Here is a 72,089-nt window from a genome sequence, read left to right as displayed (position 1 = left end):
GGGTGGAATATAACATGTTGATGACCTTAGACAAAGCATTCTTTGGCACTCCATATCCTTGAGTGCTAAGTAAGAGGCTGGATAAAAAAAAAAATCTCAAAAGTCCTGAATTTCAATGGGTAACCAGTGCCTTCTTATTAGACAGAAGATAAATATATCCTTGGCTTTTCTTGAAAAATTATGGTATAAACTGTAGATTCAGTAAATCCACAGAATAAATTTTAATTCTTGGAGGATCAAAGGAGAATGAATGGAGGGACTTAGGAAAAAGAGCAAGAGTTGGTTTGTTCTTTCTTGTGCAAAATGCTGCCACCACAGCAAATAGCCTCCTAGTCTCTGGAGAGATAGGTGGCTCATTAAGAAGCCAGTTTGCAGACAGGGTAATGATTTTTCTCCGGGGATCAGGAGTCTCAAGAATGACACAGTAGCCTTTGTAATAAAGTCACAGAATAAAGAAAAGAAATTCTTGTTCTCCAAACAACAAAGACCAAGGTCTAGAGGACCCAGAAAAGGGGAGAGGGTATATAAAATAAAGATGGAATAGCTAACCCATCAAATTTCTCTTGTATTTCATTACTTAAAATAATGAAACCATTTGTTAAACTGGATTTTTTAAACAATTTATTCTAAATCAAAAGCAATGGTTAAGTTTACCTGGATTCATGATTCTTACTTGTGATAACACAAAAAGTCTAGAATAAGCAATATTTAGCTCATTTTTGTTTTTCTTAAATATTGACATAAGGAAGAGGCATGAGAGTGAATAACCCCCAACTAAATATTATCTACTTTTGGAAGTCAGCTTTCTCTTGGGTTGAATTTCCTGAGATGGGCTGTTGTAAAATTTTATTGTCCCTGGTCCTCTCTCCCTACTACCACACTGAAAAATGCTATTTCATCAACATATTTATATGAAGGTTAATTCACCTGAGGAACAATGGGTTCTGTTGAAAGAACTCTGAGGTGAATTTGACTTAAATACCTTTTCTCAGGAGTATCCCTTCTGAAAAACTTAGAAAGTCTTGGCTATTTTATCTTAGCAAAAGAGATATACAGTGCCATATATTGAACCACAAAGAGACTTTTCAGTTAGTATTAATGAAATCTAAAGAGGGAGGTCAGGTTTTGTCTACTTACTTTTTTAAAATTTCATTTTATTTTATTTTATTTTTTGGTTTCGCCAGGCAGTGGGGTTAAGTAACTTGCCCAAGATCACACAGATAGGTAATTATTGTCTGAGGTCAAATTTGAACTCAGGTCCTCCTGACTCTAGGGCTGGTGCTCTATCCACTGTGCCACCTAGCTGCCCTACTTACTTGTTTTTTTAAGAAACATCAGATTGGGGGAGCTAGGTGGTAGAATGGATAGAGCACTGGACCTGGAGTCAGGAGGAGCTGAGTTCAAATCCAGCCTCAGACTGGATTTGTCCACACTTGTTAGCTTTATGACCCTGGACAAGTCATTTAACCCAAATTGGAAGAAGATAGAGAAGGAGAAAAAAGAGCCTCAGATTTTAAGTCTAAAGTACAAGTCATTTAGAACATCAGAAAAACCTGGAAATTCCAATATCAAAAAAATCTGGTGACAAAATTTAAATCCTGTCATAATCATTTCTTGCTTATCATTCTAAGCTGATTACACATTACTCCATCTACATGATCTATGTTTCTGCCACATACCTTTTCTTGCTGTTCCCATCTGTGACATTTCCCACCTCCATGACTTTACATAGTCCATACCTCCATGATTATGGAATGCCCTTCTCCATCTCAACTACTAGCTTCCTTTAAGTCATAGCTACCCCCTTCAAGAATCCTTTCCTCATCACACCCAATTTGGATTAAGGTACAATATGGAAACAAAGTAAAGACTGACAGATTGCTTTCTGGGGGGGGGGGGAAGTAAGATGGGGGGGGGAATTGTAAATCTCAAATAATATCTTTAATAAAAATAAATTTAAAAAAGAATCCTTTCTTGATTTCCCCAGTTGTTAGTATCCTTCTTCCAATTTCTCTGGATTTATTGTGTACTATTTAACTATGATAATGTTGCATGCCCCACCCATTATCCAGAAAAATGACAATTCCTTGAAAGCAGGGATTATCTTGCTTTCATGCTTGTATCAACACTGCCTAACATGTACCTAGGATACAGTAAGCACAGAATAAATTCTTCTGGGCTGTCTGAGAAGATAGACAAGATGGATAAAGAAAATCTCTGAGTAAATCAATGCTTAATTTGGGGAAATGTCTTCCACTTGGTAATTAAACTATAACAATGAAACTAGATTCATAAAATCTATACCCCAAAAGAGAGTTCCCAACACATCATATCCCTGGAGAATCTCCAACCAGAAGAATCATCTAAAGTCATTTACACCCCGACAACATGAAGTGACTTAAGTCACTAAGGCAGGTGCTTACAACCTTTTAATGAATGTGTCCCAACATTCTGATTGCAAAACTTTAGGAGTTAGGCAGGACGGGGAAAATATTAGACTTCTTGACTCACAGAGGGAGACTGTTTCCTACAGGCACTGATATTAGGAAGACAAGAATAGCAATGGCAATTGAAATAAATACCAATAAAAATATGACTGCATTTCCTCATTGGTATATGTGACATAATTTATTAGTATAGGAGTCAGGAATTTCTGGAATTTATTCCTGCCTCTGACAATAGCTTGACTAAAATGCGATATGCTATTTAAGTAACCTGAACCTCAGTTTCCTCACCTGTAAAACGTATCTCAAAGTACTATATCCTCTCTCACCAGTGTTGTTGTGAAGCTTAAATGAGATAATATATGCAAAACAGTAAGTAAACTCAATTGTTATGTGCCAAAAATCAATGCTTCCAGTATTGAGAAGTTTGAGTTTTCAATTAAGAGGAAAATTTCAGCTAAAATGACAACAATGCCCAATCACATCTGGTATGACAAGAAAAATAACAGAAGAGCATCACATGGGAGAGATATTCATTGCCCTTGGTCACTCGATGGTATCAGGGCACTGGTAAGATTACATATGAGACTCAGAAATGCAAAAAACCATGCTCATGCTGTTCCCTTAAAATGGTGAACACCTCCATCCTATCTCAGTCAGAAAATTGAAAAACAGATATAAAATTGCTCAACAGAAATCACTTCCATGTAGGCATTTATTTCCCAGGGAGCTCAGAGCGACTGTCTGTTTTCCCCACCCCCCAAACAGGAGTGGGAGAAATAAAATTTAGATTCCCAGAAATCCTGACTGAAACAGTCATTATCTGAGTGTGTTCTGTCTTTTGTGACCTTGCCTCACTCCCACTGACATTAGTAGCAGTGAGTAGAGCATAGAGCTGTCTGCAGAGACCATCACTGCCCAAAGCTAATTGTTCCATCCATAGATATGGAAAAAGTGAACCAGTTTTGTTCTAATTCAGTTTTTCTTCCTTAAGACAAATACTGGATTCTGTAACTGACTAGTCTCATTGTATCTCCTGCTATTTCCCAGAAATTATATCAAGTTGGTTTCCACTTGATCTAAAGTTGGAAGGGTCTCCAGAAACCATCTGGTTTAAACTTCTTATGCTACAGATGAAGAAACTAAGGACTCAAGAGGTTAAGTGATTTATCCAAGGGCATACAGGTACTGTGTAAAAAACTGAATTTTAATCCCCATGACTTGATTTCCATTGTTAGAGGGCTTTTCATAATCATAAGTGTGATCTACATCTACCATTGGTAGGATCTTTGTCTACTACTGATGGGATCTTTGTCTACCACTGGTGGAATTACCTGTATCTAATGTAGAGAGATCTCATATTGAGAAGCTTTTTAAGACACTTAATTAGATTTCACTCCCAAATCTAATAATATATCCTATACATCAATGAGGGATCTTTTAGGTTGTTGGCACAGAAAGGATTTCTTTCTATCACCTTGGGTTAAAACCATTTGTAATGTGAATGGCTTGAACCTCAGACAGGTTAAATGATCTACCTATGATCACACAGGCATCAAGTAGGTAAGGCTGGATTTCAACCCTAGTCTTCCTAAATACAAGTCCATTATTCCATTGCCTGTACATTCTACCTCTTACTTGCACATAGCAGGCACTTATTCAATCAAATGGATTCTTGAAATATAAGAAGGTAGTGTTATATGGTATAATAAAGGCTGGATTTCAATTCAAGTACTTGAATTTAAATCCCAGCTTTGCTGTCTACTACTGTCTGTATAACCTTAGGCAGCCACAAGATTTCACGGGGCCTCAGTTTCCTCACCTTCAAAGTAAAGAAATTTAACCTGATGATCTCTTAAGATTGATTGCAGTCTTGAATCCTATGATCATAAGCACCTTTTTCTCATCATTCCATCTTTCTTATTTTTGTCACAGTAAAAAAAGTGGACTGCTTAAGAGAGGACAATATATTTTCTGCCTTTGTATCACACACAAGGATGCCTCCCGAATTAACAATATAGTTAGTACTTAATATACTTATTGATTTAAAAGAATTGAGGTCGTTATACTCCTCAATGACTGTATGTATGTTTAGGAAATTGGGTACTAGGGATAATGAGGGCTTAGGTCACTGTTGTTTCTCACCAAAAACAAAACACAACAGCAACAAATCCAAGCTAACATTCTCTTTTCCCCAAAGCTCCTAGAGATATCTAGGGAATTGCATCTCTATTGATGACAATTATTGACAGGGGAGAGGGGAAGGTAGTCACCTAAAGGGCCCAAAATGACCTCACATACATACACACATACATACATATATGTATAGATTTATGCAAAAGGAATCAAGTTCATTCTTTGGTCTCTGTATCTAATTGTAACTAGTGCCTTGGAATAAGGAAAATCTAGATTCTAATCCCACCACAGACACTTAATAGCTGTGTGACCCTGAGCAATTTAGTTTTTTAAATGTCTTGCAAACCTTAAAGGCTAAATAAAAATCATCTGTTGTTATAAGTTCTAACTAGGGATGAATCTGATGACTCAGGAAGATGTAATCATAGAATCACTGCTCATTAAACATGGAAGGTAACTTAGATTTAAGGGATAGTTTGTTCTGAGCCTCTTGAGATTTTTGTCATTTACAGTGTTAATAATAGTATTAGAGGGGACAAGGGTATTGGACAGAGGTCTGGCTTTGGAAACAGAAATACCTAAGATCATTTCATTCCAGAAATCCACTATAAGTGTGACCCTGGATGAGTCATTTTATCTTATAATAGCTTCAGACAGCTCTCTACAATTCTAAATTCTAAATGAACAGCCAATCTGCAATTAAAGAAAATTTCTACAACAAGGAGATTCCTCTACTAAAAACAAAAAAAAAAAATCCTCTATTAAAAACAAACAAACAAAAAAAACCTCCTAATATCTGAGATCTAGTATTAGAAAGGACTTTAAGACTATATAGGTGGCATAGTGGATAGAAAGCACCAGTCCTGGAGTCAGGAGGACCTAAGTTCATCTGACCTCAGACACTTAATAATAACCTAGTCAAGAGGGGTGGCTAGGTTCGCAGTGGATAGAGCACCGGCCCTGGAGTCAGGAGTACCTGTGTTCAAATCCGGTCTCAGATATTTAATAATTACCTAGCTGTGAGGCCTTGGGCAAGCCACTTAACCCCATTTGCCTTGCAAAAACCTAAAAAAAAGAAAAACAAATAATAACCTAGTCATGTGACCATGGGCAAGTCACTCAACCCCACTGCCTTAAATAATAATAAAAAAAGATTACATAGTCTGGGACAACTGGTGCAATGGAAGAGTACCCACCCTGGCGTCAGGAGAATCTAAGATCAAAATCAGCCTCAAACAATAATTACCTAACTGTGTGACCTAGGGCAAGTCACTTAACTCCATTACCTTGCAAAAAAAAAAAAAGACCATATAATCTGACTCCCTTTATTTTTAGAGAATAGAAAACAGAAGTAGGGAGGTAAAAATCCTTGTCTAAGGACCCAGGTAGTATTCATCAGAGGTAGAATTCTCTATTCTTTCCATTATACAGGCATTGATGAAATAACAATAAAATTTTTTTACAATAAGCAAAAATATACTACATTGCCCTACAGTTCTTTCAAACATCACTGTATTCTCAAACATTGTATGAGGATACTTTGATAGGTAAGGAAAATGTTTCTCAGTATGATAATTATAGTTGATATTTGCAAAGCATTTCATGACATCTCATTTGACTCTTACAACAATCCTGTAGGGGAGATGCTATAATTATACCCATATTACAGATGATGAAACTAAATCAGAGATGTTAAGTGTAGGAAGTATGTTAGGTGGGATTAGAAAACCATTTTCACTGGCTCTAAGTCTAATGTTCTATTACACTCATAGCACCAGATTCAGATGTCTAGATGCTACTGATATTCCAAGAGTAGGAGAATGAAGGTCAGAACCACTTCTTATTGAGTCATTCAATTCATGATCTTATTCTGATGGTTCAATTTGGCCTTGATCCCTGACTTCTTAGAAGAAATCCTACTCCATACTATTATAACTGTGTTTTCCCACAGGTAACATCTCTTGGAGGAGAGGGTCAGGAATGGTTGCTGCATTTCCTCTGTATTAATGCACAGCAAATCTAGTTCTCAGGAGTGATTGAGGGGGAGCAGCTCAGTTTCCTAACACACCATTGGAGAGGGAACCAAGATAACAGATGCAATTAATCATCACTTCCTTGACAGATGGGCCACCATATAGCCCTTGAAATCCATATGATCCTCTACCAGTTACCACATGTGCTGTTTGATGATGCGGTGAAACAATCTAAGAAAACTCAGCATCGAAGCTTGTGTTTATGTTTAAACAGCTATTTTTTCTCCTCACCATGTTTTCCATAGTCCCATTATTTGGCTGAAAGTTGTGTCCGATTGGGAACAAGACAGCTGTGTTTGGAGGAGTAATTGTCTTCAGCCCAACTACAGCATTTATGCTTAGCTCTCTATTGTTCAGGTCTGTGGCTGACTGACTGGAAGTCTAATTGGATATTCCTTTTTTTCTCAGAACTTCCCTTCAAGAGGAATGGGACAGGAATCAGAACCCCGCTTATCCCAGATTCTCCTCTGGCAAAGGTTCTAAAAGGAATGATGTTCAGCAGGAAGGATAGACCGCCTTGCAAATGTGAATACCTCTTGTGGTTGGTTATTTCAGTCCAAAGTTTTCTTTCATTTCCGCAAAAAGGGAACTGGAAGCTATCTAATCCAAACCATTTATTTAACAGTCTTCTTATTGCTCAATCGTGTGATCCCATTTGGAGTTTTCTTGGCAGAGATGCTGAAGTGATTTGCCATTTCCTTCTCCAGCTCATTTTACAGATATGGAAACAGAGGCAAACAGGGTTAAGCAAGTGTCCAGTGTCACATACTAAGTTCTAAAGCTAAATTTGAACACAAGACTTCCTGACTCCAGACCCTGTGCTTCATCCACCAACCTACCTGACTCTTTTATCTCACATCATTTCAAAATTTTGTAGTTCATAATGTTCAAGGGAAATAAAACAGAAAGGAATTATGTATATAGCCCCTACAATAAGTTAGGCACTATGTTAAATACTCATTTAATAGTGTCCTAACAACCCTGTGAGGAGATGAGAAAACTGAGGCAAACAGGGTTAGGTGACTTACCCAGGGTCTCATGGCTAGTCAGTGTCTGAAGCTGAATCTGAATTCAGGTCTTCGTGACTCCTGTGCCAGCGTTCTGAGCATTTTCCCCACCTACCTTACCTCCCCATCTGATTAGTAACTCACAATGTCATAGTTTTTAGAATGAAAATCTTTTGAAATCATTTAGACACCAGAGATGTCAAATTCCTATGTCAGCAAAACTCCCCAGTGCTTCCAGAACAAGATTAAAATCTAGTCGGGAAATGTTTAACAAAATAATTAAAAATACAATACAGCATAGATAATATTAACTTGTGGTTTTCTAAGTCAATCTGCAATCACAAAGATCCTTGCTCCTTAAAGTTTTACACAAAATTGTTTGACACAATGGTTCTATACCATTCTTTTCCCAGATTACATTCAGATATTTTTATTATGTTGAAGAAAACAAAGATAGCTAGGTGGTATACTGTATAGAGTTCCAGGCCTGGAGTCAGCAAGACTCACCTTCCTGAATTCAAATCCAGCCTTAGACACTTACTATCCTTGTGACCTTGGGTAGGTTACTCTCTTTGTCTCAGTTTCTACATCAGTAAAGTGAACTGGAGAAGGAAATGGTAAACCACGCCTGTAGTTTTGCCAAGAAAACCCCAGATGAGGTCACAAAGAGTCAGATGTGACTTAACAGTTCAAAAACAACAAGATCTCTTTAAAGCAGTGTGAAGACATCCTAGGTCTCTTCACTCCTCTTTGGTAATTTGTGACCCAAAAGTAGCCATGGTGGGGAGGAAAGGAAGAGTAACTGCATTGTATTTGTCATGTCTGTATGCTTCTACATATGTGTGTATGTGTGTGTCTAAGAGTTTGGAAGAGAGATAATTAGAATATCATAAGATTAGACTTGGGCCATGGGGCCATGAGAGCAAATCAGAAGGTAAGGTAACAGGTTAGGCAACACTTCACTACACCCAATCAATCAAGCAATAAATTAACCAAGCTGCATTTATTAAGAACTCAGTCACAGGACTATGCAATTCATATACTTTCTCTACTAAATTTCAACAGCAATTTCCTAACAGGGCTCCCTCTAGTTAACAGTACAACCTGTGCTGCCCTCAGTAAGAGTGATACCAACATTTGGTGGCAAAACTACAAGCCTTTTCTATACTTTAATATGAAAATTAGTTTCGAGTGACCTTTGCAGTAAGTCGAGGGGAGGGAAATGCTAGGGAGTTGGGATGGAGCCATAAGGGTTGTTTGTTTTTCAGAGGTGAGGGGATTGCAAAAATGTCTTCCTTTTCTTATTGATCTGCTATTTTGATATTAACGTTGTAGCCCACAGCCCTGCTTCCTGGCTGGGTCTCGAAATGCCAAGCACACAAGAGATTTCTGCCCTTTGGCCCCAGCTCTAGCTATATTTTTTCCCTCTCCTCTTCCCTCTGCACAGACTCAGAGATGCCTACTAGGTACCATAAAGCATAATAAGCCTCAAATATAAATTCTGATTTTAAATCACTTCCATTTCTAAGACCAAATTAGAATGCTATTGTTTGTCAGCAGGAAAGTGGGGCTATGTTCTCTAGGGGGAGCTTGGATGACTGGTGGTTTAAGGTCCCCCCCCCCAAAACTCTCTGAAAACCTCTTTGCTGAGACCTTAGATCTGAGGTCTTTCAAAATCAGTCCCATACTCCAGAATGATTTCTGGCCTCAACCCAAGTTACCCAATTATTTCTGAAATAGCTTAAGATGAGGAAGGAACTGCTATTAATTATGAATACGAGAAAAAGAGAAACACACGCTGGTCAGACAGACTTCTAATCAGCACTGCTTCGGTTTTCAATCTCACATCCAAGTGGTATCATTAGTTATATGCAGTAGCATTCAAGCCAGCTACTCTCAGGCTACAAAAATTACTTGCCAATGGACACTGACCAAATGCATTCATAGCATCACAGGCGTAGGGCTGGAAGGAACGCGAGAGGTCATTGTATCCAACCTCTTCATCTTATAAATGAGGAGAGTCCCTCCTGGTCATCACCATGATCTCTCCCTAATAGGAAGGAATAATGGCCAAGGGTCATGGCAAAGCGGAAGGGGGGTGCTGGCATGGAATCTGCCATGCATTGTTCTCTTATGGCTCTTCAGGAATGGGTTTTACTCACTTTTGACTTGATTTTCTTACATTGTTGTGGAAGGAAGCACGAAAGCATTGTAAGAGGGTTTGGATTGTGTTACAAGCTTTTGCTGAGCTTAGAAGGTACTTAATGGGGCTAAGAAGTAGAGTTGTGCTACATATACAATCACAAATGATCCTTCCCTCCTCTTGATTTACAAAGGATTCACAAACTTTCATAGTCTAACTATGTAATACCAACAACAATAATAAAAACTGATATTTATATGTCTTTGACTAGCAAAATGTTCCATATATACATATATAATTTATATTTTTAACTCTGAGATAAGTGCTATTATTTTCCCATCTAACTGATAAGTAACCTAATTATTTTTGTTTAAATTTGTTTATTATTCAAACTATATGCAAAATAGTTTTGAATATTCATTTTTTGTAAGATTTTGAGTTCCACATTTTTCTCCTCCCTCCTTTTCTACCCCCGATAGTAAGTAATAGAGGTTATACATGTATAACTATGTTACATATGTTACCATATTAGTCATGTTAAAACAGATAAATCAGAACAAAAGGAACAAAAACACATGAGAGGGTAAAAAATAAAGCATAAAACAAAATTTTAAATTGTAATATAGTCTGTGTTCACACTCCATAGTTCTACCTCCAGGGGCGGCTAGATGGCACATTGGATAAAGCACCGGCCCTGGAGTCAGGAGTACCTGGGTTCAAATCCAGTCTCAGACACAATAATTACCTAGCTATGTGGCCTTGGACAATCCACTTAACCCCACTTGCCTTGCAAAAACCTAAAAAACAAACAAAAAAAACCCCCCATAGTTCTACCTCTGGATGTGGATAAATAATTTTCAGCACAAGGAGGAACCTAAACCTTAGAGAAGTGACTTTCCCATAGTCACACATCTAGTAGATATTTGAGATCAAACTCAAACTTAAATCTTACTGTCTCTAACCCAGAGTTCTAATAATTTAACTTTCTTCCTACCCTCTATACCAACTTCTTCAGACAGGAAACTTCTTTGAGGTCAGGGGTATTAATATCTTACATATTTCTACTTTGTTGTTCAGTCATTTTAATCATGTCTGATTCTACATGACCTCATTTGAGGTTTTCTTGGAAGAGATATTAGAATGGTTTGCTATTTGCTTCTCCAGCTCATTTTACAGATGAGAAACTGAGGTAAACACGGTTAAATGACTGGCCCAAAGTCACATAGCTAGTAAGTAACTGAGGCTAGATTTGTATTCATTAAGTTTAAACTTCCTGATTCCAAGCTCAGTGTTCTACCACTTGGACAGCTAGATGTTAGGTACTCAATAAATACTTAGGGAACAGAAATGATTGATGGTATTGATTCAATAGCAAATTATTTCTTCCAGAGAAAAATCTGTCCACATTCTTACTTGATCCCTCCCTCAGCAATCCCTAGCCAGGAATATGACCATGAGAATATGGAACAAAAAGAACCTTTTTTTGGAAGAACCTTTCTGTAATCCCTCAGTCACCTTTCCTTGACCCTTTTCAGGTTAGGTATGAGGTCACTGATGGCATCACTCTAAACTATCTGACTTTCTAAATTACTGATTTCTATTTGATTCATCCTCCTTCAATTGAACTCCTCACTTTTCAACACTCGGTTTGCTTTCAACAATCCTAACTATAACCCCATGGCATCTATCCTAAATCCCACATTTCTATAATCTTAGCTTTTTTTTGACTTCTGGTAGCTGGGTATTGCCAGCTATCCTTGTTCCAGTTCCTCCTTGACCAATCATACTTTATCCTGACATGATAATGAATGTGATAACCTCCAAGGGTACTGAATTCCTGATCTAGTACTTATCAGTTCTGTCATCTAAACAAATCAACCAAGAAGTTGGCCTACTTTAACCATCATGTGTTATATGGAGGGGCTCTGCTTCCAAGAGAAATGGCAGTCTTTCTCTCCCATCAACTTCAACCATGTTTTAAGAAGTTCTTCTTCAAGCAGGTATGACAGAATAACTGATAACTATTTCTTCTAATAATGATATCTCTGATTTTCTACCTGGATTAGGAAAAGACAGATGTTTGAAGAATTATCAGGGATATCAGTCAATTTGGTTTTGCATACTGACAACATTCAAGAATATGTTTTTAAAGGGATGGTTGATAAACATGGAAAATGAAGCAGTGATCACAGTGCTCGAAAACAAATCATGTCAGTGTCATCTCATTTCCATTTTTTTTGGTTTTATTTTTTTTTTTTTTTGGTTTTTGCAAGGCAATGGGGTTAAGTGGCTTGCCCAAGGCCACATGGCAAGATAATTATTAAGTGCCTGAGGCCGGATTTGAACTCAGGTACTCCTGACTCCAGGGCCAGTGCTCTATCAACTGCACCACCTAGCCACCCTAATTTCCATTTTTTGATAAGGTTACTAGATTAGTCAATCAAGAGAATACTGTAGATAACAGTAGATACTTTAATAGAACATTTCATAAAAGTTCCTATATAATTTTTATAATCTGACATAGATATGTGTGCCTAAAAATTAGATTCAATTCTTGCTCAAAGGAAGAACCCAAAGAACTTATGATCTCCTACTAACCCTCTACTAGCTCTGTACCATTTAACAATCTTATCAATTAACTGGATAAACCTAAGGCTGCTGGTCAACGATCAAACTGGAAATATCTTTTACATATAATGTAGAATAGTCAAAATCAAAAAGCTGATGGGTGAGAAAAATTTAGTTGAATCTTAGAATGAAATGCAATAAAAATTTAATGTAAAGTCATTCATTTATTTTTTTATGGAAAAAGGTATATATTAATAGAAATTTGTCTGAAAAATATCAAGATTTTATTGGAGTATGGATTTCATATGAAGCAGCAGTATGATCTGGCAGCCAGAAAGACAAATGAGATTCTAGAATATCTTAAGGAAGGAACAGTATCTAATACATGAGAAGCAGGAGTGCCATTGTTATGGCATTTTTCTGGTCATATCATACCTAGTCAAGACAAAAATACTGTATTCTTTCTGGGTGCCATATTTTTGGTAAGACATTGAGAATCTAGGAAGCATTCAGAGGAGGGCAAATAGGGGGATTTTTTTTTTTAAAAAACTTAGAAAGAACATATTAACTATCTTCAAATACCTGGAGTACCATCACAGCAACTGCCAAAAGCTCACCTTTATATAGCATTTAGAGGCACTTTACTTATTTTCTCTCATTTGATGCTCACAACAATCTTGAAAGGTAACATATCATTCATTCTTGTATTTTTGTTTTATTTTTAATAGTATATAAAGACAAATTTTAACATTCATCTAAAATTTTGGGGTTCCAAATTTTCTTCTTTTCTTTCTCACTCTGGGTAACTGCCATTATTAGCCTCATTTTTAAATATAAGAAAAATTGAGACAGAGAGGTAAAGTCACACAGTTCATGTCTAAGCAGAATTTGAGCTCAGATCTTCCTGATTCAAGTCCAGCATTTTATCCATTGCACCAGTTAGCTCCAAGGTAGGAGCTTAGACATGTTCTGCTTACATTCAGGAAATAACTGAAGAGAAGTGGATAGAAGGGGTAAAGAATCATATGGAAGTAAATCACGTGGAAGTAAAGAAAATTTCATTGTTAATAAGATCTACACAAAAATGGAAGAGACTGACGTGGGAGGAAGTAAATATCTCTGAGAGATCTTCAAGGAAAGACTACATGAATTCATGGGTATATTGGAGGTGAGTCTTTCTGTTCAGATATGGGTTTAGCTAGATGATTTCTGAAAATTTGGGAATATATTTGATGCTACTTTTCAACATTTGAAAAATAAATCCCACTAAATGTCCTTCCACAGAATCACTAGAAGCCAGAATACTAGTTTTTCAGCAGGCGACAGGTTTCTAATAGGTCTCCATCTGTACCCCTAGCCCTCAAATGTCTTGTGTGCAATTCTCCAAACAAAGTTTCACATCTTTAAGATAAACTTCAGATGGAAGGGACTACAATCATGGAAATCTACTACTAGTAAGCCTCAAAACCTTGGGAAAATATCATCTAAGTTTCAGTCTACAGTCTATAAAACTATGTGGTGGGGAGGAATATATGACATGAGTTCTTATTTCTCTTTCAGGTCTAATGTTTTGATTCATACATTGTGTAAGAACAGTAACACAAAATACCTATCTATTATGTCTCATACCATGTGGCAGGAATATTATGGAAGAGATCACAATTTAGAATTTGGACTAAAAATAATAAGCATTTATTGATTGCCTACTATATGTTATACACTATGCTTGGGATACAAATATTTTTAAAAAATTAAAAAGTAAAGTTCCCAACCTCAATGAACTTATAATCCAATAAGAGAAGATAATAAAACAAAAGGAAGATAAAAAAAAAGTGTAGAGAAGGGATAAGTAGAAGAAGGTCTCCCAGGTATGATGGAAAGGTCAGACACAGAAGTCCCAGGGTAATGTAGTCAGGTGAGAAATGAGGATATATCTGAGCTGAGTTCTCTTCTTAAAGACAGATTTGGATTTTCACATCCTACCCTCCAGATTGGCCTCCAAGGTATACAACACACATAAAATTTTATAATTACATAAATCATGAGGCTCTGAGCATCATACAGGAGTATTTGGCTAATATAAAATAATATTGAATCTACAAGAAAATCATTCTTCAGACAAGCAAAGATAAAAACCCAAGTTCACAAAACCAAGATTGTGCTAGTCTTCACCACTGTGACACTGTTAGCAGTTCTTGGTTGAAGAAGCTAGTGGTCCAAGAGCTTCATAAACCTGACTTCTAGAATTTTAAGAGATTCCAGATTTATGTTCTCACACACACACACACACTGGTCCATAGTCAATTAAAAATCATCTGGATAAATGCCACATTTTACATTATTTCAATCAGTTTCAAATTTATTCATAGAATCACTAAGCCACTGACAGCCCTCTGAGGTCATTCTAATTTGAGGACAAGTGGTATCCACAGGAACTGTCAAGTCAGGTGAGGGAAATAAGAAAAAAGACCAGGAACCAAACCTCTCAAGAGTGATCTGGGGATTTGGAGACTATGGAAATATAGACCACTCATATTTGATTGGACACTTGCCTAATGCTTGGAAAATAACTGAAAAAAATAATCATGGGCAAAAAGGGAAAGGAAAGGAATAAAGCAGTCAAATAGTACCTACTATATGCCTAATACTGGATTAAATACTTTTTTTACAAATGTTATTTCATTTGATCAGAAAAAAATATTATCTCAAAACCATTTTTGAGTCATTTCACATAATTGTCTTCTGTTATCCTAGAGAGAATTCAGGTGAAAGAGATATCATCATCTCCTTCAGCTTCCAAACACACACACACACACACACACACACACACACACACACAAAAACACATACACATACACATACACACAGAGTGAGTACTGGGACAAAGCATTTAAAACACAGTGCTCAATAACAAGTGTTGCCTAAGAATACAGAAAGCAAAAAAATGGGAATATACTTGGCATTAGTTCATAAGCACACTTACAGAACTACTGAACTTTCATTTATTTATCCACCAGAAGAGACAACTATAGCTTACTGTAAGGTATAATAGTGCATTGAATTTGTGACCTGGTGTTGGACTCTGAAATAGCCAAACTTGAGAATTAAATAGTTCTTTGGACAATGTGAAAGGAGTCCACAGCTGCCTAAATTTGGTAGTTATCACCAGGAAAAATTAAAAAAAAAACACTTGAGAGGAAAACCTAGAACTAAGAGAAGAATAAGTTCTAATTACCTGGACAGATTCTGAGGCAGTTTTTTTTTTATTTTTGTAAGCATTAAGTGACTTGCTCAAGGTCACACAGTTAAATAAGATTGATTTGAACTCAAGTCCTTCTGACTCCAGGGCCAAGGTTCTATCCACTGCACCATCTAGTTGCCCTGCCAAAACATAATTTTAAGGGGGAGGGAGAGAAGCAATATGTGTCAGGAACTGAGCTAAACATTTTTCAAATATTATCTAATCTAATTCTTACAACAATCCTGTGAGGTCAGTGTCTGACACATAGTAGGAACTTAGTAAATGTTTTTGTTGACTTCAAGCTCTGAGACCAAATATAGGCTGAGTGCTAGTGCCAATCTGGGATAAGACCAGCATAATGGGAACTATAATGATGAAGCCCTGGCAGAAATTCTATATAACTGACACAGTTCTGAGTCACCAATTGTCTCTACATAAGGAAAGAGAGTGCCCAGGAGGAAACAAGGACAGCCAGTGCCCTCATGTATATGTGCATATCTATGAAACTTCGAATCAAATACCAGGTGCTTAATATTATTATTATTATTATTATTATTATTATTATTATTATTATTATTATTATTATTGCAAGGCAATGGGGTTAAGTGGCTTGCCCAAGGCCACACAGCTAGGAATATTAAGTGTCTGAGGCCGGATTTGAACTCAGGTACTCCTTGACTCCAGGTCCGGTGCTCTATCCACTGTGCCACCTAGCTGCCTGCAGGTGCTTAATATTAAAGTGCATTTATTCCCCATATAAGGTTAGACTAGTACAGGGTTTCTTAATCACTGTTAATGTTATGGACCCTTTTACACTCTGGTGTAATCTATGAATCCCCTTTTAGATTCATGCTTTTAAATACATAAAATGAATTACATAGAAATATCAAAAAACTAATCTATATAGAAGTATTGTTATTCAAACATTTTTAAAAACAAATTGTTAGACAACAATGACCTCCAGGGTCTCTAGATGGTATCTAAGGTTCCTTCCCACTCTAAAAGTGGGAAAGGAGTAAATCTAGATATCTGTACATGGGAAAGATAATGGAGTGTTCACAAATATCTTTCCATGTGTCAACAATTCCTATCTCAAGAGTGGTCAGGAAGGAAGTCCTTTCTTTTGGCCTCTATAGGAGTAGATAGAATCTCATATGAAATTTAGGATTCTTAGCTGAGAGAGAAAATCAGTTATTTCAAAATGGGTTTCCCAGTCTGCCGACTTTATGGAAGAGAATAAGAGGTCTCTAACAGACTAGAAACACTGAATAGAACTTAACCACAATTGAATCTGAGGACAAAATGCCACCATTTGATAAAGAGAGTTCACCAAGGCTTTAGGTTTAAGTTAAAGAATGACAAGAGGGCAATGACTAAATATAGTCTAAAGCAATGATATCAAATGCAAATAGAAATGGAGACCACTAAAGCACACAGAAAGATCTCTGCAGGCCTCATACTGACTTACTTTTAAAACGTAATATTATCTCTATTGACTTTTAATTATTTTGTTAACTACTTCCCCATTATATTTTAATCTGTACAGAAGTGGTGATGGCACAGCACCTCTGGTCCAAAGGACTTAAATAGTCAATGTAATCAATCCCCTATCTTCCACTGAATTGAAATGATTCCTTTCCTCCAAAACATGATTATTTCAAACAAAACAGCTAGAACAACCAACACAACTTTCAACATTCCTTCTCCCAACTTGTGTCACTGCATAGGTTGCCACCCATGCCTGTAATTCACTTCATCATCACTTCTATGCCATAGTTTCCTTTAAGGTTTGACTCATGTCTTATTATGCCCTTTTATGTCCTTTCCCGATGCTTAATATTAAGCAACCAATTAATATATACTTACTTTCAGAGCATGGGTCAAATGATAAAGAACTATCCTGGTAGTCAGGATGACCTAAATTCAAGCCTTGCTTTGCACTTGATACCCTGAAAAAGTCAAATGAGCATTCAGTGTCCCAGGTAACTCTAAGTAGCAGAAGAGTTACTGATATGCTATCATAAGAGGGATTTCTCTTACCATGTTATCTCCCTATGCCAATGAAATCATTGTCCCAGATAGTTCCCCCCATTTAAAAAAAGCACACCCCTTTTTTTGCATATTGTGTTCACTCCCACCCAGACAGTAGAGCATAAGAGACTAGAGGGGAGGATTTTTTTTTTAATTTTGTCTTTGAACAACCAACATCTAAACATAGTGCTTTTACATTTTAGGCACTAAAGCAATGTTTTTGAATTGGATTGGAAAGCTCCACTATGTCCTCTGAGCATTTGGTGAGGAACAATCTCTTTCTCACTCATGAAAGACTCAATCATCACCACCCATTTAACTGGGTTACCTGGAGAGCACACAACCATTTTTAATATTCATCGCTTTGAGAGAAAACTGATTAGATATTTGACTTTACCTAGAAAAGCGAGTGCTCTGATTTTAATCTGAATAAACCCGCCTCATGGGTGGGTGTTTTTCCCCCCTGGAGATATTGAAAAATTTAAATAGTAATTTAAAATTATAAAAAGACAAAAGACCTCATATTTGCAGGATGGCCTCTTCTCTCAGGGCCCATCTGAATTAGCAGAGGCAGCGAGTCCTAAAAATAACCAGGCAAGAGAGGTGTCCCATTCATGAGGGCTCACATTAGCACTTTGATCGTTTGCCCATCAAACTGTGCATTTCTGTATAGGAAACGAAGAACAGCTTGTCTCCACAGTCTATTATAATTACCACTAAATGCTCTAGAAACTTGGCAGTTTTGAATTTCATAACACCCATGACTGACATTCCTAATTAATACTATTGTTTTTCTCCTCTGGCTGAATTTCCTGAATGCCAACATGCATAGCATACACTAAAAACAGACATTAAAGAAAATAACATCAATGTTAATCTCCAACACAAATATATCAAATGCCTCAGTGAAGTGTATAGAAAAGGACTGCATTCCTATAAATAATGGATTGTCAGTGCCTGATAATCTTTATCCTCCTACGCTAATAAGATGATAATCTTTCTCCTCCTGTGTCCTTGCTTTTGGATTTTCAGTAAAGGACATTTCTGGCATCTTTCTCTTGCCTTACTCTTAAGCTGGAAAATGAACATTTCATAAGAAAGCTCTAAAGGTGCTCAGTTCAGAAGGGTTTTGATGAATACTAAAAAGATCGAATCCATTGCCCTGCAAAACACCTAAACAAAGTGTGCTGTTAACAAATGCTTGTTTTATTGAATTGAATTCCTACTTCTCCTGTGATATTAATCATGTATATTTGGAATAGAAAAACACTAAAATGGATGGATTTGTTTCATATTTATTAAGATAATGAAGTTATGAAGACTTGTCTAAATTTCAGAATACAAATAACAGAATGCTGGGTTCATATTGAGTATAAAAGACACATTTGTTGCTCAAGTGATAAGAATATACACCCTACTGGATATGCAGGACTTTGACCAATGTCAAGCTGGAAAATTTGAGACTAGAAGTTACTCTGAAAAATTGGACAAAATACTTACAGTGATGTTTAGGACCATGGACATTGTCAACATCCCACCTTCTGGTCAAATCCTTTTTATTCATCTATCACATTCTAATTTCAATTTATTTTGTAGGAATTTCTATATTTCTCATCATCTTTTTTGACTGTTAGCTTCTTGTGAGTAGGGCCTGTACATATGTTGTTACATTGGTGTATTAGGAATCAAACTGAAGTGAATATTCTGCTCCAAAGCATAGAAGTATACAGAAGTATACATTACAGTCTATCTATGTTTTCTCATTCTACTAAACTCATGTCTATGTCTTCCCATAATCCTTCAAAGTCAATCCTTCCAATGTGCTAGAACTTTCCTCTAGATCTCTTAATATTTTTCTACCATTTGGTTTTCCTTTGTCTCCACAACATTTATGGAGTGGCCGATTAAACAATATAAATTGAATTGAGTAGAAATAAACTGAATAAGATTGATCTTCTTCCAAGCTAGCAGTAATTCTCTTTCTGTGAACTGAAAAGAGTAATCTTGAAGACAATAAGAACTGGACATAGATCCAAAAGATCCCAAAGACCACAGTTAAACAAGACCCCTTCCTGACTCTGGGCATTTGAACTAGCAATCTCCTTTGATCAGAATTCTTTCCCTCCTCATCTCTCTATGTAATATTCTAACTACCTTTAAATACCAGCTAAAAATCTAACGTATAAGAATTCTTTCCTTATGTCCTTTTAATGTTTAATGCCTTTTAATTCCTGCTTCACTTTGTCTTTCTTATCTACATATAGCTTCTTATATGTTGTCTTGCCATTATACTGTGAGCTTATTGAAAGATATTTCTGTTTGTTTTATATTTCTTTGTATTCCTAATACTTAGCACCATGCTTAACACATAGAAGAAACTTGATAAATGCTTGTTGACTAACACTCAAAATACTATCTAATATCTTTAGACAGGAGACAAATGGTTCAGCAATCATGTTGGAAGATTTTAGGTCCATTTATAAAAGTTATGCACTAAAATTTTACTCTAATGACTCATGATGGCATCAAGATTACACTGGGTGTTTGAAGGTATGCCAGAAGAGAACAAGTTCTGACAGTTGTAGAATTGGAAAGGTTTCAAATATGGGATCAATAAGAGATTCTATCCCTTAGGTTTAGGTAGTTAGGTTCAGGGATGCTCATCAACAGCTTGGTTTATAGATGATTAATTTTTGGCTGCAGGAATTCTCTAAGATTATCTGCTGAGGTATTTGTGGGGGATGAGGAGGGGAAGGATTTGTGTTAGTCTAAGTAGTAGCCACAATGACAAAATTATTCTCCCTAGAAGACAAAAGTAATAAAAGATCACAAAACAGAGTGAATTGGGATGGAGAATCCCTCCTGTCTCGAACCCATCAGGCTCACAGCAGGTACAATTAAGTCTTTAGAATTACAGTCTAGGTTGCTCACTTATCATTTCCTAAGAACTTCTAACCCTCTTTTCCATAGTAATTTTGATATGAGTTGGGAAGGAAAGATGATTTAGCCTAAATTCAGTTAAAGTTGATTCTGGTATTTCAAGAGCAGGTTGAATTGTATACTTTTATCACTAATTATTTTTATAAAATCATTCTAATTGCCCCATGTTTTAGTACCACCTCTGGTTCCTTAAATATCTAATCCAGCTTTATTTTTTAAAAATAATTGTTGTGTTTCAAAAATATTTGAGGTTTTTTAATCCTTTTGCCAACAAGAAATTTGAGTATAAAGATATGATATTCCCCTATCATATTTATTATGCTTAGTCAAAATAATGAGACAACTTTAACTTTGTATTTATTTGAGGGAACTTGTTTCAAAGGATGATGATGTTATGGTTGATAGTCTGGCTTATAGATTGAAGTCTTGGTTGGTTAAATGTCATGTTTCTAAAAATATACCATTGAGAAGTTGGCCAGCACAACATCTGTGCTCACTGATATGCTTACAATTCCAGAGGCAGATGCCTATGTTCCATCCTGGGACATCCTTACTCTGGGCATTTTCATTGCATAAATGAATAAACTCCCAAATAACTGGAAAATCCAATTAGAGACAACCCTTCCCCCTTCCCATTCACCAACCAGGAAAAGTAACTGAGGCATCTTTTCTTTTTTTCTCATACTATTTTGTAGCCCTCCAGCCACAAAAGATCCTTAATTTTTCAAAGAATTATTTTCCCTTTGGTTCTAAGAAGGAGTTTGATAATGATTCAATCTATTACAAGGTCATTCTCCTCTCAGGGGGGAATAGAGTTTCTGTATAGCTATGGGAACGACTATTACCCAATTTTGCACCTTACTTAGCTCTCTCTACCTCTCCACGGAAGTACAAAATGTATTTCATATTTCTCTAAGCAGCAACACAGAAGGGAAGATAAATTTTCTTAAGAGACATTTGGAAAATAAGATTCTGTTCAGCCACTGGGATCAAGGTAGTCATTCACTTCTAGTGGGTGGACATGGCAACCGCAATACCCATTGTCCCATCTATGGTTGTTCAGTTTAAGAAATTGCAACTCTCCCTTCCTGTCTCCAAGAACTTCAAGTTTCTACCTGTCTTGTAGGGACCTGGAAAGAAACTGACCACACAGCCCACAATGCTATAGCATTATATTGCATATAACATCTCTCTCAAGCACATGCCTTCCACGTGCCACGAAATATTAAGAAATAGTAACATACTAATATTACATGAATATTTCTCTTGAATATTACTAATATTACTTGAACATTTCTAATATTTATAATACTAATTGAATATTTCTCTTGTAGAATTCTGACAATTCTGAACTGAAGGCTGGTTGGATGGCTGGGACCTTATTATCCTTTCCACCCTTTGACATTTTCCTCATCTCTTTCTCTCTTGACAGTGCTATGTCCACTATTACTTTTTGAAGAATATTCTGTAAAACTCAAGTTGGCTAATATCAATCTCCTCTCTCTTCCTCCCTTTTTTCTTCCCTCCCTCCACTGGTATAGACCACATGTGCTCTTCCAGGAGATGCATGGACAAGAGGTACTGACACTTTTACTACTAAGAAATAATTGCCTCGTATAGATAATGTGGGAGATTTAAAGTATTAATGTTATATTTCTGCCTTCAAAGAGTTTATTATAATTGGTAAAACATGCACACAAATACAAAGTATAGTGAGGCAGTATGGTAAGAAAGATACAAAATGTATGTTAATTCTGAGGAAGGAGACACCACTCCGTGATGGAGAAATCAGGGAAGAATTCATACAGGAAATGTATAAAAGACCCAGAAATTTAATCAAAGAGGTTTAAATTTTATTCAGAAGGCAACCAGGAACAAAAGCTTTTGAGCAAAGAGAGACTGGAGTGAAAAGATCAGAGTTCTCCATTAGGAAAATTAATGTGATAGCAGTTAACTATGAAATTAGTTCACTTAAGTGAACCTACCAATTTCTTTTTCAATGATATTAAGAAAGCTGTGGAAGCCAATTGGACATTTTCTTTTCTTTTTATCAACTGCCACCCACAGGGCAGACAACTTGGTCTCAGTAAAAGTATGAAGACCCTCAAGGGGAGAAAAGTGATTAAGTTCCAGGCAAGTCAAATGACCACCTTCCCTTTTACTATTATTTCTGTTCAGATCATGATGGAGATCACTCAGGCCCTGAACCAAAGATCCCGAGGGAAACTACCATTGCTAGGCCCCAAACCTTGCTTTCTAAAAGGCTCCCAAAGCTACTATCCAGGCAGGCCATCAGTACTTGAGGAAATGCCATCTGGCAACTGCCACTGTATTACTACAACCTTATTTCCTCACTAGCCACAAATAATGAAGACCTGGAAAAGAAATTTCTGTCCACCAAGTCTTAGGTATCACCAAATGATACAATATAACAAAAAGATAACTTTATTTGTGAAAATGACATTAAAAATAAACATTATGATCTGCTTTGCAGTCACACTCTAGGAGTCATGGGGTCTTTCTATTGTACTTGAAATTGAAACTTCTTTGTGTAGTGTGTCCTCCTATTACAATGTGAGCTCCTTGACAACAGAGATCAATTTGCTGTTTAATGTGATTCCACAGGACGTAGCAGAGTGTTTTTCATATAGTACGTGCTTAGTAAATACTTTATCATTCATTCATTCATTCATTCATGTATTCATTCAATCGACTAGCATCAGGACTAGCATCTGTTTCAATTGTTCCAATAAAGGGGAGGGAGGAGTCCCAGGAGCAAGAAGCCTGATTGTTTAAGTAGGCTTGAGTATGTTGGGTCTTGTTAGCCTCAGTTGTTTACAAACTCCCTGAAGAAGAACTTGAAGCTGATCAAATTCAGATATACCTAAAACCTGAGTCCTAGATTAGAGACACAATGATTCACAAGGAATCTTAATTATTGAGAAACCACCAAGTTTAGATATAGTTTATGTGAACTCAGAATTTCAGGCTCTTGACACATGGGTTTCACTATAAATTGTGCATTTCCTCTACAAAAAAAAGAAAAATAGAAAGACACACACCAAGAGAGGGCAGCATGAAGACAGTCAAAGGAGCAGAAAAGGAAGTGTTCTATAGACCTATTTTTTCCTGCTTGTCTGTTTATAGTCATTAAACCTAGGAAAAGGCTAAAATTGTACCTCCCGTTTGCTCTAAGGAATACACCTGTATCTAGGACTTTCCAAATACTGAGACAATAAGATGTAATAGAAAGGACACTGTTCTTACTATGTACTTACTACTTGTGTAATTTAGGTAGGTCATTACTTTCAATTTCCTTATCTAGGAAAAAATGAGTTGAATGTGATGAACTTTAAGGACCCTTTCAATTCCAATTCATAGGATCATAAGATCACAGATTTAGAGCTAAAAGAGACCATCTATTCTAATTCCTTCATTTTTTTTAGTTAAGAAACTGAGATCAGAAGGAGTTAAATGACTTGTCCAGGGTCACAGAGATAATAGGTATCTAAGGAGAGATTTAAATCCATGTCTTCCTCATTTCAACTCCAAAACACCATCCATTATGGCATGCTTGGTTATCTGATACCCCCATCCCCCCTCCATGATCCAATGACTAGAGACTAAAAATATTTGAACTAGAATGTAAGCTTTAGGTTAAATAGCTACACAAAGAATCCCTGATGCATCTCTTAGCTCCTATGTGATCCTTACTTGCACTTTAGTGATGAACCTTCGATGAATAAATGGCATTAGAAAGGCAAGCATCTCTAGTTTGGTAAAATAACTGGAGCATAATTTTTTAATGAATAATACAAAATTAACTCATAACTCAGAATCAAAGAATTTCAGAAATGGAAATAGTTAACTAATCCAATCCATACTTGAAAAGAGAATTCCTTATAGAAAATATTCAGTGAGTAGTTCACTTCAAAAAGAGAAGAAACAAAGATCTTTCAATGCATTGCAAAAGTGATTTCATTTTCTACTTAACTAGATGGTAAGCTTCTTGGATAGGAATTTTGGGCATCTCTCAAGATTGTCACTTCCACAGTTCCAAATGTCATACCTTGAACAAAGTGTTTAAGACCTTTTCATCTAAAATCTGTTCTTTTTTTTCCTACCTGGTTTTGTGTTGTTTAATTGTTTTTCAATCATGCCCTGTTTTATATGACCCCTTTTAGGGTTTTTCTTGGCAAAGATCCTGAGTGGTCTGCCAGTTCTTTTTGCAAATGTAGAAACTGTGGCAAAAGTGATTTGCCCAGAGTCACATAGCTAGTGAGTGTCTGAAGCCAGATTTAAACTCACAAAGATGAGTCTTCTTGATTCCAGACCCAAGACTCTATATATTGTGTCACCTAATTACCCAATGAAATATATTTCTTTATCACATCTGATTCAGGAAGACTCAAATTTTAGGGCCAAATTGGAGGGAAGGTTTAAAAATCATTTAGCCCAAGACCTTCTTTCTACACATGAGGAAACTGAAGCATAAAGAAGGAATATAACCTGCCTAAGGTCATATAGCCATTTCATGGTAAAGCTCCTTCTCTTACCCATAAACTACATGACTTCTAAGTGAAAAGCACTCTTAAATGTTTTACTTTAAATTAATGTGCCTTCCCAATCTGTGGCTCATCTTGAGGTTTTTAATACTAATTTGACTTGGAGAAGGGGAAAAAAAACCTCTCCATTTTTCTTCTACTATATTATCTCACAAGGAGATTGGCAGGCATGAGACAAACTGCATATTGGAAATCACAATCTCTCTGTTCCACTGGGCCATGTTACAGAATGTCGCTGAGCTCAGCGCTAATTAAATACGGGGCTTACTTCCCCATCACAGTTTTTCAAGCCATATGCAAGCCACTTATTACATGACTCCTTCTTCTTTGACATGCTAGCAATTCAATTTCCATTTCAGTGTGTTACAGCTGCAATAATAACCCAAGCCAGCCCCGAATCTTTTCTCCCCTACAATGGGATTCTATAACTGAAGCTCCCATCTCCAGAGCACTCTCTGTTTGCCTTGGTCTTTCTCAACCTCCTGAGGCTCAGCAGGCATCTTAAAGGATCATTCACAGCACAATTTATGGATCTGTTTGCTTTATCAGCTTAACTCTAAAGTAGTTATTTTAAGCACCTTATCTCTATGGCGAATATAAAAAATAATGAAGCATGTAGGGGGGATGTCAAAATTATCTAAACATAGCAAACTATGGTAATAAATTTTGTTTCTCTTTGAGATGATGAAAACATCCAACTGGAATTGCCCCTATGTGATTTAATGAACCAAAAAAAAAAATCCATGCTACACAAGTAGGTGCACATTACTCACTTGAAGATAACAGGTTCCATGGAACAAAAATGAAAGTCTCCTTTGGAGGGTCAGAATTCCCCTGTTGGGTTGTGATTGGGTAGACAGACTACCCTGTCATCAAATTCAATCATATCCACCTGTGAGGCCTCATAGTGGGAGGTGACAGATGAGCACAAGCCAGGATGATAACCACTACTTTCCAGAGGCAAAGTACATGCAAAAATATTCTTCTCACTACTGGTCATTGAAAAAGATTGTTTAGCTATACACCATCCAGGTAACTGAGGAATCTTGACCATCAAAATCCTCGGCTCCCTTTTATCTTGGGATGTTCACAGAACTCCTGGAATCCCTTTTCTCAACAGACACAGAGGACAGGTATATCAGGACCATTTGGGGAAGCAATCAGATTAAACAATCATGTGTTTGTCCAAATGTCAAGGTTAGACTGCAAAGGAGACTCCAAGAAACATTTAAGGTCTTTATACTATGAACCCATCCTAAATTTTGGAGCTTCCCTTGCCCCTCCTTATTTTCATCCAGTGTTTGTGATCTTGGATAAACAAACTAGACACTATTCTCCCGGGTTTTCCACCCTGGCTTGGCAACTGGATTCTAATTTCTTGTACTTTTGACCTCATTTTGGATTTCCTATGCTGTATTCCCCCAAGTCTCAGTATTTCTGACCTCTGATGAATCTTTCTCAGCTTTTGATTATTCTCCTTGCTTGACAATTTGACTTAGAATTTTTGGCAGTGAAATGTGCCTTATTTTCATTTAAGCTCATTGCTGTGATCAAACAAAAAATACCTAATTGATACACAAATTAAAAATAAAGGACATAATAAATTTATTATGCATTTAAAAGGAAATAGCAAATTATAAATAAAAGATTTTCAGCTTCACAGGTAATTGTCTTTTTATTATACTATGTTATGTTATGGAAATGCTCATTTTTATTCCATAAATTAAAAATAAAAGTTTAAAAATATTGGGACAGGGACACTGAGAAACTGTTATTTCCTCATTTGTACTTAATTGTTTGCATGCTTTCTCCCCTATTAGATTATGAGCTCCTGGAGAGCAAGAATTTTTCTTGTGCCTTTTTTTTGAATCCTTAGAACTTAGTCCAATGCCTGGCCCATATTAGGTACTTAATAAATCTTTACTAACTAAATAACTGGAGACAGTGCATATAGTTTAACAAGATCTCCCTTTGGTGTAAAAATGTCTGAGAATTCAATCTTTAGGTTGATTTTTTAACGATAATGACTGTTTTCTAAAAATTTTCCATTTTCCTAATTAGTTCAGCAATTTAAGATATAGACATGATCAAGTCATATCTTCAGAATCAAGCTCTTCTTTTAGGCATTTAAAACCCTTTACAATATGACCCCAAACTATCTTTCCAAGTTTGTTTTAACTTGTTCTGTTTTTGCATTCCAGGGTCCAGTCCACTTGTTCTACATGCTGGTACTGTAAATGATGTACCTCTGTACATCTGTACATGTACCTCTGTACCATTGCCCCAGGAATGGCAGGAATTATACTCCTTCTTTGCTTCTCCCTTGGAGAATTTCTACTTCCTTCAAAGGTCAGTTTAAGTACTTGTTTCCATAGCTTCCCCTAGATACTAATATCTCTCCCACTTTGGCTTTGTGTCTATTCCACAAAAGAATGTAAACTCCTAGAGGGAAAGGGCTGTTTCATTTACATTTCATACTCTTCAATGCCTAACACTGTGTCTGGCATGTACTAGACATGATAAATATTTTTTCATTGAATGAATGAATTCCCCAAGGAGATGCATTTCCTATAAGGAGATTATTTAGTGGTTTTTTGACACTGCAGCCACATCCTGCCTCATCTCTGATTGCTTCAACCCCCAAATATGAAAATAGATTCACTCCAGGTCTGAAAATAGAATTTGATTTTGAATTTCTGATGTTTCCTAATGTGCTAGGATCTGAGATGCTTCATATTGTGCCTAATAAGTGCCACAGCAGCCAAAAGAGAGGAAAAGGTATCCAAGTCTAGATTTGCTAACATTTGAGATGGAATGGAAATCATTCTTTCCTTTTCTTCTTTCAACTTTCTAATAAGTTAAGTGTCCATCTGGCTTTCTAATTGGCTAGAAAGAGCTTGCTTGGTCCAAACATGGCCCCATTGATCGAAACACAGTCCAGTTATGATTAGGGGCCACCTAGGGGGCAAGTATTCTTCACTAATGAAAGTATTTAAAGAAGATTAATTCTAGATTTAGAAGACCTGGGTTCAAATTCCACCACAGATATTTACAACCTGTATGACATTAGCAAAGTAATTTAACCTCACTAGGTCTAATTGGGGGGTCAGGGGGTTAAAATGAACAAGCTCTGAGGTCTCTTTCAGCTCTTTTGTGTTATCTATAGAGGCAATGGTGACAGTGGATAAAGCAGCTTCCTGGAGTAAGGAATATATGAGTCCAAATATAGCTTCAAATATGTACTAGATGTATGACCCTATGCAAGTCACTTAACCTCTGTTCAACTGAAGTTTCTCCAGTGTCAACTGAGGTTAATAATAGCAATTATCTCCCAGTGCTGTTATGAAATTGAAATGAAATAATATTTGTAAAAGTACTTAGTTTAGTGCTTGATATTTTATAAATTGAAGGTACTTTATAAATACTTTTTCATCCCTCTTTCCCTATAGTTCTATGAACTCACTAAGTATCAACTGATATCTTTTATATACCAGGATGCAGGATAGAGCAATATTAGTGTTTTCATCTTTTTTTCACTCTTTTTATGACATGTGACAGTGATTTTTAAGTTGGGACTCATCAAGGAAGAACTGTAGCTGTCCTTAGATTATCCAAATAGATCAGATGACATGACCAAGAGACTTCAGAGCACAAAGACATGACATATGCCAAGCTCAGAGGATCATAGTAAGCAGGGCAGATAATAAGGCTTGATGACCCTCCATTTTATCAGAAGGAAGAGTTGGATCCCATCCCATCTAAGCCTTGTGGAAAGGTAAAGTAGATAAGAAAATGAGGGAAGACTCCTACCATAGTGTTGAGTCTTCCCATTGATTCCTAGATCCTGGGAAGGGATTCATCTAAAATTAGGCCAAAATTTCATAACCTGATCCATGTCTTCTAATATCTCCCTAACCTTTCATTTACATAGCTGCCAATAGCCCCTCTTCCTCCATCATACAGTAAACTCTTTGATGCTAGAGCCTATGTACTGTTCTGTACTTTTATTTCCAGTATTTTTCATAGTTCCTTGCATATACTTTATGGTAATGGCACAATTTCTTGCACATGAGAGGGACTTAATAAGCATTTACCAAATTTAACCAAAATTTTTGTTAAGCAATGTTGATGAAGCGTTGTCTCATTCCAGTGTATTCTGAGAAAAATATACACATGATACAGATTAAGAACAATGCAGATTGATTTAGGAGCGGGTACCAATAAAAGAGATACAATAACAGGGAAGACAAACATGTCTTGAATGTCTGGAGTGCCAGAGAAGGTATATGGAACATATGGTATATAGAACGTAAAGTTTCTTGAACAGGACATGAATCACAAATTCAGAGCTGTAAGTGAGGATAAGATCTGGATGTGGTGGGCTCAATTTATCGTAGAGGACATGTACATACGATGGTGGGGGGGAGGTGGAAAGCAATCCAATTCCTCCTTCCTCGAAGGCTTGAAGAATGGCTACAAGAAATGATATGTTTTGCTGAGTGCAAAGATGACAGCAAAGGCCACTCATCTACTCCTCCTACAATTGCAATCACACCCATTTTGGAAAACACTGGCAAGGAATTAAGTGCACCATTCATCATAGTTCCCTGTCATCTTTCTATCCTCAATCCTTTTCCTGTTTTATCCTTTTCCCTTCATTTGCCAGCTGTTGTTGCAGATGTTACTTCCTGCCATATGTGTTCATAAAGGGCTCCAATTAACATCAATCCCATATCAGGCGGCAATAGAGGTGACTGTGGGAAGTTGTATGTTTGCATCTGCAAGAGAGACCTATCAAGAGAATAGTGTTCACAATCATCCAACTTGGCTGGGTGAGTCATCATTCATGGGTCTAGGACCTGAGAGAAATAAGCAAAATCAAAATGAAAAATATACATACATACATACATACACAAACCCTTTCAATCCTATTATGAGAAGATTCATAGGATAAAGTTTTCCAAGAGGCACACTCCTCTACTACCCCTAGCAAAGTGGTAATTTTCAGCTTAAGGCAGTCAGCATCACCAGCCAACATTCACCATAACCTACCAAGGAAATAATAATGTTTACTCGCTGAGAATTTCTAGGACCCTTTCCCCTTAGACTTCTGAGATCTAGATATATAATCTCTATAGTTCCCACTGTCTGACAAGGAGCCAGGCCAGATGATCCTGAAGTCCTTTGCCAGTCCTGTCTATTTTGGAATAATAAAACCTCTAAGTTATTCCCTAGTGAGATTTTCTTAGCCAGTTAATCTGCACTCTTTTCCACGTAGCTGGATAACTGGTGTTTGCTAACTCAGTTTAAAATGTGCCATGTGATAGCAATTAAATACTTATTCAGTTCATTTATACCTAGTTTCATTGATTTAATGCCTATTTCACACATTATTTACCTTATTGCTTTTTAAAAAAAACTATTAGATATTTTATTCCTCCTTAAATGCTGACACCTCTGATAGTCTCACAGGTTGGAATTAAAAGAGAACATACGATGAGTCTCTGACTGGTTAACCCATAGCTCAGATTAAAGGGGAGACAGGGATCTTAGAACCAGAGTCCTGGACAGAATCCTTGATCCCTTGATTAATTTGCATTACTCATTGTCACTGTCAACAGAACATTTCTCTCTCTCTCTCTCCCTCCCTCCCTCTCCCCCCATGTCTCTGTCACACACACACAAACACACACACATGCACACACAAATATGCACACCTACATCCTCTTATTTAGCAAATTAGTGAAAAGTCAAAAAATCAAAAGTGTTTTGGATTCAAAGGACCTGGGGTCAGCTCCTGCCTCTGATGTTTATCCCCTATCTGACACTGAGGAAATCATTAACCCTTGAACTAGATGATCTATTAGATTGGTCCAAATAGATGATCCCATGTGGATAGATGCATGGATAGATAGACAGACAGACATTTAGATAGATAGCAGATAAACCAAAACTTAAATATTAGACCTTTTTCAGTTTTTACAGATTTTTTAAGTGTATTAATCAAAGTCTCCATTGCTCTGTTTGGAAAAATGTGTAAGCTATGTAATGGAGGCCAGTTAGGTCAGTCAGACAACTAACATTTACTATGTGATGTATTGTGCTACATTATTAGGATACAATAAAAAAGTAAAAATTAATCCCTGTTTTCAAAGAACTCAATTTAATGATGAAGACAGCATACAAATAACTATGTTCAAACAAAATCTAGAAAAATTGAGAGTAATTTCAAAGAACCAAGCTCCTTTTGCCCCCAAATAGGGTAGGAAATGCAATTAGAGACAATTAAAATATCTGATGAATGCCCTTGAGAGTAACTACTGATTCCAAAAGAATTCTACCAACTTCTTTGGGTTCAGACTCATCTAATTTACTTAAGGATGGTGCCTTCATAAAAGGTTCCAGCTCCCTTTATCTAATTTGATATGAAACTAGAAAGCCCCTAGCATCTGAGTGTAGTCAGAAGTCTGGTCTTTTGTGAAGATCACAGCATCTAAAAGCAGGTATGAGACTAGCTTCATTTTCATCACCATTGTCCACTTGTTCCCCAACAAACAGATTTTCAAACTATTGGACAACCAAGTTGTACCATATTTGCCAAGAAGAGTTCAGAGACTTTTCACATTGTAGAGTCAGATGAATTATTTCAAGGATCTTAGAAAAAAACTTTGGTTTTACACTGACTTTATCTAACTATATGGTTTAATGAAATAAAAAATGTCAGTCATAAAGAGAACATACAAGAAGATATATTGACTCTTGTTTCTTGATAACTACCAGGTCACTAATCCTTTGTCTGGCTTAGGAAAATGAAGGTCGGTTCATACTGCTTTTGTTTGATTTGATTTAGAGTGTTGTGCTACATACTTTTACCCCATGCTATCAAAAAGAATGGAATTTCCCCAGAATTGCAAATGGGTAATGATTTGTTTCATTCTCCAGAGTTCATTTAAAGTATGAACTATGTCAACAAATCCACTTTTCTGAGGCTGAAAGTATTCTTAAAAGACTTGAAAAAGGTGATCTTGATAAATATCAGATCTCCATAATATGTTATCAGAAATTATTCCAAGTTACATTCTAGTGAGTATGTTGCAATGGAATTTCCTTTCATAGATTCATTGGATTAACTGTCCAGTAAGATCCCTTTCAATTTAAACACAATGATTATATGATTATTTACTTAAAACTGGAGCACTAGACCAAATGTAATGCCCATTTCTGTTTTTAAAAAGCTCAACACTAAAAAGGATAGAAATATCGCAAATGGTATTTTCATAAAATCTAGAGCCACTATTTAATGTAAGTAAATTAGAAAATTTATCAATAAAATCAGGAATAAAACAGGTTTATTATCACTAGCAATTATCATAAGAAATCATAGGAATAACCAAAAGAAAAAATAAAATAAAATTTACCACTTTTGCAGATGACATGATGATCCACATAAATTATTCTAGAGTCAACTAAAATTAATTGAAACAATTAAAAATTAATTTAAGTAGCTGAATATAAAATAAACTCACATAAATCAACAGTCTTTCTATATATATTCACAACAAATCCCAGCAGGAAGAGATAAAAAGAGAAATTCAATTTAAAATTACCGAAGAATATAGAAAATAATTAGTAGTATACCTACCAAGACATATACTATGCAAAAACTGTAAGACTACAACTATAAAATATTCTTTATAGAAATAAAAACAAACCTAAGGAGAAGAATTACGCATGGCAGGTCAATGCTATAAAATAAATAGGACAATGCTACCTAAATTATTTAACAACAATAATAGCTACCTTTTACAAAATGCTTTGAGGTATACACCATGTCTTACATATTTCAAATGATATAACAACCCTGTGAGGTAAATACTATGATTACTATTTTTTGAAGATGAAACTGAGGTTAAGAGATTTTCCAAGAGTCACATAGCTAGTAAGTAATTAACTTTTTTAATTCCATATCAATCTACCCTGATAGACTATGTTAGAGAGATATTTTATATATAAATATATATATATACATATTTCATATGAAAGAATAAAACCAAGATTATTGAGAAAAATGAGAAAAAAACAAGAGTACAGTAGAACTAAATCATAAACTATATTACAAAGCAATAATCATCAAAACAGTATTTTACAGGTTAAAAAACCAGAAAAGTTAATCAGTAGAAACAATTAGTTTCATAACATACAGAAACAACTGAGCATAGTAACATAAGATTTAATGAATCTAAAGATGTGCTTCCCAGAGTTGGGAGTCACTCTTTGACAAAAACTGATGGAAAAATGGAAAAAAAAAAGTCTACCAGAAATTAGGCATAGACCAACATTTTATAATGTATACCACAATAATACCTTAAATGGTTACATGAACCAAATAAAAAAGGCATATGATAAAAGAGAGAATTAAGGAAGAAATATCTTTCATGATAATGGGTAGAGGAAGAGTTCATAACCTAAAAAGGGACAAAGAGAATCGTGGAAGATGAAATGGATATAAACCTGAGAAATTGTTGTACAAATACAATCAATGAAGTTAAGAATTTTAGGATCAGAACTAATTCAGAGCTCAGCTCCATCAATAATGTATTAGTATACAAGTAGGTTTCAAAAGAAAAAATCCAAGATATTTAAGTATGTATAAAAACATCCAAATCATAAATAATTAGATAAATGCAAATTGAAACACTTCTGAGCTTCCATCTCACATCTATCATATTGGAAGAGATGACAAAAAATGGTAACTGTCATAGTGGCTATTGGGCAGATAGCATACTGGTTCATTTTTTAATAGAATTGTCAGGTGGCACAGTCATTCATAAAAGCAATTTGGTACAATGACCAAAAGTAATTAAACTATGTATTCAATTTTACCCCAGTGATATCACTATTAGGCTTACACACCAAGGAATATAGAAAAAAAAAGAATCTATGAATTCGAAAATATTTATAGTAGATCTTTTCCTATTAGCAAAGTAACCATCAATTGAGAAATGGCTAAACAAATTATAGAATATCAAAGTAATTGAATATAATTATGCCACAATGAATGAATAAGGGAGTTTCAGGGAAACCAAGGAAGATTTATATGAACCCACGTATAATCATACAACATACACAATGTACACAAAAAAAACTTTAAAAGACTTAAGAAGTCTGATGAATATAATGACCAACCACAGCTCCAGAATACTGAAATAGAGGCTTGCTATACATTTCCCAAAAGAGGAGAGAAATTAAGATACAGAAGGGTTTTTTTTTAAGACACTGAAAAATACGAATTTGTTTTGCTTGTCTATTCTTATTTGTTAAAAGGATTCTGGCTTTTTTTTTATTTTAAGAAGATTTAGAGTGGGAAGAAAGAAGTTGGTTGCAAAAAGAATGAAATAAAGATGATCACAAACATTTTTAAGATTCACAGACAGATACAGAGGAATTTTCATAAGGAAACAGTTATGCAAGATAATTTTGAAAGTAATGTTGAATTTATTGCATACATATATATATATATATATATATATATATATATATACACACACACATACATATTTTTAATCAAGCTACATCTCACAGAGATTTGCAGTTTCTCAAGGTCTTCTTTCCCTGTTACTACTTTGTATGGAAATGTTCTCTTTTTCTGGTGTTCAATTAAATCTGAATTTTAAAAAAATGTAAATGAATATTCTGAGTTCTGCTTGGTAGCCAACCCAGGCATTTCTATTTGAAGATAGAATCACTCATGAGCAGAGCACTTTGAATTATTTTTCTTTCATTAAAAAAATTTTTGGTATCATTTTTTATATCTATCACCATCAACTCTGGAGCTATCCCACCTCCCCCTTACTGAACGCAACCATGTAAGAAAAATAATTCAGTAAAAACACTCAATGCAGTGACCATCTGACAATATATATATATATATATATATACACAATCTGACCTATCAGTCCCCTACCTCTCTGCCTTGAAGACAAGGATATAGATCACAATCTAGGATCATTATTGGTATTATAATTGCTTAGAGTTTTGTTCTACTCTTTGTGTTAGTAATTATAAAGGTATGCTGTTTCCATCACACACTTGTGAATAGCTCTCCTTGTGACCAAAACTCTTTTTTTTTTGATATTTGGACCAATAACTTGTTATGTATACTTGAGTTGGCCTTTTGTTATTGAAGAACATACCAATGGGAAGGTGATGCCATGACAAGCATCTGAATTGATTTGAGTGAGGGGGTGCTATGCTAAGTCACAAGCCTCCCTTTCTCCTCCAGAGCCATCTGGATCCAGTGGCCAAATATGAATCAGGACAACTGGAGATGGTCCTGGATGCAAGGCAAACAGGATGAAGTGATTTGTCCAAGGCCACTCAGCTAGTGAGTATCCAGTGTCTGAGCTTGAATTCAAGCTCTTATCCTCCTGCTGTATCCACTGGGTCGCCATTAGAGATATAGTCTACTGTCACAGAATAGAGCAAAACTAACTGGCCCACCTCACAATTGAATCCTTAATGCTGGTCCTCATCAACACAATGTGATTATGCAACTCAGTAAAGGACTCCTTCATTCAGAATCTGGCAATATCAGGCTGTGTGCAAAGAATCAAGGTGAATGCTCTGGCAGATTTCAGCTTTATCCTTGGGTCCTTTAGTATTACTATGGGCACAGGCTCAGAGGATCTCTCTCACTGGGCATGACTGCTATCTGGATTACACAATAACCAAAGCAACATCATTGGGGCCAAGCTGTTCAAATGTTGTGGCATATTCTGTCTACAGACGCAGCTCTAGCAGGTAAACTGGCTGAGCATGATAAATCCAGAGTTCTTTACTGTAATAACCAATGGAAGAAGCCCTGCTAAGCATTTTTCAAAGATGAATAATATCCCCAGTAGCCAGCCAGCACCTGCATATGAAGTCAAGCATTCCAAACTGGTGAGTAGAGAGGGATGCTTACAGTGCAGAAAGTGCTTCTGTTTTATAAAGTGGATGAGAGGACAGGGAGGGGGAGGGAATGCCAGCCCAGCAGGCAAACACCTCTGAGGATTGAGGATTAGAAATCTCAAAAACCATTCAACTCCCCTACGTCAGCCCCAAGGTCATGAGGGGATAACAATAGAAAGAAATTTCTGAAGAAACTGGGTTACTAGGCCAGTAAATCACAGAAGATAAAGCCCTGGTCTTGGACTCAGATAGAACTGAGTTCCAATCCCACCTGAGATACTTCCTAGCAAGTCACTTAATCTTTTTCTGCCTTGGTTTACTATAAAATGAGGATAATAATAACTCCTACCTCCCAAGGCTGTGGTAAAGTAATACTTATTGTAAAGTGCTTAGCATGGTACTTGACTCAGAACAAGTGCTATATAAATATTAGCTATTATTATGATTTATCAGAATTGAGGCATTAATATCCAATCTGGAGACAATGTGTTATAGTAGAATGAGTACTATCTCTAATCTCAGAAGAGCCGGGTTCAAATCTCATGTCTGATGCTTGCAACCTACCTCACTTAGTTTGATTTCTTTAATCATAAAATGAGACTGTTGGTACTAGATAATCTCTAAGGCCTCTTCCAGTTCTAGCTCTATGACACTATGATATCTATGTGACTGAATTAAATATAAGTCAGAGAAAGAGAGATTTTTGAAATAAAGGGAAGAAAGGTCATCCTCAAAACCACAGCTTTTTCCTTCTGCTAAAGAAAAGAAATAAACACCTGGAAAGCACTATTCTAAAGATTTCCTTTACCTTCTATAAAATGAGGATCTCGTCTCCCATTCACCAGATTGCTGCTACCCACTGATTCACAAATAGATCCTTAACCATATAACAATCTGTGTCCAGAGAAAGAATTCAAAATAATATAATGAAATCTAGAAAATAGTCTCAAGAGGAGAAGGCTTGAGGAACAGAAATTATTTAAAAGAGACTGATGAAGACCTAATACCCACCTTGAAGTAGGTGAAAGAAAAGTAGAGTAAGAGTAGTCTTAATTCTTTGCCTCTACCCCTTATTTCCTCATTTTTACTCCAATTCAACAATACATTTCTACTTCCTCTTTCCCTTTTAACTTAAACTACACTTATCAAACCATATTCTGCATACTACAGGCTGTTTTCAGTAATCATCTTCTCTCAAATGCCAGTAACAAGAGAATATCCTGCTGTTTCTTAAAAAGTGAGGTAACTAATTGGCAGCTAAGAGATGGAATGATCATTGATTTGGAGATGAAAAGCATCGCAAAATTCATCCAATCCAATTCCTTTGACTCATAGATGAAGAAACTGAAGTTTTGGGACTGGAGAGTCAAAAGACTGGAGTCACTTAAGGGGTTTTCTTGATAATTCATACAAGAAGTGGTGAGGGTCTAAATTATTGAATTAAGTTATAATTCATTTGATGGTAGAAGCAGACTTGAACCCAGAGATAGCCTCCTAATCCATAGAATAAATATGTTAAGAATCCAGGCTCTGGATATCTATGACAGAGTATAGAGTTGTTTTAGAGAACACAGGTTTAGTATATGGAATTAGTGTTTGGTTTACATGATCAAGTTCATGGTCAGAGAAGTAGTATGAGTCAGAGTGTGAGATATGGCCTTTTCTGAGATAGTGGTAGATGTCCAAATAACTTAAGTGTATGTTTCAAGGCTTTGACTATGGTTATCCTGAGTGTTTGGCTTGCCCCAGGGTGAAACCTGGGTCCTAATGCTGTGCTGACATACATTAAGCAATTGTAGCATCTGGGGACAGAGATGAAAAGTCTTGATAAAACATAAAACTGGTACTTTTCTGAGTCCCAGAAATATCCCAGAGGCAGGTTATATAAGAGCTTCTGTGTGTGTGCATGTGCATTATGAGATCATAGGATCATAGATTTAAGATGGAAGAGTCATTAAAGGCCAGTCACTTCATTTTGCCATTAAAGAAGTTGAGGCAAGAAAGGTTCACTGTTAATAAGTGGGCTTTTAACCCAGGTTTTCTGTACTTCAATTGCAGCTCCCTATCGACTATACTAGTGACTGCAGAGGGAGAAACAAGTACAACTGGGTAACTGGAGAGTATAACTAAGAATTTTGATTTAGTTCATTTTATTACCCAGGAGAGTAAAGAGCATAGGCTAGTAAAAACAATTAAGGACCAATAGCTATTTTGCATTTCCCTGCCAGAATGAATAGCTTCTTTGTAGGAAAGACTGTTCCACACAGGTGAAATCATATTCTTTTATGGATTTTCATGTATGGTGCTCCAAAGGGACCAAAAGGAAAAGGAAAGAGGAGAAAGGAAATGAAGGAGAAGAAATGGGATGACATAAACAAGAGAGGAGGAAAGAAAAGAAAAGTCTTCTATAACTCTGGTCGGATTGAGAGATAAACACTTGCTATTGTTTATTTAAGCAGCTAACAGAACCAAAGAAGTTTTGCTTAATATCATTTCCCAGAGGATTAGCATCCCTTTTCACACTTAAAAGACTTCCCTGAATCCAAAGAAAAAAATCGATTTTTGCTATAACTAATTACCCTCCAGTTTAATAGCAAAGAGCTGATGCCTGGTTTTTAACTCCCATGTCTAAGAACATGCAGACAGGGTATCTGACCAGCCTCTCCCCCACTGAGTCATAGAGATGGCAGGATGATGAAGGAGCCACTCAGACGCTCTCTCTTTCTCTCTCTCCAAAACAACTGATCCTGTTCCTGTATCTGAAGAGGGAGAAGAGTGTGATTTGAGAGCTGAGGAAGGAACCCTTCAAGTCTGGCAAAGCTGTCAGAAATAACCACTCTGACTTACCCAGTAGAGCTTTGTTTTTACAAGTTGGATTAAGAGCATTATCTTGAGAATGTTTCACAAGTTGTACAAAGCTGAGGTCATTCCATTGTTATTATATCCCATAGATGTGAACAAGGAACACATAAGACAAAGAAGACCCTAGAACAGCTATGAGACAGACATTGCAAAGGAAATTTCCTCTAAGCTTTACACACACACAAAAAAAAACCAATGTCCTCAAGATGCTCACATTTTGAATACCTATTGAAAAAAGGAATGGGCTAGTTGCCATGCATCCACCTACAACTTCAAGGAAATGTCTAATTTTTCTTTGTAATTTGCACATGACTAAAAGCAGCAATGTTTAAATCCGTGGGGAGACAATGTTCAGAGTGAATCAGTGATCTGCTCTGAGTAATTATTAGCTTCCAAATCTAATTCCACATCCCCATTTGCTTCCTTCTCTGGCCTCAAGCCTCCAAATCTCTATGACATCCTTTCCTTCTTTCCTAATATCACACTGTTCAAATTTCCTCCCAATGTTTCTCCTCTTCTTCCTTTATCTAGAGAATTCAGTCTTAGTCACAGGTACCCACAGCTCTTCCTTCTTCTATGAAATTTATTTATATTCATATGGTATAGAGACTTGTTCTCCTTTTTTCAGTATCCTAAGCATTTCTTTCTTTCCCTAAACCCCTTTTGCCAAAATTTCTATTCTAGTTTTGACTGACAGGATCCATTTAAATACATATATATTTATATAAAATATTGTATAATATATACACACAAAGAAAGAGCTGAAGGAGGAAGGTGGAGGAAGAGGAGAAACAGGAGAAAGAGAAAGAGAGAGAGAGAGAGAGAGAAGATTCGCAAGTTGAACAAAGCTGAGGTCATTTGGATATTATTATATCCCATAGATGTGAATAAGGAACACTAAGACAAAGAGGACCCTAGAACAGACAGTTATGAAACAAAGACAATGCAAAGCAAATTTCCTTTAAGCTTTACACAAAAAAGCAATAGCTTTTGTCCTTAAGAATCAGAGACAGAAATAGAGACAGAGTGACAGGGCCAGAGAGAGCCAGAGATGGGGGAGGGGGGAGAAAGAGAGAGAGAGAGACAGACAGAGAAACAAGAGAGACAGATAATGAGATTTATCGGGTACCTTATGCCCCATCCGAGCCAACAACTGGACAAGAGAAGAGTGATTGTTGTATTTCAATATAGATAGAAATTGCAAAAGTCCCCAATTTTCTCCCTAGAACCAAGACTCATCACATTCACATTATTCTATGATATTGTAAAGGTTGTGAATCATGTATTGTTACAATCTCCAAAGAAATAAAGTTGAGGATCATGAAAAGGGGAATGGAAAAGTGCAAACTGTAATGCCTTGTAAAAAAAAAAAGAAATAATGGGTAGAGCTAAGATGGCAGAGTAAAGGCAGGAATTCTCCCCCCCAGACCACTCCAAATACCTTTAAAACAGGGTGGTCTTACTTTTAAAAGGTTTTATGGAAACAATAGGCAATATATTTTGATTTGCTATTTTTAGTGAGAGCTCTGCAGTAACTTGGTTTCATTTACCAAAGCATTAAGTAGGTGGTTTTACATAAAATCACATCCTGGGTGCATTTTGGACAGCTCTGCTGTAAATAATGACTCCAAATTCTAGAGTGACAGAACCCACAAAAAGACAGAGTGAAACAATTTTCCAGCCCAAGAAAACGTGGAAGATCTCAGAGAATGGACTATTATACTGGGGTTAGAAAGGACCACAGGGATGCCTGGGCCACAGGAGCAAACTGGCTTAAGTCCTCCAGGAACAGCCCATGGGGCACCTGGATCCCTGGGAACACCTGGGTATGTAGCAGTACTGTCTCTTTCCAGACCTCTCAGTCCAGGATTTCCAAGGATAACTTGTAAGGTCGGCAGGAAAACTTAGCCACACCAGGGTGAGCTTGGAGCCCAGTCCAGCATAGGCCTCAACACAGCCCCAGCCCCGGGAACCAAGAGAAGTCCAGGAGCCATCTGGAAGCTGCTACCAGAGCTCTCAATTCACAAACAATATGGGGGATAGGGGAGATTTCAGAGGTTTCTTTGTTATCTCTGAGACAGGACTCTGTTGCTTTGTTTATACCCACATCCTGCCATAATGGAGCTGAGTGCTCCTCACAGTTCAAGGGTAAAGGGGAGTATTTGTGATCTTCCACAGATCAGAGCACAGGCTAGGAGAACAGTCAGAACCTCTCATAAGACCTTGGAGGAATTGAGATCCTGGGTGGGGGTGGGGGGTTGTCCCTGAAAATTGCTGCAAAAACCCTCAAAAGCTTGGGAGAGTGTATCCTCTACCCTGGAAGCAGAGCCTCACCTTAACAAACAGTTAAAATCATGTTATAGGTTGAGGAAATGAGTAAACAAGAAAAAAAAAAACCTGACCACATATTTTGGTCCTATAGAGGATCAAAATATATACTCAGAAGATAACAATGTCAAAGTTTCTGTATCCAAGGCCTCCAAGAAAAATATGAATTGATCTCAGGTTATGGAAGAGCTCAAAAAAGATTTTGAAAATGAAGGAAGGCATGCAGAGTAAAATTTGGGAAAAAAATTAAAGTGATAAGGGAAAATCATGAAAACCAAGTAAGCAGCTTGGAGGAGATACAAAAATATAAAAGAAATAACATCTTAAAAACCAGTTTGGATCAAATGGAAAAAGCATTCCAAAAGGCCAATGAAGAGAAGAATGATTTAAAAAGCAGAATAGGCCAGATGGAAAAGGAGATACAAAAGTTCCCTGAAGAAAATAATCCCTTCAAATGTCCACTGGAGCTAAGGGAAGCTGATGATTTTGTGAGAAATCAAGAAACAATAAAGCAAAGTCAAAAGAATGAAATAGAAGATAATGTGAAATATCTCACTGGAAAAACAACTGACCTGGAAAACAGATCCAGGAGAGATAATTTTTAAAAGTATTGGACTACCTGAAAGTCATGACTAAAAAAAAAAGATTCTAGATTTCTTTTTTCAAGAAATTCTCCAGGAAATTTTTTCTGATATCCTAGAAGCAAAGGGTAAAATAGAAATTGAAAGAATTAAGTAATTACTTCTTGAAAGAGATCCCAAAATGAATACTGCCAAGAATATTATAGCAACATTTCAGAACCCCCAAGTCAAGGAGAAAATATTACAAGCAGCCAGAAGGAAACAATTCAAATATCAGTTAACTCAAATATGAGTTACAGTCAGGATAACACAAGATTTAGCAGCTTCTACATTAAGGACTTGTAGGGCTTGGAATAGGATATTCTGGAAGGCAAAAGAACTTGCATTACAACCAAGAATCAACTCCCCAGCAAAAGCAAACACTCTTTCAGGTGAAAAGATGAACATTCAAGGAAATAGGGGGACTTTCAAAACAGAAAGTTTGATCTTCAAGTGCAAGACACAGGTGAAGCATAGAGAGGGTGGATGAGAAGGACAAATGAGGGACTTAATGATGCCAAACTGTTTATATTCTTGCATGGGAAAATGATATTGTTAACTCATATGAACCTTCTCAATTAACAGAGCAGTTAAAAGGAGTATATATTGACAAGGCAAAGGGAATTGAATTTGAAAGTATAATATATAAAAAGATGGAGTTATTGGATAAGACAGGAATGTACCAGGAGAAAGGGAAAGGAGAGGTAGAAGTTATTTCACATAAAAGAGGAAAGGAAAAGTTTTTGAAATGGAGTGGAAAAGGGGAGGAAGGTGAGGGAAAGTGAGTGAGCCTTTATTCTCAAAGGAATTGACTCAGGGAAGGAATATTACACACACTCAGTTGTATGAATGTAAGAAATCCATCTTACCCTAGAGGAAAAAAGGAGAGAAAAGAGTTGGAAGAAAGGGGACAGGGGGAGTGGAGGGGGATAAGGGGATGTAGGTGATAGAAGAGAGGGCAGATCATGGGAGAGGTCAGTCAGATACAACACACTTTTGAGAAGGGACAGGATGAAAGAAGAGAGAGAATAGAGTAAATGGGGTGGGGGAATAGGAGGGAGGGAAACACAGCTAGGAATAGCAACTGTGGGAAAAAATATTGAAGCAATTTCTCTGATGGAAATGATAAAGAAAGAACTTATGATGCCTGAATACAGAGTGAAGTACACTTCTTTTTCTCATTTTATTTTGTTGAGGTTTTTCTTTCTTTGTGGGGGGGGAAGGATTATGTCTACTTTTACAACATGACTACTGTAACAATATATTTCATGGCTAAACTTTTTTTTAACCTATACCAAGTAACTTGCTTTCTCAATGTGGGGAGTGGGATGGGAGGAAGGGAGAGAATTTGAAACTTAAGGTTTTGGAAGTAAATGTTGAAACTTGCTTTGCATGTAGGTGGGGTAAAAATTAAAAATTAAATTAATTTTAAAAAGTGGAAAATAATAGGGCGGCTAGGTGGCACTGTGAATAGAGCACCGGCCTTGGAGTCAGGAGTACCTGGGTTCAAATCTGACTTCAGACACTTAATAATTACCTAGCTGTGTAGCCTTGGGCAAGCCACTTAACCCCAATGTCTTGAAAAATCTTAAAAAAAAAACAAAGTGGAAAAAATAATGGGAGGGAAGCAATGTAAAAACTGTCATCAAAGAATTATATTCAAAGGAATCAGTGTAAACAAGTGATAAGCAAATGGTCACCCTAGAGCCTTAGATTGTATTTTCACAATCCCAAGGGAGCCTTAAGAAGGCCTGCAACACATTAGGTAGAGAGCCTATGGTGAACTTATTGGAAGATATCAATAAGAGTTCCAGAAGCTATATAGGTTTAGACAGGTTTCCATTTGAATTAATAGAAAAAATATCCAAATTTGATGACGTCCAAAATCTAATGGAATGTTAGAGTAATCTTGAATCCATGCAGGAAATATGGAGTCAGAGAATCTGAGTCTGCATCATAGCTCTGCTACTTATTACCCTCATCATCAATGGCAAATCTCATCTCCTCTATGGACCCCAGTTTCATTTTTAAAATGAAGGAATAGGACCAGATGACCTCTGAGAATCCTCCCAGCTCTAAATCTACAATTATATGTTTCAGACCTTAGCATCAAGTTAAAAATTGAAGCTTGATTTCTACTTTCTGGAGTATCTAACTCTGCCAACTCATTAATATGTTAAATCTTCAGAGTAACATCTGTAGTTGAACAAGTTACCTTCTTGAGTCAGTACAGTGCTGGGAAAAGAGGTTTGGACTAGTAATTAAAAGATGAGTCACTGAAACATTGGACAAGATGTGACTTTTTACTTTTCTTATGTATTTCATGAGGAGGATATATTAGGTGGCTTTTATTATCCCTCCTAGCTCTAAATCCTGTGATCTATGACAATACTCCAACCCAAAAGAAAGACAATAGTGAAAGGAATTTGGAATCTGCCATGGCTAGGTGAAATAAATTTTGATGTAAGAATAAACAGTCCATCAATCAATAAATATCTTTGGTGTTCATATGCTTACTATGCTGTTATGGCATACAGTGACACAACACATACAGTGCTGGTACTGGAATCAGAAATTCAAATCGGGACACATATTCTTAACTGTGACCCTGGGTAAGTCATTTCATCCTGTTTTCATCTGATTCTTGTTTGCAAAATGATTTAGAAAAGGAAAAGGCAAATATCTCCTTTGCCAAGAGGACCCCAGATGTGGTTTTGAAGTGTTGACAGTGTAAAGTGGAATTGGTCTGAATAGCAACTAATTTAATGCCCATGTAAGCAGAAGAGATGTAGTGCAGGTAGAAATGGCAAGATACGTTAACTAATTGTGCACATTGGCTGAGGGAGAAAGGATAACATCAAGATTATGAATGTGAAGGACTTGGTACAATTATGGTACCTTGACAAAACATGTTTGCAACAAGTAAATACAATCATAGTTGGAAACCAAGTAAGTACAATCAATTTTTGATAGAAGAATGGGTTAGAAAAACAATAATAAATTCTTCTTTGGAAAAACTGAGTTTCTAGTTTCTCCAGGATATCCTTTTTGAAATGTCTGAATACTATTTTGCCATAAGAGATATGGTTTCGACCTGGGAAATTTTGACTGAACTGATGCAAATGAAGTTAGCAGAACTAGAAGGAAAAATTTAAATAAGCAACATAATGATCAACCATAATTCCAAAGCACCAAAATTGTAGTATGGTACCTGTCCCCTAATAGATAGGGTAGGTACCAATAGATAGGTGAGTAATATATGTACATAAGACACATTTTTTTGGAATGGAATATGGGAATGTGTTTTGTTTGTACTTACTTGTTGCAAAGGTTTTGTTTTTCTATTTTTTTTTGGTGATGGATTGTTTTGCATTTTATATTATTACAATAATCTTTTTATGAGAGTAAACATAAACCCCCTCCCCCCCAAGAAGATGAGAAACCTCAATAGTGAAAAAGAGGAAAAAATGTATTTCAGTACAGTTCAGATTCCAATGGCTCTTTCTCTGGAATGAGTTGCTTTCTCTGTCATAAGTCCACCAAAGAAGTTGCTTCAATATTTTTCCCACAGTTGCTATTACTAGCTGTATTTCCCTCCACTCTATTCCTTCCCACTCTCATTTATTCTATTTTTCTCTCTCCTTTCACCCTGTCCCTGTGAAAAACTCTGTTGTATTTGAGTATCCTTTCCCACAATCTTCCCTCTCTTCTATCACCTATTCCCCCTTTCCTCCCCTCCCCCATTCCTCTTTATCCCATCCCTTTCTTCTCATTTTTCTGTAGGATAAGATGGATTTCTCTACCCTGTTAAGTGTGTATGTTATTTCCTCTCTGAGCCATTTCTGATGAGAATGAAGGCTCACTCATTCCCCCTTGCCTTCCCCCATTCCACTCCATTGAAAAAAGCTTTTCTTTGACTCTTATGTGAAATACCTTAGCCCCTTCTTCCTCTCCTTCCTCTTCCTCTTCCTCTTCCTCCCAGTACTTTCCTTTATCACCCATTGATTCCATCTTTTTACTACATTATACCATTATATTCAACTCCTTCATGTGCCCTGTCTATATATGCTCCTTCTAACTGCTCTTACAAATGAGAAATTTCATGAGTTATCAGTATCTTCTTCACATGCAGGAATGCAAACAGTTCAACATCATTAAGTACTTCATGGTGAGTTCTTTTTGTCCACCCCCTCTATGGTTTACCTAAGTGCTGTACTTGGAGATCAAACTTTCTGTTCAGTTCAGGAAAGTTTGAAAGTCCCCTGTTTCATTGAAAGTCCATCTTTTCCCCTGAAAAAGGATGTTCAGTTTTGCTAGGTAGTTGATTCTCAGTTGGAATCCAAGATCTTTTGCCTTCCAGAATATCATATTCCAATCCCTATAAGCCCTTAATGTAGATATTTCCAGATCCTGTGTAATGCTGACTATAGAGTCATGGTAGCTGAATTGTTTATTTCTGGCAGCTTTTAGTTTTTTCTCTTCGACTTGGGAGTTTTGAAATTTGACTGGAAGTTTTTCTTTTGGGATCTCTTTCAAGAGGTGATAGATGAATTCCCTCAATTTCTATTTTACCCTCTTCTAGGATCTCAGGGCAATTTAGATGTATTATTTCTTGAAAAATGAAGTCTAGGCTTTTTTCCTGGTCATAACTTCCAGGTATCCCAATAATTTTTAAATTATCACTTCTGGATCTGTTATCAAGGTTGGTTGTTTTTTTCAATGAAATATTTCACATTTTCTTCTAATTTTTTTATTTTTTTGAATAGTTTTATTTCTTCCTGATTTCTTGCAAAGTCATTGGCTTCCTTTAGTTCCATTCTGCATTTGAAGGAGTTATTTGCTTCAAAGAGCTTTTGTATCTCCATTTCCAGTTGGTCAATTCTGCTTTTAAGGCATTCTCCTCATTTGTATATTGTGTTTCTTTTCCCATTTGACATAAAATGGTTTTTAATATGTTATTTTCTTCAGTATTTTTCTGTATTTCTTTCACCAAGATACTGATTTGGTTTTCATGATTTATCTGCTTTGCTCTCATTTCTCCTTCTAAGTTTTCATCTACCTCCCTTAACTGCTTTTCAAAGTCTTTTTTGAGCTCATCCATAGCCTGAGCCAATTTTCTATTTCTCTTGGAGGATTTGGATACAATAACTTCGATTTTGTTGTCTTCTGAATCTTCCATGAGACCAAAGTAATTTTCTATGCTCAGATTTTTCTTTTTCTTTTGTCTACTCATTTCCTCAGTCTATGACTGATTTACCACACTCCCAAGGCTTGGGGGGGGGGGGGTTGGGGACAATCTATGGGATTTTAATTCCTCCAAGGTCTTATGAGAGACTCTGACTTCTTTCTTGTCTGTGCTTTGATATATGGATGACCATAAGCACTCCCCTCTGCCCTGGAGGTTTGAGGAGAGTCCCTGCTCGGCTATGGTAGTATGGAAGCCCAAACAGCAACCTGGATCTAAGTGTGGGCAAATAGTAGAATCCTGCCCCTGGGAGAGCAGAGAGACCTCTGCAGTCTCCCCCCGCCCATGCCCCTACCATCTGTGGTCTGCACTCTGGAGGTACAGGCTGGCTTCCCTGATTACTGTTGCAAGTTCTCACTGCAGTGCTGCTCTGAGGCCAGAGCTTGCTCAGCACTCACTCTGGAGTGGTAGAGTTCTCCCACCACCCCTTCAAGCTGTTCCCAGTGATCCTGGGCCAGGAGGTTTGGAAACTGCCCCCTCTGCCACAGACCCGGGTGCCCCCAGGGATCTAGGAACCTGACCCAGCTGCACTGTGCTGTGGCTGCGGCTGCAGCTTTTTCCAACCCCCAGTCTTGGTAAAACAGACCTTTCCTGTGTCCTAAGTTGTCTTGGACTGGGAAATTGTATCCCTCAGTCATTCTGTAGGTTCTGCCCCTCTAAAATTTGGCTAGAGTCATAATTTGCTGACTTGTGGAGTTTGGGGAATGAGTTTCTGGGAATTCTTGCCTTTATGTGCCATCCTCCCCATCCCCCAAGCAGAAAGGGAGTAAGGGAAACTAGGAGAGTGAAAAATAAGTGCTTGACAATTTAAAAATATGTCCCATAGAGAGTTGGTAAAGCTCAGGAGAGACTAGAGTTTTAGATAGATATGAATCATATGGATAGAGATGATAATTAAAACTGTGGGAACTGATGAAGCTACTAAAAAATAAACAGAGAGAAAAGAGAAGAATGCTGAGGATAGAACCTATTAAAGCAATCATAGTTATGGGGTCTGATATGAACTAAGACAGAGAGAAACAGGGAGACAGAGACAGAGACACAGAGAGAATAGTGTCACAAAAATCCAGAAAGGAGAGTATTCAGGAAGATCATTTGGTCAAGAATATCAGATGGGGCAGAGAGGTCAAGGAAGATGAGGACTGAGGAAAGACCATTAGACTGGGGCAGTTAGGTGGCACAGTGGATAGAACACTCGCTTTGAAGTCAGGAAGACAGGAGTTTGAGTCTAACCTTAGACACTCAACATTTAATAGCTAATAGTTAAGTGACCTTGGTCAGGTCACTTAACCATGATTGCCTTGAAATCCAGGGTCATCTCCAATTCTCTGGATTCATATATGGCCACTGGGCCCAGATGGTTGTGGAGGAGAAAGTAAAGCTGATGACTTAGCACAGCACCCCCTCACTCAAATCCAATTCATGTGCTTGTCATGGCATCACCTCCCCTGATGCTATGGTCTTCTTCAAGAACAAAAGACAAAAATTATCCTCAGCATCAGATTTGACAATTAAGGAATCACTGATAACTTTGAAGAGAATAGTTATGGAGTAAGGGAGTTCTGGTTAACAGAGAGGTGTTGCATTCTTTTTGTGCTGGGAACAGATCTGGTGACTTTTTCCATGTTACTTAAGTGAGAACTGTTCTCAGTTGGCATGGTGGATCGTTGCATGTCTGACCTTTGTCTTACCCTTGAGGCAGGAGCATGCATGGTTGTCAGTGGACCCCAAGCAGGCTCAGTAGGCAATGGGCACCAATCCTGCAAAGTACTAAGATCTCAGTTATTAACCACTCCTTAGGGACCACTCCTGTGGCATGTGCAGTGGAAAATCACAGGTCTTAGGACACTCCCTAAAAGGCACCCTTACTCTACCCTTACCACCAAGGATGTACTTAAGAAATCGTCACTTCCTCATTTACTCTCTTCCTCTGGTTTTTTCTTCTTCCTTTCCATATGTTCCAACTCCATAGTGCTGGACCAAAGTGATCCCAGTTCCAAGCATTTGGATCAATGTTGATCTAAATTTCCTTTCCTCGCCCTTTTTTCCCTTTTTAACTTGACTATCCTCTTTACTATTATTCTCTCTCAACCATTTCTTTTTATTTAACTTCATTACTCACCTTTTCCATTTTGTAACTCACTCTTTCATTTGACTATCTCCTTAGAAACTCTCCTTTCCCAGCTTATAAATGTCACTTTTTCTTAACTTTATTACCTCTTAGAGACTCATTCTTTTTAACCTGACTATCCTCTTTGCTGTTCTCCCCATTTATCTCTTACCTTGTTAAAGTATCTAAAATTACCTTTCATGACTATTGTCCCTCATTAGGGATCAGTGGTTTCCTGCCTTCACTTTATCCTTTCTTCCCTCAACTTCAGCTAATAAGCCTGTCCTTTAAGAAACTCACTATCTAACTGCTTCTCCAAAGGGCATGTGAGCTTTTCATAGTAGTCTGGACATTTTGTGGTAGCTTATAAATGTTTTTAAAACCTGTGAATTAAAGTCTAAGCCTAGGTCAGCATTCCATGATTTCCTCAATAAATGAATCACAGTTTTCCCTCTCTTCAGCAACATTTATAGTTGAATAATGAATTTAGAATGCATAAGACTGAGGATTGTATGAGAATAGAGTAAATGAGTGAAGACAGCTTTTCAGAATCTACTACTTCATGAGAAATTATAATTGCTTAGGTAGGTTTCTTATTCTATCATGACAAAGTTTAATAACACCCCACCTAGGACCTAATATCCTTACAAAATTAAACTATATCTTATGATAAGAGCTGAAAGAAACTTAGAGGTCATCTAGTTTAAATTCTTCATGTTAACAGAAACCAACCAGGGAGATTATGCTTAATGCTTAATGAAGGTCATAAAGATAATAAGTGTTAGGGGCTGATTTTGAAAGTCATCATCTGTTCTAGTTCCACTGTTCTTTCCAATGTATGTCAATGTCTTGTTGGGGCTTATTCCAACTTAGTTCCTAGCCTCAGGCTTTTCATTAAACAATAGATAAAAATCACACCTTCAGGGTGATCATTGGACTTGATCCATGGCTTATGCCTTTTTTTTCTGAATTGCTATTTCACTTTACTTCAGATAAACTGTATTCTCTTCATGTATAGATATAACCTATTAAATTAAAGTCCTAATTTACTTTAGGAAAAAAAAAAACACTTTAAAGCTACAATTGCGTTAAAATTACACCTTTTGAAAAGATGCAATTGTTTCCTGACCATGAACTTTTGCTTTTATGAATTGCTAATTTGGTTAATGGGCTTATTCTCCTCTGAAATTTGCATCATGGAAATTGCTAGCTTCCAAGAGTCCTCTGTGTACAACTCAGTTTGTACGTTTTGTTGTAAAGGTCACATTTGACATTGTAAAGCAGTGGGCTCTTTTGAAAAGGTACAAATGCAAGAAATTAAGTGGGCCCATTGGTATAATGTCATTGTTAAGGAAAGGAGGGGGGGGATATTTTAAAGTGAATTTTTATTCATATTGTTTACGAGCAAAGCAAGCCCAGCTCAGCTCCATGGGAACTCTTCTCATGACTTTGACATTATCGGCTTAGCTTACAATTCAGGGGCAGTGGTGGTTGAAAAAAGGATTGCTAAAATCATATATAACAGATCAAAGAAGTGTATTATTTGATTAGTGTAAAGAATAGAGACCACCAGCATCTATATATAAGCATGTCTCATTTTATACAATAAATGAATGTCCGAAAAGTTGTTCATAAGCCATATTTAAAAATAATAAATAATAGCTAAAATTTATATGGCACTTTATTGTAAGAAAACACCTTATAATTGATATCCTCAACAACTCTGGGAGGTAAGGTATTAGTAACCCTTTTCTACTGATGAGAAAAAGTAAAACTCAGAGAGATATCTTGCTCAGAATCATATAGCTAATATGTGATGGAGTTGGAAATCAGACCCAAGTCTATATGACAAATGAAAAGCCCAAGAGAAACAATATCTAGGTAAATAATGATCAGGTGTCTTAATTATGACTGGCAGATAATTAATAAACTAGTATCCACTTGAATTTCTTTCAGAAACCAAAGACAACTCATGGAGGTGCTCACTGTTATATGTTCTTGGAAGATTGGGTATTTCTATAAAGTGGAAATTAACTCTGGTTAACAATTAATGAGAGAATGACTATCATCATAAGAGGTGAGTTTATTCTAATGAAGTTCTGGGTGCATAACCCTGGTCATATCACTCATGAACAGAGACTTAGCTTAAGTCAGAACACTCTCACCCTGGGGAATCTATAACAAAAGGATCTCTTCTACACCCAATCACTGAACAAAGAACAACAGTGGGGTAAAAATTGTACCTAAATAAGATGGTCAGGGTGCAGTAAACTCTTTGAAAAGGATTAGAAAACTCTTGAGGGGATGGATTCTGAATTAGGAAATAGGAAAAAATCCTGGATTTCCTCTCCCCCCCCCCATATTAATTGGTTAATATAAGAGAAATAGTTATTTCTCTTATCTGTGAGATCCAAGTCCAGGGTTTATTCATTATTTAAATAGTGATGCAGTGCGATGTAATGGTTAGAGTACTGGGTTTGTAATCAAGAAAACCTGAGGTGAAACCTTCTTTAGACACTTAATAGCTGTGTAATCACTTTCTTGGCCTCAGTTACTAAATTGTAAAATGAAGGAATTAGACTCAATGATTTCTAAGGTCCTTGCCATCTTTAAATCTAGGATTCTATGACCTTCATTTTATAAATGCCCTCAGTAAGGAGAGGGGAGGAGAAGGACAAGAAAATTAAAGCAAACTTATTGTAAATCTATAAAAGTGAAACATAGTTTAAGTCAAGTAAATTATTAATCATCCTACTTTGTCCATTTCCTAAATCTAAATTCTCAAAGACTATATGTTTTTAAAGGAGAGCTGCATAGAACTACATACATAGCAGGACTAGATCTATTCCTACCTGGTCCTATTACTGACTTTTTGGACTTCAATATCACACGTCTACTATTTTCTCATGCTTGAAGTCCCATCAATTCCTATGACCACCATGTACTGTAATATCATGGCACCCTGAGATCTTCTTATCAAGCAAGGTCTCTTTCTCTTCTTCCCTTGGTGTGTCCTTCCTGATGTCTCCATTTTATGGAGGAACCTATGCTAGCCTGCATTTTTTCCTCTCCCAAACATATTCCTGACATTTCATCTTCCCCCCTTCCTCATACCACTTTTTTTAACTCCTTTTGGAGGATTTTCTTCCCCCATTAGAATATAAGCTCCTGGAGATTAGGGATAAGTTTTCTTTTGGCTTATATTTGTATAAGTCACCCTTAGCACAGAGAATAGAACATAGTTTATGCTCCATAAATTCTTCTTTAGTTCCTGTCTTCTTTCCTTCGACTAATCATATAGCAAGAATGAGTGGCAACAATTCAGATCCCTCATTCACAAACTAGTTTAAAAAATAATTAAAGACATCCATATAAAAATGAACATATATATGCATATAAATATTTGTATATAGACAAAAACTGTTTATAGATGCTCTATAAGAGAATAAGTTTAGCACAGGATCAAAAGAACTGATGAGTTCTAAACTGTGCCAGTGTAAGCAATGACCCTATCTATGAGATCACAGATACATTGAAGTATTGAAGTATTATAATCTGCGTGTATGAGTGTTGGCGAAAATTTGACTTTTTACCATTAAAAAGTCATTCCACTGCGATTATCCCAAACAATTTTTGATACCACTGAAAGAATGGCCTATCTTATAGATCTAGTCATGTCATATCTCTGGAAAAAATCCTCAATGGTTTCCTTCTGATCTATTGATCAAATAGCACATTTTGAAGTTAATATCCCAATTTCCACTTATGATAACAAGTTTGGATCCTGAGAGTGGCTCCTTGTCCCCCCCAAAAAAAATTTCAGTGGTAACCCAAGGGGACAAAATATTCTTTTCAAATATCCTTTCTCCAAGTCACTCCAAGTATACTTCTCCAAAGATTATCACAACTCGCCTACAATGTTAGCATACTTTTCCACAAGACCATATAGAACTCTGGGAAAAGTGAACTCAAATTTAAGAGCATATTGTGAAGAAAGTAACAAAACTTCTGAAATTCCCATAGATATTCTCAACATCCTCTACTTAGGTCTGGTTTAACTGGTGGACTCTGTAGCATTTTAAAACTGCCTCTCTTTAGGGCCTCAAAGTTTGTCCTTCTTTCCTGATGCAGACACAGTTGCCAAGACATGTTATTCCAGAGATACTGGAAGTGTGTAAATGAGAAGTCTAGATGCTCTGACCCTCTGAAGTGCAAAACATTCTCTGATCAAGAGCAATGGGAATAGAGAGGCTCTATTCTTCCAACCCTTCCCTCAAGTAATTCCCTTTCTAAGGATCCAAGATTTCACTGGCTCTCTCCAGGCTGGTAACTAGTAATCTCCAATTCCAATCTAACTTACAGTTTTATCCACCACCCATGGAGCATGAGTGAGGCTCCTTATCCAAACCCAACATATTCCCTACATGGTATCATGGCAATGACTATCTCTCCTACCAAAATGATCAAAGGCTTTTTAAACTTAGCTTTATACTTTTGATAGATTGATTTTAGTGGAGGAGTTGTCATCTGATTTAGGAAGATTCCCTATAATTTGGTTATATCCTACATTTATAGTCTTACCTCATTTTACTTCTCTCCATATATTCTATGACCTAGCCACATTGTCATATTTATATCTTCCTCAAAACATCCCATATTTCCCCATCTCTATGTCTTTGCTCTATTTCTTTCCTATAGCTGGCATATTATTTAACCTCCCCAAACAGTACCTCCTCCTTGAAATTTTATCTGATGCCCAAGATAGTAATAATCTTCTCTCTTAGAATCCTCTAATGTGCTTTTTTATGATTATAGTTATTTATGCATTTACCTTATTACATGCACTTAGCATAGTACTTTATAAACCAAAAACTAAATGGTTCAATTATTAAATAAATGAGGATATTTAGAGTAAAAGAATGTTCTGGATAGTTGATCATTAATATTCCTCCTCATTGTAAACTTTTATTATCCATTATTTCTACCACATATATAAGTTAGGAACAATGTCCTATAGTTTCCTACAGTTGCCAGTCTTACATATCTTAAAATGGTGGAATACTTTTACCAATTAGCTGATTGGATCTAATTAGAATGGAGTCATAACTTTTTGCCTCAATACTAGTTATTGTACCTTGTAAAATGTCCTTCTCCCCCAGCTTACTATGTTCTTTCTAATGAGTTAAAGAAGCTTTCAACACTTTGGGCAATAACATATGTAATTTATATAATCTCTTCATCAGGTTACCTGGCTCTTTACAGTCATCTAGAATCCCCACCTTAGTCCTTATAAGTTTCTGTGCCCTTTCTAAAGACTTATATTGCATTACCAATGTTCTGTCATCAACTCAAGAGAATAAATAATCTATCACTTGTGGTAGTCATGCAATTTCACCTTACCTAGATAGTCCTTAATTAAAAAATGGGTGGGCATGGGGAAGGTAGGGCACAAAAAGAAGAAGCCTGTGTCTAAGAGAAATTAGGCAAGGTAATGTCTTATGACAGTCTCTAAAGAGAAGCTAGATTGGACACTTCTGATAGGAAAACCTAATAGGTCCCAGCAGTCCACTTCCAGGTGCATTCTCTAAAGCCAAGTCCTAGAAGGATTGTGTTGACTGCCAGAGAGCTGTGATCAAAGAAAATAGCCCTTTGTGACAAGAAAGAAAAAAAAAAGAAGTGACCCTTTTAGAAAACACATGGAGCCTCCCACCATCTATAATTACCTCTAGTAAATTTTCCATTCATCTGCTTGTCGATTTCTATTCAGGAGAGGATGTTTGGCTGCGCTGCTGTACAAGGGGAAAGACTGAAGGCACATTCATACTCGCACAATCTCCAATCACAGCACCTGATGGTGATGAGCATTTGCTTATGTGAAATTTTCATTTCAATCTCCCTTCTTAAAATTGGGCAATTTTACTGTAATACTACTTAGTGCTTACATAATGCTTTTCATCTTCAAAGTACCATGTGAGCTTTAACTAATTAACATTAAACAATGTTACCAAACCTCCCTCTTTTAAAAATGTATCAACCTAGAAAGGTCTGAAAATTAAGGATTTTGATCTCAAATGGATTTCTTTCATGCAGCTCAGATAATTTAGACAGCTGCTTAAAGAAAGATCTTCATCTACTGTATATTGGTTCTAAATTTTAGAAGCTACAAATGATCTGTTTTCTTATCTTTTCTAACATAACAGTAAACTCCCCTGGTGTTTTTATTTTGCAGAGTTAGGACAAACTCTCCCTTATTTTAACTGTTGTCTCTTTGCACGGGGATTTCAATGAAATGAGCAATTTGAAACATTAAGGATTCCTACCCAATACAGAATAAGCCTTCAGCACAATCTCAACCCTGATCCATTCCAGCATGGAACCAGTCCAGGATCTCAGGAACTATTCTTTTCAAGGGTATCCAGGGCTTTGGAAATTGGAGATTTTAGGATGAATATAGTTTCCATATATTTAGTGCTGGCAGGTCTGGAAAGACCATACCTAGGCTGTATAGGGGAACATTGTTGATTTATCCTTTGCTCAGTTTCTTTGGTTTGTTTTGGTTTTTTGCAAGGCAATGAGGTTAAGTGACTTGTCCAAGGTCACCCAGCTAGGTAATTATTAAGTGTCTGAAACCACATTTGAACTCAGGTCCTCCTGACTGCAGGTTCAGTGCTCTATTCCCTATACTACTTGGTTGTCCTGGCTCAGTTACTTTCTAAGTTTCCTTACAAATATTTGGTATTTAGATAGACCATTAGCATTTCAAATGTAAACATAATCCATATAAATACTGGCTGCATTGCATTATAAAAAAGGAACAGTTGAAATCCCTATGAAAATGTTTTTTGTCAGCATGATTTGGCTCAGGAATGGGAGAAGGAATTCCCCATGTTTTGGGGTAAATTAATTTTAGTCTTTTTATCATAGAGCATATTACAAAGAAACATTTTTTTACTTCCATTTCTCCTGGTTCAGACACTTGGTAGCTCTTGGAAGCTATTTTCATAGCTTCCTAAGTTATCTTCCTGATTTCAAGCTCTTTCTTCTCTGATTCACCCTCTTCACAGCTGCTAAAAAGTATCTTTTAAAGTACATGGCCAATCTTGTCATTTTACTATTCAAAACTTTGGGGTCATTCTCTATTTTTTTTTAATTTTTTTAGGTTTTTACAAGGCAGTGGGGTTAAGAGGTTTGCCCAAGGCCACACAGCTAGGTAATTATTAAGTGTCTGAGGCCGATTTGAACTCAGGTCTTCCTGACTCCAGGGCTGGTTCTCTAACCACTGCACCACCTAGCTGCCCCTTAGCCTAAGTTTTACAACCCTTCAATGGTTCCTTGGGTCTAGGTTCCAGGGTCTAGAAAATTGGATGCACATACATTAACGTATGCATATCTGAGTAGCAGTGAAGGTGCGCTCAAGAACACACACACACGCACACACACACACACACACACAAAAATTATAGTCAGTAAACTGAAAAGAATAACGAGTCACCATACCACTTCCAGCACCATCCAGCTTGTTTTTAGAACTATGGTTAAAGAACAGAACAGATCTTTTAAAAGTATTGGTTAGTTTTGTTGAAATGTTTATTTTTCTGTCTTTGAGATTATTCATGCTAAGGGGATAGCTTTCTGGCAGAGGAAGGAGGAAAACATATATTTGGAAATAGTAGCAGAATAAAAACAAAAAGTGATTTTATTTTGGTGGCAAGGGGAGGAAAGAGTACATGACTTTAAGTATATGTAGCCCTAATTTCTTTGATGTAGCGAATACAATGCTAAAGCTAAAGTCAGAAAGACCTGAGTTACAATCTGGCCTCATACACCAAATAGCTATGTGATCTTGGACAAGTCATTTAATGCCATTTGTCTCAGTTTGCTCATCTGTAAAATGAGCTAAGAAAAGGACTACTCCAGTATCTTTGCCAAGAAAACCCCAAATGGAGTCACAAAGAGGTTAGGTACTACTAAAGCAACTGAACAACAACAACAACAACAAAATCTAACTTAGAAAACAAAGTGGTATAAATTCAAAATGTCCTGAGATTATATTTATAATTCCAATAAGGATAAAAAAATACTTTTCTGGAAATTTGTCATCACTTAGAAATAGCCTTTCCTTGAAGGACAACTATTCACCAGATGATAGAATAGATTCTTTTGCTTGCCCCAAAACTGAAGAATTATGAGTAATGGATGCAAAGAGGAAAATCTAGGTTGATGTGAGGAAAAGTCTCATCCCTAGAATGGAATCAGTCATTGTAAAAGGTAATAGGTTCCCACTGATACCAGAAGCCACCCAGCCTAACCTTACACACATAAAAAAATCTACTACAATACAAATGATAATAGTTTTTGAGTCTTGAAGATTCCCAGGGAGAAGAACCCACTGTTTTTCAAATAGCTTCAGCACCCAGGGGGGGAATGAAAGACCCACCTCCCCACTTCAATCTGTCAAATTTTGGTTTATGGCTAACCTAATTGGTCTTTCAAACTAACTTTTTCCCTAATATCCCATACTGACTGACTTTCTGGTATGATTGTTTAGGATTCTGGAAGTTAAATCTTCTGTCCTCCTAGTTATCCCAACCACAAACCAGTGAAAATATGAGGTTAAGTATAATTCAAGAAATAGAGTACTACCTAATGTAGTTTCCTCTAGAAATCATTTCTCTAACTCTTCCAGGATGAATATCTTTCAGAATGGCATAATACTTAAATTCTTAAACCTCTTGATTATGAACTACATGAGGGTGATGACTGGCTTTCACTTTTTACATCCCTAATACTTAGAAAGTATTTGATAAATTTATAGTTTATTATAGTTTATTAACTATAATATAAAAACTATAAATACAATTATAGTTTATTAACTAACTTCTCTATCCTCCCCAATATAGACAGACTAAACCAAGAAGAATTTTGGATTTTCTTGTCAAGTGAACTGGAGGAGGCAACTGAAAAATCTAGTCTGAATCTCTAATAAGGAATGGATTCATCAAAAAATGTCTTCAACATTTAAAAACCCCCATATCCATATTAAATTGTATCCAATTGGCTAGAGGATTCCATTTATAACTGAGTTCTGTAAAAATACTTTTCTAGAGGTTCTTCATCTTTGGAACAGATAATTTGCTGCTGTCATCTCTACCCTCTACTTAAATAAGCAAATCACTCCTGGAAGTAAGTCTCAAGAGTCAACTTAGCCCTCATTATCCACTTAGACATGCTGGACTCAGTTTCCTCATCTGTAAGATGGAGAGAAAAATATCTGTAGTGCTTATCTCACAATGTTATTGTAAGCTCAAATACACAAAGCACTTTTCAAACTTTATAGTGTTATAAAATTTTCAGTTATCATCATCATTGTTGTTGTTGCTATTATTGTTTCTATAGTTATCACCTGGAGATCTTTCCATAAAGTTAAGAAGGACCTGTCTGAACTAAGAGAATATGTACATTTTTCTCAGTTTCTGAAAGGATCTTGGGAGCTTCTAAAGTCTCTAGGGTTAGGTAGCTCTTGAATAATCTGAACCCTCTTGCTTCTCTGACCAAATTTTCTGATACATGCTTAGTGATAAAAATGGATTTTCTTTTAGAGACCAAGGTCTGATGCAACATACAACTAAAGGGAACTTGCCTACAATCCATATTCTTAGTATAATTGTGTCTTCCACAATGAATCCTGCCTTTCTCTCATCTCAGACTTTCTGAACATGATTTAAAATCACTGACCTCAATATTTCTAAATGTCAAAGAATCACAGAATTGAATAATCCTTAGAGATCACTTACCTGATAAAACCTGCCTCTGCAACATTGCCAACAAATGACCCATAGTCCACCTTGTGTGAAACTATAGCAAGAAGGAAGTAGCTTTCTGAGGCATACCATTCCACTCCTGGATGGCTCCAATTAATGTTTTAGGAATGTTTTCTTCTTTATCAAGAATAAATGTACATCTACATCTTATAAAAATTTCACCTAGTCCTGCCCTTCAGGGCTAATCAGAGAAAGTATAATCTTTATTCCACTTGAAGGTCCTTGAAATACTTTAAGACAGCTATCATGTCCCCTTAAATCTTCTTTATTTCAGACTCAACAACTCAAGTTCCTTCATCTCAGGCTCATTATCCCCAGATTCTTAAATGGAATTATTTTAAATCCCTTCTCAATCTTGGTCATGCTCAAGACACACTCCAGGTTGTCAATATCCTTCTTTAAATTTGGCACTTTATTACATGCTATCATATAATGTTTCCTATGTTGTCTGCAAAATGATCTCATCTCAACACTGTTTCTAGTAGTACAATCTATGATTCCACTAAATTTGGGGGTTTCCATGTTACATTGTTTACTAGACTTCATTTCTAGGTTGCTAAAATACCCAGGACTTTTTCTTATAAGCTCTTGTACATTCCATACTTGTATCACTCAATTTTCAAACACAAATATGAGAAATTACATTTATCCCTATTAAATTTCATTTTAGATTCCATCTACTATTCTAACTTATCAAGGATTCTCTTTCTTGGATCCCAGTTCTGTCATCCATGTGAACTTTGAGACAACAACAGGTTTAATAAGTATGCCATTTATACCTATTTCCAGATCATTGATGAAATGTTGCACCAAACTAGACCAAGGACAGATCCCTGAGGAATTCTAGAGAATTACCCCTAGGATGAACTCACTTCATTAGTTTGGCAATCAGGAACCCAAGCCTGATCTTCCTTTTATACCAGAAATATTGCTTGGAGATAGATAGATTCCAAATGGCATAAGGAGAAAATTTTACCTAGAAACTTTCCAACTTCTTTTTGTCCTAATAATGACCTAGGGCTAGTTTGCCTTCTTAGGGTTGATTTGTCTATTTCTCAGTGGTATGTCAGCTACTGCCCAGTGTGATGGCTTATTCAAAATATTGGGTAGAAATAAGATTCACTGTGAAATTAGCTGTAGACAAGCTCAGAAACTGCTAATGATGCAGAGATAATAAGGGGATTTGCAGAAAACACTGATATTGCATTATGATTAGCGAGCAGAACCTCACCCCTTGATGCCTGCGAGGCTGGAGCTCCCACAAGAAGTACAAATGCATATGTATTAGCAGCACACACTGGCAAACTCAGGCTCTTGAGGCCATTGGGCTCAGCACTCCTGGTCAGGGGCTCAGAGCTCAGCCCTGATTTGCAAAAATGATTAATTTGTGGTTTTTGAGAATAAGAAATATTTACCTCCTAGTAACAGAAAAGATCAAAAGCTGGTCTTAAATTAAATTCCCCATTTTCAGTGACAAAACCCAGAGAAATACAAATTGGAAGTCTTTTCAAAACCAATGCCCTTTTAAACCAGCTGCCTCTTCCAAGACAAGATTTCAGACACTGGAAAACTCTTGTGTATCAATATATATTACAGAGACACACAAGTATGCATAGGCAGATGTGGTACACTAGGATATACTAACAAACACACATAAGGTAAAAGCACAGTCTAATAAGAATAGGACTGAATTTCAGAAATGACACATAATATCTGCTATGAGGACATGACACTGGAAACCACCATTTTCAATGACATCTGGGTCTCTATCTAATGGGAGTCATATGTACATATTTACACACACACATATCAAAGATACATTTGTGTATGCTTTCGGATAATTTCTGTGTACAAGTCAAAGTCTACTCATTCTTTGGCATAAAAAGAAAAATTCAAATTGCGTGCATGGCAATGAACAAGTCACCTGCATAATAAGATACCAGAAAATTTGAAGCTAAAACTCTTATTTACATGAAAAACAATTTGCCATGGGAAATGTATTCCTTTCCTTCACAACCCATCACATTCATTTCTCAAAGCTGGAAATCTTTACTCAGTATAATCCTTTAGTTCCTAATTCTATTTAAATTTTCTTCAAATTTGTTGTTAGGTTCCTAAGGTGTGAGGGTGAAGTTCCTGAACTCAGTGCCACTTACCTGTCTGGGGAACCTCACAGAAGCATAGACTGAAGTGCTTTGCTCAGGATCACATAACTAATAAATATCTGAGGAGTGATTTGAACCTGGATGTTCTTAAAACAGAGTGATCTCCTAATGCCCGAAACATTATTCACTTTCCCTCTCAATTGTTCTGTGAACAATTTATGAAAGGTAACCAAACCATATGATGTTTAGCTAAAAAAAAAATAACTATAGACAAAAGACAGGGAGATCTTTCTAGGTTAAACAAACATCCTTTAAGTAATTCAGGTTTGCAATCTCACTCTCTAAAGCCAACCAATATCCAATCAGCTTTTATCTTGTCACTCTTACCTACACAACATTTTTCACTCTCACAGCTTCCAATTTAGTTCATTCCCTCATCACCTTTCACCTGTACTATTGCATCAGTCTCCTAATTAGTCTACCTGCTTCCAGTCTCTGCCTTCCTTAAATTTATCTTTAGTTATAGCTACAATGTGATATTCCAAAAACACAGATTGGACCTTGCCACTCTTCTACCCAAAAGTCCCATAGGTAGGACTTAAAATGCAATTGATCTCAGAGCTTTATAGAGGTGAATTAAATTAAATGTTTGATCAAATATAGCCTGTGAATGATGTTATAAATATCCAAATAGTCCTTGGCGGAAAAAAGGTTCTCAACCCCAATTTAGTCCATAATAAAAGATCCTAAACCTGCAATTTAAATGTCTCCAAGAGAGGACTTCAATCTACTTTTCTAGTTTATTTACATATCACATACTCTTTCACACAACTGCCCACATTTTCCATCCAGTTGTCCACTTGGACAACTATTTATTCCCTGTATATGCCTTCTACCTCTGTGATTTAGCATAAATCATGTCCCTATGCAAAATTCACTCTCTCCTTGTCTTTGCTTCACAAAATCTATACCTTCCTCCATATTATAGCTCCATTGCCACTGTTCATAAAAGATCTTTCCAGAGCCCTCAGTTGGTAGTTTATCAATCTCTTGAGAGTACTTTATATAACTTTTTAGTACTTGGCATGTATCGTCTGTGTATATATTGTATCATTCTAGTATAGTGCAAACTTCTTAAGGGATTGTCTCATTTTTGCCCTTATATTCCCATCAGCAAGCCTGACACACAGTAAAAAGATTCTTAATATTTCTTTTTTTTATTTAGTTTATTTTTTTTTGCAAGGCAAATAGGGTTAAGTGGCTTGCCCAAGGCCACACAGCTAGGTAATTATTAACTGTCTGAGGCCAGATTTGAACCCAGGTACTCCTAACTCCAGGGCCGGTGCTTTATCCAGTGCACCACCTAGCTGCCCCTAGACTCTTAATATTTCTTGAAGTGGTTTTACTTCTTTATCTAAGCTTCCATGAAAGCTAATAGAGACAGAATGTATTATTGATCCCCAGAGTACTGTCCTTCTATCCAGCTCCATAGCCAATATTCCTTTACTTCAGAAAAGAAACCCCCAAGTCTTTCTTTGACCTTGGCTAATCTTGTCATACCATTGCCAACTTCCCTATACTTAGAGGCAGAATGTGTTATATACTCTGGTGGAGGCCTCCTATGCAAAGAATTGTGTTGGCACCATCTCTCTTGATCTCAGGTCAGATACTTCCCTTTCTGGCTCCTGAAGCATCAGAGCACAAAAGTAGTAAAGCAAATATAAATAAAACCACTGCAACCAACATTAAAAGGAGTGTAGTAAATTGGGAAACAATTTTTACAATTAGTGTTTCTGACAAAGGACTCATTTTTAAAACATAGAAAACTGACTCAAATTTATAAAAAAAAAAAAGCCATTCCCCAATTGATAAATGTTCAAAGCACATGGAAAGGCAATTCTCAGACAAAGAAATCAAAGCTATCTAGAGTCCTATGAAAAATTGCTCTAAACCATTATTGTTTAGAGAAATGCAAATTAAAGCATCTCTTAGGTACCACCTCTTAGATTGACCAATACAACTAAAAAGGATAATGATCAATGTTGGAGCGGATGTGGGAAACTGGGATACCAATACATTATTGATGGAGTTGTGAACTGGTACAAACTTTCTGGAGAGCAATTTGGAATTATGCCCAAGGGCAACAAAAATGTTCATACCCTTTGATCCAGCAATACCACTACTGGGTCTGTATCTTGAAGAGATCATGAAAAAGGGGTAAAAGTCCCACATGTATAAAAATATTCATAGCAAATCCTTTTGAAGTAGCAAAGAACAGGAAATTGAGGGAATGTTCATCAATTGGGAAATGGCTGAACAAAGTGTGGTGCATGTATGAGACAGAACACTATTTTTTCTATAAGAAATCATATGTGTGCAGGATTTAATAAAAATCTGGAAAAATTTGTTTGAATTGTTCCTGAGTGAAATGAACAAAACCAAAAGAAAATTAAACACACTTAAACAACATAGAGTGTTGCTCAACCATAATGGACTTAGTCATTTCAACAGTACAATAATCAAAGAAAATTTTAAGGGACTTGTGATAGAAAATATCATCTGAATCAAGAGAAGGAACTGTAGAGTTTAAATGAGGGCCAAAGCTTATTATCTTCAATTTTTTAAAGTTGTCTTACATAATATGTCAGTTTGTTTTCTCTAATGTTTTCTTTCCTCCTTTTGGATCTGATTCTTCTCTCATAATATGTTCAAAATCAATCTATGTTTAGCATGATTACAAAAGTAAAGCCTATTATCAGATTACCTTCAGTCAGGGGGAGGGGAGAAGGAAAGGAAGGAGGAAGAAAAAATGTAAAACTCAAAATCTGGCAAAAAAATAACTGGTAAAAACTACTTTTTTATGTAGTTGGAAAATAGATAAAATATTTATATAAAAAATAGTAAAGCAAATTTCCCTGACTATCTCAGTCTAATTTCCTTATGCCAAAAAATTGCTTAGGAGAAAGCAGTACAGCCAGTTCTTTCCTTGATTTCATAGAACAAGGGAAGAGTATTTATGCTACCTAAGAACTCTGACCCAAACATATCGTATTAGTGGACAATGTAGTGAATAATCCCTCAAAGGGATGTTCCCAGTCATGGATCCCCTGCTTCCTGAAGAGAAAAAATTTTCAGGTACCTCTGTGATCAGTTTCAGCCCCAGAAGTGCCATGTTTTCAATTCTCTTCTGGTCATTTGTTGGGTCCAGCCTGCATATGTCAAGTGACCTTTGAAAGTTAAATATCTTCACCATCCTCATTTTCCCCCCACTTAAATGTCAAAAGTTACTATTCTGCAGCTGTTTCATAACAGATGGTGAAAACAACATCAAAAGCCACTGGGAAGCTATATTTGGCTACTGAGCTGCCTTAGAAAGCTTCAATGGTTTCCTCTAGTCTCAAAAAGAGTTGTTCTACTCATGGTGATACAGTCACCTCTCTTCTAAAAAAGCACAGAGCAAAAGAACGATCAGATGGTGGGGGATGGTGAAGCCAAGGAAACCTCTGCTCCCATGAGTGATCAACAAGAAGAAACCAAGAATCTAGCCTGGCTCATTCCTGGGTGGTGTTGGTCAAAAGGGGCATTGGTTCATTCTTTAACTTATTTGAACTCCTAAACACTTTAGTTGATTTTTATCAGAAAAGGATGTCTTGGTCTTACCATAAGTACAACTATTTGATTCAACAATATGTATTAGGTAGCTACTTTGCACAGAATATTGTGCTAGGCACTAGATAAGATATAAATTTTAGCTGAGACATATAAAACAATGTCATTTGAACATTTCCTGAACCAGAGCTTAATGGGGAAAATCAAAAGTCTCAGGAGACATGTGATTTTCAGAAAATCATCTGAGATGAGAAAAAAAGTGCTAGCACTGTACCCTATCTGAGAAAATCACATCAAGGACCAACTGACAGGCCAGTTGAACAAAAGAATTAGACATTGGAAATCATTTTTTTTTGCAAGGCAAGGGGGTTAAGTGACTTGACCAAAGCCACACAGGTAATTATTAAGTGTCTGAGGTCACATTTGAACTCAGGTCCTCCTAATTCCAGGTCGGGTACTCTGTTCACTCCGCCACCTAGCTGCCCCCATAGGAAGTCAGGTTTTAATCCATAAAATGAAGAGAGTGAACTAAATTACTTTTTAATTCCCATCCAAACTGTGATCCTACAATCTGCAGGCAGGCTAGCAACAGGCATTTATTGTCAGACACTGTGCTAAGCTTTGGCAGATAAATAAAAATAAAAAGAAAGACAGCTCATGTCTTAGAGAAGCTTACATTCCAATTGTGGAAGATAATACAACAAAAGAGTGGGGTGGAGATGGGGTGAAAATTGGTAAGAGTGTGAAGAAGGTACTTGAGAGGAGTGTGGTATGGTCAACCTGGACCCCTAAATGGTGACCCTGAGAGGAACTTGGCAATTAGAAGTAGGGGGCCAGCAAGGATGTTCCAAGGGAAGAAGACTGGAGGTAGTGAAGGAAGTTTCAGTTAGATGTCAGCTAAAGTATAAAGTCAAAAGCAGAACTGAAAGGGAAATGGAGGATGACTTATCTAGGTCTCTTCTCCAAATGGAGTCTTCTCTTATTCTAGGACACCAAACCCAAAGATGATTTAGTAACTACTGTCAAGGACCTATATAAGAGAGAAGTTGAATGCATAATATTCTCTAAATTTGAAATGTCCAAGAATCCAAATTCATGAATGGACTACTACACCGAGCTGAGGAAGAGAACATCAGTCAATATCAACAAACTAGAGATGCCTCAGTCCCAGATGAGAGAAGACTAAAGGTCTTTAAAACTTTGCTCTATTGATCCCTCCCTGCTATTGAAGATTTCTAGTATTTAAAGGGCCAGTGCCTTCTAAACTAGGACAGTCTAATGGGTGGAGTGTTAGTACTGAGGGCAGGAAAAACCTGGTCTGAGTTCTTCCTGAAACACACATACTACTCAATCATTCTCAGTATTCTAGATTAATGGAGTCAAATTCAGAGAAAAGGGGATCCCTAAATTGTACAGAAAAGTCCCTACAGTCTCTGAGTTAGAAAACAACATATAAATATTATTTACATTTTGGTGTATTTATATTTATTTTGTTAAATATTTACCAATTACATTTTAATCCAGTTTGAGCCACACTCAGAAGTGTTATGAGTAACATGTAGCTAGTGGGCCACATATTTGACACCTCTGCCCTAGAAAACTAATTTTTTTTTTGCAAGGCAATGGGGTTAAGTGACTTGCCCAAAGCCACACAGCTAGGTAATTATTAAGTGCCTGAGGCCAGATTTGAACCCAGGTACTCCTGACTCCAGGGTCGGTGCTCTATCCACTGTGCCATCTAGCCGCCCCCCCCCCCCCAGGAAACTTCTAAGACAATTAGTTACAGCAAAAATGTCAACCTCCCTTAGCAGTGGAAACTTCCTCATTGAGAAGTTTCCTATATCAATAAAATCACAAGTCTAATCCTTGTAGCCTATCTATCATTCAAAATAACTCATAAGGCACCCAGTGAGTGACATGGGCAGTCAGAGCTTAATAGGTGTCTACTGAAGGAAGAATTCTATTCATCCTCAGAATCCTTGAAATTCTGTGTGGAGCCTCCATTGGGCAACCATGTCATTTTGTGCCCAGTCTTCCAAGGTTCAATGTGAGGTCACTTTCAAGACTTTTTAGGGTCTGTGATCTCAGCATTAACTTGATAGTCCTGGGCACCCAGAAAAACTCCACTCTTGTATCTTCAATGTTAACAGTGGAAAATAAATAGTAACTCTATTACTTTGTTGCTCATCTATTTTGAGGATCACAGTTTTTCTTTTCTCTTTATAGCTTACTGCTACTCTGACACATTTGTTTGTTCTGTTATGGGTGCTTGGGGCTTTGATAACATCATTATAAAGACATTTAATCAAACTCACGGTTTACTCTGCTGACATTTGGCATCAACCATAACTTGCTATAAACACTAAGCTGCAAGGTTCTTTTCATGCATGATCTTCTTTAGTTTATAACTAACTGTTCAAACACCACAGGGGCATATTAGAACTCACCAAGAACAGGTATTTTAATAAATAATTGAATGTGGGCCTCTTGGGTTTTTTTATCCTTTGTGTTTAGATGAGTGTAAATCACTAGCCCATTCATACTTGGCAGTTCTCTGGAGTTTACAGTCAGCAGTTTCCAATTCTGTGGAGAGGACAAAGCTTCTCATCAGAATTTGGCAGGTGAGAAAATGGAGACAGCCTAGTTGGCACTGGTTCCGTGCAAAGGAAAAAATAGCTGCATTACTCCAAGTCATTCTTCCCTCTCTTCAAAATAGTCCCAAATAGAGATTCCATGATTTTTTTGATTATAGAAAATGCATTGGGCAGCTAGGTGGTACAGTGGATAGAGCATGAGTCCTGGAGTCAGGGGTACCTGAGTTCAAATCCAGATTCAGACACTTAATAATTACCTAGCTGTGTCGCCTTGGGCAAGCCACTTAACCCCATTGCTTTGCAAGAACCTAAAAAAAAATGCATTGAAGAGAAAGGAATGCATATCATAGGCTAACTGCAGGGTGTCCCAAAATTCTTAGTGTGCAGTTTTAAGTAATGCTTTGGAGACTCCAGTTTCTACTTTTCGTGAGTGAACAGCTCTTACAGGGTACGAATAGAGAACAATGACACAGATTCTGGTGACCTACCCAGGGAACCTGATCTTGAGTACTTCTCAAGAATCAGAGGAACTATTTAACATCTACACAGAATTACTGATCCCATTTATTTTCATCAGTGATTCATTTTTTCTCCTTCATACAGAAGTCCACCATTTCTGGAAGTCTCTCTTATACTATTTTGGGGGAGGAAACAACAAGGTATGTATCATGAGTCAGTCAAAAAATTAATGTCTTGAAGTTCTGGACATTTTTCTCTATTACTTTGTAATGATAATAATTACAGTTCATATGCATCTAGTGCTTGAAGATTTGTAGGACACCTTATACCAATTGTTCTCAAGAAGTGTGTGACTGTTGGTCAAATGGTTTATGCTAAAAAAAAGTCTTTAATAACAACTTAAACAAAAATAATTGTGAATATTATCAGCAGTGTACCACATATTCCTGGGGGTAGGGGGGTTCACAATTCATTTTTATTATGGTTGTTGAAAGGATTCCAGAAGCAAAAAATGTTGGGAGTTACTACATGCAATATCTCAATTGTTCTTCATTATTATTATTACCCCCTTCCCCTTTTTATAAATGCTAGAACTTAGGCTAAGAAAGATTAAGTGACTTACACAGGATCACACAGCTAATAAAACTGAGATGGATCCAAACCCATGACTTCATCATTCAAAGTCCAGTTCTCTATCAGTTATAGGAGAGAATATCTGCCTATCTGTTCCATTGATGAGAAAAATATCACATTTGTCTCAGAGGGCTCATATTCCTGGACTTTTTATCAGAGGGTAGTCTATAACAGCTTCCTCAATACAACATTTGACTTTGGAGACAACATATTTTGAAGTGATGTCACCCTGTAGGAAATGCTAAAATTTATCCCGGTCAATTAGTGTGGCAGCTTTAACTAAATGCTAGTCTTATTGGAAAAAAAGTGATGGAAGTAGTAAGGAAGATGAAGTGAATAATCTAGTAGTATTAATATATCATTTGATACATTTTGATGTGCCAAAAGTCATAATGCAGATTAAATATATGTTTATTTGCTTTTGGAGTACACCATGCACTTCCATCATACTATTAGGCATTTCTCTCTCTTCAATGTATTTTATATAATCAAAAAATCATAAATTTAGAGCTAGAAGAAAACTTGGAGGCCATCTTATCCTCTTCATTTTTCAGATGAGTAAAATGAGACAAAGAGATTAAGTAAATTGCTTAAGAACACAGTTATTAAATGCAGAGTGAGGAATTCAAACCAAGGTTCTTAGACTTTAAATTCAATGCTCTTTCTAATATACTGCTCTTCCTCTTTAAAGCATTTTTGAGCATATAAAGATGTCATTTCTGTGTAATTAGACTTTGTGTGATAAAAATCATTTTCTGTTCAAAATTATTTCAAATTAGAAACCATTAACCTGAACTTTATATTTACACACACACACACGTACACACATGCGTGCGCACTCACATCTAATGGCAGAATTTCTCAGCATGTTAATTTGAGTAAAAGAAAGGTTTTAAATAGATTTGAGGGCTTAAATACATCTGAGGGAAGAAAAGACTACAACAGAGGAATATCTAATTCACCTAAAAGTAATTAAAAAGTAAGTTGGATCAAGATGCCTTTTCCTCCAAGATTGCAATTTAAAAGGCAGCTGAGTTATCAGAATTGAGCAGGGCTTTCAATTTTAACAGAAATGGAGAAGCCTTCTTTTCAAAGAGAGAGAGACAGAAATGAAACCTAGGTATAGATTTCCAATTAAGCAAAATTCTTCCTTCCAGAAAACAAACAAAATCAAAATGAGAGTCAAATGATCCCCAGAACAAACTCAGAAGAAAGCCCAGAATTATGACACTACACTAATTAAAATAATAAAAATTACAGTAATGCAGATGCTTCTTTCCCAATCTCCAAGCTACATGGGGGGGAAAGCTTTCAAAGTATAGAGACCCAGCCAAAGAAGATCAAAATCAGGTGACAAAAGCATGAGATAAATATCATACCCATCATCCTTTCTGCTACTGATGTCAGGTCAGGGAATTTACATCAGTTCTTTTATTCAACTATTAAAAAAAGAAGTTATTTTATCTACCTGTGCAGTAATCCATACAACAATGAACATAAATAATAAGGTATTGCCTTGTCCTGGGATCATTTCTGTCTAAAAACCATTGAGAAATATTATAAAAGTTAACTAGCATTTACAAAGCACTTGAATTTTTGCAAAATGTTTTACATATGTTATCTCATTTGATCCTTACAAATGATCACCTCCCAGGAGGTAACTGCTATTATTAATCCATGCTTTTATCCCCAGATGAGACAACTTTCAGAAACGTTCAATGAATTGCCCAGGATCAAACAATTAGTAAGTGTATGATTCAAACTTAGGTCTTCTTTATTCCAGATCCAATGCTCTATCCAAGATAAGAATATGTTAATAGTAATCAATTATACTCCTTAAATACTCAATTGGATCTGTGGTCTCATCAGTGAGAATATTCTCTGAAGGACTGAAATTTCAGGCCATTGTTTGTGACTTTTATGTATACATACAGAGGGTCTACCCAGTATGCTAAGGATCTTGCTTCAAGTCATGGAAAGAACATATAAGTTATCCTTCAGTTATCTTTGCTCTTATTATGGGATTGATGACAATGATGATAACAACAGCTAACATTTAGCTTACTATATGCCTCATGCTATGTTAAATGTTTTGTAATTATTATCATATTGGATCCTTAAAGCAACCCTGGAAAGTAACTATTATTATTTTTATTATTCCCATTTTGCAGATGAAGAAACTGAGGTAAACTGAAATTAAATGATTTGCCCAGGTCACATAAATGATACATGAGTGAGACCATATCTGAACTCAGGTCTTCCTGATTCCATACCCATTGCTCAATCTGCTATGCCACCTAGCTGCCTATGTTTTACTAGCATTTTTCTTTTTTTAATTTTTATTAGACTATTTTATTTTCACATCACTTAAATTTTCTAATTAATCTCCTTCTCTTTTCCAGAGAGCAATCCCTTATAACAAAAACTAAAATGGAGAGGGGAAGCAGTTTAGCAAAACTAATCAATCAAATCCAACAATCTATTCAGAATTCAATGTTATCCTCTATCTCTATAATGAAAGGCATTCCTGCGTGTATTTTGGACATCTAGTGAAATAGAGAGGGCACTGGGCTTAGAATAAAAAGGACTTATTTTCCTGAATTCAAATCTAACCTTAGATATTTATTACTTGTATGACCTTGGGCAACTCAACTTAACCTTGTTTGCTTCAGTTTCCTCACCTGTTAAATGAGCTGGAGAAGACAATGGCAAATTATTACAGTATCTCTGCCAAGAACCCCCAAAATGAAGTCCCAACAAGTCAGATATAACTGAAATGACTGAACGACAACAAATATCCTCTTTGGGGTCAAACTTGATCATTACAGTTTCACATTGCTCACTTTCAATTATTTTGTTTTTAATGTTTCTATTTGTATTGTTGTAGTCACTATGTATGTTTGTACTTCATAATTTTATTTGCTTTGCTTTGAATTAATTCATATGACTTTCCATGCTTCTCTATATTCACCATTAGCATTTCTAAAGTACTTTAAAGTTTGAAAAGTGTTTTACATGTTATCTCATCTGATTTTCAGAAAGTAGTAATATTCTATTACACATATTCCATGCCCCACAGTATGTTAAGAAATTCTCAAATTGAAATAGCTTATGTTTTTGTCTATCTTAAATTCTTTCAATGACATTCATTATATGACTTTTCCAGCTTATTTCCTCATTTGTAACATGTTGCAACCTACTTTTACCCACACAATCCCCATCATGACCCTTTAATTTTCATGGAGGAGAATCAGTAAAGAGAATAATTATAATACTGACATTTATAGAGCCACTTAAAACTCCTCTCAAACCCATCAGCTGCCTCTCAGTTGTAAAAGCAAGTGATCCTGAGTTTTCAAAGGCTATACCAGTGAAACCAGAGCTCTATAAAAATTTTACCAAGCCAGAAAGATTGTGAGTAGAGACAAAAATAATGTAACTGTACCTCTATTGTCCAAGGTCTAAGCTCTCTGAGGACAGAGAACCTAATAGCTAGAAGGTTAGCCAGTAGGTAGTACTGACTGTCCAAAATGATTCAAAAAGACTATATACTAAAGTCATCACCGTACCTTGAAAAGTAAAATAACAGAATGGACACTGGAAGAATTGTTCATACTGGTCCAAAAGGGAAAGTGGAGATGCCGG

At 36.5% G+C, this 72,089-nt stretch overlaps 1 long non-coding RNA gene across 1 annotated transcript; it reads left to right on the top strand.

Moving 5' to 3' along the window:
• Positions 1-35,658: 35,658 nt before the first annotated feature.
• On the top strand, positions 35,659-58,527 carry LOC141494694 (uncharacterized). The gene is made up of 3 exons (XR_012470541.1): positions 35,659-36,049; positions 51,180-51,300; positions 58,124-58,527. It is a non-coding gene; the product is annotated as an uncharacterized LOC141494694 (long non-coding RNA).
• The last annotated feature ends 13,562 nt before the right edge of the window (positions 58,528-72,089 follow it).

Source organism: Macrotis lagotis, chromosome 8 (genome assembly GCF_037893015.1).
Source record: "Macrotis lagotis isolate mMagLag1 chromosome 8, bilby.v1.9.chrom.fasta, whole genome shotgun sequence".
NCBI classification, from domain to species: domain Eukaryota; kingdom Metazoa; phylum Chordata; class Mammalia; order Peramelemorphia; family Peramelidae; genus Macrotis; species Macrotis lagotis.
The sequence above is the reverse complement of the archived record's forward strand: the minus strand, read 5'-3'. Positions and strand labels throughout refer to the sequence as shown.